The sequence below is a fragment of the Molothrus aeneus genome, chromosome 4 (genome assembly GCF_037042795.1).
Source record: "Molothrus aeneus isolate 106 chromosome 4, BPBGC_Maene_1.0, whole genome shotgun sequence".
Lineage (NCBI taxonomy): Eukaryota > Metazoa > Chordata > Aves > Passeriformes > Icteridae > Molothrus > Molothrus aeneus.
In genome coordinates this window covers 37357813-37429901 of record NC_089649.1, presented here as the reverse complement: position 1 = coordinate 37429901, position 72089 = coordinate 37357813, and the positions used below count along the sequence as shown (strand labels likewise).

General features: G+C 36.4%; 1 protein-coding gene and 1 long non-coding RNA gene across 2 annotated transcripts; one reads left to right on the top strand and one right to left on the bottom strand.

Moving 5' to 3' along the window:
* Positions 1-23709: 23709 nt before the first annotated feature.
* Positions 23710-48593, top strand: HPGD (15-hydroxyprostaglandin dehydrogenase). Its single transcript, XM_066548294.1, has 7 exons — positions 23710-23802; positions 23975-24098; positions 27981-28087; positions 39032-39128; positions 44711-44787; positions 46707-46870; positions 47958-48593. Exons 1-7 carry the CDS (start codon positions 23710-23712, stop codon positions 48094-48096), a joined length of 801 nt encoding a protein of 266 aa, XP_066404391.1. The 3' UTR covers positions 48097-48593.
* LOC136555544 (uncharacterized) lies at positions 37768-70894 on the bottom strand. The gene is made up of 7 exons (XR_010783505.1): positions 70786-70894; positions 65755-65861; positions 49188-49215; positions 48937-49023; positions 46039-46151; positions 40165-43819; positions 37768-39235 (listed from the first exon to the last, which is right to left on the bottom strand). It is a non-coding gene; the product is annotated as an uncharacterized lncRNA (long non-coding RNA).
* Between the last annotated feature and the right edge of the window lie 1195 nt (positions 70895-72089).

Here is a 72089-nt window from a genome sequence, read left to right as displayed (position 1 = left end):
ATGTACCAAGAGTACAGGAAATTCAATCTTATCTAACAATGAATAACAGCAAATTCCAAGAAAATCTACTTATATCAATTAACCTAGGCAATTGTGCAACAATTCACAGCTTTTTTTTTTTTTACATATTTTCTGTCCTCATATCATATATCAAAATATCTCCCTACAAGTTCATCTCTGTGTTTTAACTTCATACCAGTTTATGCCTCATAGTGTATTCTGTAGATGTTTAGATCATGCTCCTGTATTTTCTTCATTATCATCATTATTATGCATAAGGCTAAATTATTTACAGATCAGCATACCCTTATGACGAGGGTGTTCAGATAAAATGAATGCAAATTATGGCTTTGTATATGTGTATACATATATATATTCTCAAAGCACTTCAATTTACAAGTAAACATTATATGACTAGGTTCCATTGAATCTAGTCATATAATGTTTGCTGCTTACCTACACATGTTTAAGCACGTGTCTAAAATTTACAAGATTTGATATTTAGAAGATTTCTTTTTTAAGAGGAATAGCTTTGTATACTACTGTATATTAAGAAGATCCCTTGGTTGTCCCTGAGGCAAAAAAAGCTGTGACCTGTCATAGTTTTCTAGTTTATAAATGAGAATTATTTCAAAGTTATTTGAGATTTGGAGAGAAAAGAAGCAATGAAGCCCCCTGATAGTCTCATAGTACTTTTGACATATGTAATAGTTCTAGAAAAGTTTAAAATAAAAGCAAAAGTTTTGTTTCAGGATTTATGAAATCACATCAATTTTAAAAGTTGTAATCCTGTGAAAAATATTTATCCATAAGAAATCAAGCCAAGTTATGCCTAAAGAAACAAAAATCTGGAATCTTTTTATTGAAGCCAATGGATATGTTCCATATTTAAATGGCTGCAAGTAAGAGTAGAGTTTAGCTTCACATTTTAGTCACAGTCAGAAATTTTTAAGAGTAGGATATTTGGCAAATTATTTTTATATAGTTTTCCTCTGGAAAGAAATATGTATAGTTGTTATGCTTTCAGCTGGAAAAAAATATGATTATTTATTCCAACCCTTGCAAAAGGAGGCTGATACTTTTGCCACATAGGATGAACACAAGGCTGAGTCATGGTTACAGTATGCTGGGTGTGGCTACAAAAGAAAGAAATATTCCTTACCTTGACAATATTTGTTTTTTGGGGGGGAGGTGAGGATGGGGCAAATATGGGTGATTTTATCAGTGAATGGGTGTGTTTCCAGAAAATTAGTATGAGTATTAGCTGGGTATGCCATCTGAGTAGGATTCTCTATGAACTTTTGGTACCAGAACATAGTAGCAAAGACAACAAATAGTCTAATAAGGAATCACAGCAAATCTTGAAGTTATAGGAAAACCCTTACACTAAGTTTGAAAGTGCCTAAAGCATCTGAGGGAGGGATACAGTTTTCCAAACAAGAAAAGTTTTTCCAGGTTCCTTCTATTGGGCATGAGGACAGGTAGATCACACACTGTTACCATATTTGTCCATCTATGACTTCCAGATTACCCACTAAATCCATTGCAGTTCTGCAGCAAAGTGGATTGTTTAATGCAGATTGTTTATAAGTCTTAATATCAGATGTAAAATGTTAGAGCAGAGCATTTTTCCTGTTGCCTTTGGTCTGCAACAGCCTGCTGCTTTTCCTGCCTGGAATCCACTGGCCCATGTTTTCATCTAGTCTTCCTCTTCCACTTCTACCTGCCTGCTGTCATACCTACCCCTCCTGCCACCTTGCAGAAGTTACCTGAATGTGTGGGTCATCTGAGCACTTCTTTTCAGAGATCAGAACTTCAAAAAGGCATGGATTTCAAAATGCAAATATTTACCCAGGAAAATAACACTCTCTGCTTGTGCACATGAAGGTCAGACATCCTTTTCTCCTTCAGACTCGATTTCTGTGTGTCAGGTGAGAGCCTCAGGATCTTCCTCAGCATCCATCAGAACTGGGACTGTCAGCCAGGCATTGGGAAGGGCCTGGTGGCAGGGAGGCAGCCCAAATCCCAAACCCACAGATGTTCACATGTGTGGCTGTGACAATGGCTCAGGCTGGGCCTGTGACATGCACCAGCCCAAGGTGGCTCCCGAGGCCCTGCCGTGGGCCACTTGAAGCTACCACGTCACCTGATGGGACAGGGCTGGGTGCGGTGGCCTGTGGGATCCACAGACATTGGAACATTCTGGACACACAGGCAGCGGTGAGACACTCCCAGAGAGGGGAATCATGGTGAGCTGAAGAACCTTCCTCATATTTAGCCCCAGTGTCAGAGGGGCTGAGAAAGGGCGAAGGCCCCTGGCCAGATAATATACAAACACAGCCCTTCACCAGGAAAACAGCATTGGACAGGGATGGATACTCTCCAAAAGCATATGGAAGCAACAAGTTACAAAAAGTGTCTCCTACCTTGAATGCAATTCCTTTTCTTTTTTTTTCCTGTTTGTGGTAGTCCCATTCCTTATCCTTTTCATAACATCCATGTCGGGCTGGCAATGTGGGAGGCATTTCACACAGTCTCAGAGAAGTTCTAGCAGCAGGTAATCCACTTGATGGTGACCCCTTAGGCTTCTGGGTTTGGGGTTTTTTTGTCTAAATATCACTACTGATCTGTCTAACCTACTCTAAACTGAAAAATTACTGATACTAAGATTATTGAGAAACCAAAAAGTGTTTGATATATCTTATGTACTAATCTGACAGTACATTATGCACCAATCTGCCTTTTAAATGTTTGCTTGAAATAGAGAGCTACTAAGCAGCCCTTTAAATGTTGTCTCAGGCCTGAAGAAGGCTTTTTTCTGTGTGCCAGGGCTTAGTAGACAGCATGTTTGCTGAGAGGATACACAGAGCATAGGGCAGGTGCTGAAGGTACAGCTTGTTCTTCCAGATCTCAGGGGAGAACAGGAAGCTATTAAAAGTTTGTGTCTCTAACATTTCCCTTATTAGCACACTTGTTCTATATTTGTTTTGTATTCACTTCTGCCAGTAAACACCTTTCAGCATGACCTCTAGCAATAAATTATCTTATGAACCAGGATACTTGGGATGGACTTTAAAGTGGAAGCCTACTTTTTATTGAGTTAACCAAAGACAATATTCAACATATAATGAACATGTCCCAGAGAAATATCTGCATGCAAGAATTCAGTCCTGGTGCCTTTCAACTGAAATTCTATAATTTAGTTCTCCTATGAAGATTCTCACTTCCCATGTGAGGAAGTGTAATGGCACATGCCAGGGAAGCTCAGGCTAATATGACTTCAAGTCTCCCTTATTTTCTTTAAGCTCTTGTATCCAAAAACACTGGCAGGTCACATGCAACCCCTCAGAGTTCTTCCCTAAAGACTGGCCACATATTGCAACAGAACTGCAAATATTCAATACTCTAATTACTCTTTCTTATTGCTGCTAAGTCTTTTTAAGGATGGACACACACAGACAGACAAAAGACAGACAAAATATTATCTATGAGTCAGTCTGCATGCACTGAAAATTTTCTTCAGGAGACCGAAAATTGGTTTCCAGGAATCCAGTTCACACATTATTCAATGGTGCATCAAAGAACAGAACATAGCAAGCACCAAAATATGTGCCAGGTATTTCACCTACTGTTCAATCAAGGGAACAGGAATTAGTCTGGACAAGCTGATCCCCCTTCAGACTGTGTTTACCTCAAGTTCCATTGGATTTCTTTCCTAACCCGAATATCCTTTCTTGTCCCATTTAGGAGCATAGTTCTCCTTTCATCATTGAAGTGCTACTCAACTCTGTTACAAAAAAAAGAAAAATTTACTAAGACCTCAGTGATGCGTAAATTTTAAAAAGCTAGTCACTAAAAGGCTTTTAGTTTCTTCTATAAAATAATTTTATTTTCTTTTATCTAACTATATTTCTCTCAACAGGCTTTATAGGATTTTATGCCAGGTGTTTGTTCCTATACCTATATTCCCTATGACAGTGAAGATATTTTAGATAAAGTCTTCAATAGCTGGATATATTTTTTTCTTCAGTGAAATGCTGGTAATGGAACAGAGGCTTTACCTGCAAGGAAAATATTACAGCATATGACTGCAAATGTCATATCAGTCTTATAATACATAAAAAACCAGGTGCCTTTAAGTTCATAACCCCTAATGTTGTTCTGCAATAAAACTAGGGCTAGACTCTAAATCTTTCATTACTGACAGCCAAAAGTAAATAATCTATTGTAAATGATGTAATTTTCAAAGCCCCTTTACTTTTTCTTTGCAATGTCATAACAAAACTCATGGCAGCTTTTATAGCTGACACCTCAAAATCCCTGTTGGCAAAATACTTTGCTGTTTAAGAAAAATGTGTTTGTTATCTATAAAAAACAATGAAAGCCTGGTTTCCAGTGAACCCATGGTCAGGTCATCCACAGATTAATGGGCTTTAAGCCTAGAAGGTACAATTATGACCATTTGTTATGACCAAGTACACACAGCAGAGCAGATCAGCAAGTAAATTCTGCATCAAGTCAGTAACTTTCTCTTGAATTGAACTGCATCACAATACAGAAGAACTGAACTTCTATCAGCTAAATTTTAAGAAATTAATGGGAGCATGATTTGGGAATTCATGGTGGAAAGAGAGCTTGGAAGAGAGCCTTTACACTTGAGTCCATGTTAATAAAACCTTCAGAGTCATTTGGCAAACCAAATTTAAAGAGAAAAACACTGGTGCTTCTAGAGAAATACACCAATAGAGCCATGCTTTCAGCCTCTGGACTATGCATTCTCACTCAGAGATGAGTGTTAGCCTCACCTGCAGATGTACACCAGTCATCCTGCAGGATGGCTGTGACTGCTTGAAGACCACTTTATAAATACCTAGTGATATTCTTCTAACATCCAATCCAAGATTTTTTTTCAGGGTCAGTCTATAGGTATTTGTTCTTGTGCCAGCATTGTTCTTTAACTTAAACAGATCTGTTCCCTCATGGTGTTTATCCTTGAGGAGAGCAATCTTAGCCCCTCTCAGCCTTCCTTTTGCAAAGTTAAATAAATCACACCCTTCCACTATCTTTTGTTACTTAGGTTCTCCTTTCCTGTTGTAACCCTTGTAGTCTTCTCTGCAAATGAATTAGTTTCAGTTTAGTTTTTTGCATATCTGTAACAGGAGTTTTAACTATTCCTGCTCACTGCAGCACCATCGTCCTGCTCACTTGCTCCCCTGGGATTCTCCTGGAGGGGAATATTTCAGTCTCTTTGCCTTTTCTCATGGCTCCATCCCTTGAGCAATTTACACCCATGACGTGACCATGCTTTATTGTTCTCTCCCTTAACTACTTACCACCAAGAAGATGCAATCTTACAGGAAATATCTCTGTTATCAGCCCCCAAATCATGTGTTCATAACTGTGCTGAATCTCCATAGAGATGACGTTCTGAACCGAATCTCTCCTGAGCAGATCAAACAGTAGCAAGAGACATGCACGCATGGCTAAGAACAGTTGAAGGCATGGCATGGAATGAAATTGCTAAACCTTCTTATTTAACCACAATGGGATTAAGCTTAATGCTTCCACATACAATAATAAGCATTTAGAAGGAGAGAAAAGCCAAACTGGGCAGCATCCAAGTACAGAGAAATATAAACAAATATTGTAAATAAATACACAGTGGTAAGATTTTTTTTTTCTGGTAAATTTTTTTAAGTTTGGTAAGGTTGTTGTTAAACAACTAAGTACTGAATACAATGAACTTACTAAAAATTCTTCATGCTTTCATACCCCAGAAAAAAAGGAAGAGCAAAAAAAACCATAATTTTTACTTCCCAAAATTTGAACACATACATAGCAAGCACCAGCTTGTGCAGAAAAGTCTATTTGAGATTAAAAATATTTTCAAAACTTGCTGACTATTTCTATCTCCTGCCTCTTAAATGAGCTTTCTTTAGTGGTGAAAGGTTTTCTCTACCTACCCTTGCAAGCAATAGTATTCCAGTGAAATGGGAATCTAGGTGCCTATTTCTATAGTGAATGCTCCAATGACCAAACAGAGTTACTCTTCTTCTTCCAGTTTTCAGTCTCTCACTCTTTTCTTTCTGAAGTTTCCATAAGATGGACTGTAGCAGGAATAATCGAAAGCCATTCCACACCCAGGAAGTTAGAATGCTCTTTCAGGAGGTAAAAGACATTATTTCAAATCTCAAAAATTCCTCATAGAACATGCCAGATTCTATCTTCAATGTCTGATTATCCCAAGCTCCTGGCAAAAGAAAAAGTGACTGGATTTGTGAACGCACTGCTTCTTTTTGCTTTTCTGAAAAAAACTGGAAAGCATTCCTTTTTAACAAATGATTTTGCTAAGAAGTGGGGAATGAAAGGATCAAGCTTTTTTCAGTACAGCAAATATATCCATTCAGTACAGCAAATATATCCATTTACTAGAAAATATGTTTTTCTTTTAATTTTCTGGTTAAAGCCCAAATAGAAAACATATTTTTTGCTCCCTTTTCCATATCTTTAGTCATTGCAATGTCCTGCAGCTGCATATTTTGACACTTTGACAGATGCTTCCAGATCTGCCCAATGGCCGAGAAATGACTCTCTTACTTGGAAGCAAAGTCTGAGGCATGGGAACACATAATGCTTTTTAAAGGGGAACTGGACTACGCTTTCCCTTACTTTTTAGATCGTTATGTGTATAAAAGGGAAGAACCATTCTCCTCTGCCTTGTTTCTTACATCAAAATGCTCATTGCTACCACTGGGGAATATACTGACTCTTTGATCTGATTCTTTATGGAATTTTGTTATTATGCTATTGCTTATTGTGGAGCTGTGCCTCAGGCACTGACTTCAGCTCTTTCTAAAACTGCAGATGATCAGCTGGAATTTGCGCAACCACACCGATTTCAAAACAAGACTGTGTTTGCTTGTGCATTCAAGCAAATTTAAGGGCAAAATATACCCCACATGAGGATGAGTGCTTTTGAGTTTATATTAGAAGTTTACACTTTAGTATCACAGATCAAGTCCTAGATCTTTGCTTCATTTTCTTCACATCACTGAAGAAGCAATCTGCATTTACAATACCACACCTTCTATTCAGTGTGGATTTTTGTGCAAAATGGCCATTTTGTTCAGAACCGCCCCATCAATGCATCTGACTTACTTAAAATGCAACCTTTCAGTCCATTTGCTTGTGTTCTGGTATGCCTTCAATTCAAGATATCTTCTGGCTCCAGACATCCCCCAAAGAAATACACTCCTAACTTCCTCAAAGAGGGTCAGTAGTTTCTTTTTTGAAATGTTTTTTATGAACATTTACTCAAGCATCAAGACCTTTGTTTTCAATTTTAGACAGTTTAGTTCCTGTTATTTTCTCTAAAGTTCTGCAAGGTCTTGAAGGTTATCTGTCTTTTGTTCTAGCTGAGAAAATATGCTTTAGTAAGTAGATTTAGCTAGAGATCTGAAGCTGAAGTCAGTTCAGCCTGTTTTAAGAACATGGGGTATTTATATTTTTTTTAATTCAAATATATTGCATGTTAGTTATGAATCCTCAAAAGATTAATGCTATCCTGTCAAAGTAGTGACTAAATTTGCATTAAAAGAAATTCTAAATTCTGTAAAGAATATTTCACAAGACTAATCTTCTGAGACCATATCATTCATATGATTTGTATAAGGTTAGTGTAAGCATGAAGAATTGCTTTTAATTACACCATTCAGAAGTGAATTTGTGGTTAGTTTTCAATGATAATTTTGTTTATTCAGTATCTCTGAAATATTTTTATAATTGTTTATAAAACTGTTATTTTCTTTTTCACAGTTAAGGGGTGAATATACTTTGACTTGACAGCACACAATTTTATGCTGCAGTGCGTACAGTAGTATATGTGATTTTATTAAAGTACAGTAGTGTATGTGATTTTATCAAAGTCAGAAAAGGAGCTATTATGTTAAAAGATTTAGAGGAACACATCTGTTTAGGCCATTTCAAGGTTCCATCCTCAGGATTAAGAAGAGGGATATGCTACTCAAGCTATAACCAAAAAAGTTTAATAAGGGTTTTGAGGACAAATTTAAAGGCTGATTCAGACTGATGAGGATGTTGCCTTGAACAAAGATATATTTCAGTAATGTCTGTCAGGCTTTTCTGGACTTCTTTTTCCCTTGCATTGTTGCTTCCTGATGAAAGAAAGGAAGTTACAATTGATGCATCAGTATCCTGGCTCCTGAATGCACAGAAATACCAGTTTACTGGAAGAGCAAATAATATTTTGAGGTATAAAACATCATCCTCCACCTCAAAAATAGGTCTACATGCATTTAAAGAACTTCTAATTTTTCATGCTAAAAGTTACCATTTTTGCTGCCTGTGAAGTTTTATTGTCATGTTCCAAAAACTCAGCAGAAACTTCTAGGATTGCTTATTCACAACGCTGCGCTTTTCCATGGACACCATTGGGAGCATTTTATTCTTCACCTGTTAGAAAATGCACCACCTGGTAAACTGCTCTTTTTTGGGTGTGTCCTCCTTACCATATGTTTTTATTTGTGTGATACATGAGGCAGGGCCATCCTACAGACTCTTGTGGACAAGGTAGATAATGAGTTGTACTCTGCCAACATCACCTCTATAGAGAGGAGCTCTTCCCATGGCACTACAGAGCCTGGAGAATGCCGTTTTTAGGATGACCAGGACCCTATCAGTGAAGACAGGAGCAGCAACAATGCATATAATGTCTCTGCTACTCCCTAGAGGAAAGCATAACTGTGGTCAGCATCTACACAAGTTACCTGGTGGAGTTTGTGGCTCCAGGGTGTTTGCAAGATATTTTTGCTGCCTCTGAAAAGACTTGCTGAGGTGTGTTGAGCCATGCTGCTGGAATGAACTGACGAAATCATGAGAAGCAACAGTTAAATGTTATATTGACATTGCCAGCAGACAAAGAGCTTGACTCCTTTTCACCTGAAGTAACCTTCTAGGGAATACTTTTTTCTGATTGTTTTTCATTTGTTTTGTCATGTCTAATGTCCCCAGCCTTTTCAGATCACAGTCAAAACATCTTCATGGCCATCAAAAGGCCACTCAATATTTTTGGGTAAAAAAAAATTACAAATGGAAATGACCTCTATCAAGTAATATGTCACCTCATCTCCTAATCAGGGGTGTATCTAGCCTGGTGCTGTGAAAAAACGGAACAATATTTTTTCTGTAATTGAAAGTTGATCACAATTACAGATTTAATTGACAATCTCTGGGAAAAGAGATGATTTGAGATTTGAGACTTTGAAGGAGATTTCTCAGGTGATCCTAGGCTGATTACAGAGGGCCTTCTTCCACATCATTAACATTCTCAAAGTGAAGGGCTGTACCTCTACGTCAGAGTTTGGCTTAGGTCATTCACAATCACTGATTCTTGGGATTCATGTTGCAAAACTTCCAGATTAACTGTTCCACTTAGCAATGTTCCAGAAGTAGAGGAGTTTTTTCTGTTTCTCCTGAAATAAAGGTCAGAGGAATGCTGTGAACAGCCTGTACTGCTGTTCCTAGAACCATAAACACAATCTGTGGCTTTGGGAATTGTGAAATTGCCAAATCAAGTGAAAATATTGCATTATCAGAGGTAGTTCCCTTTCTTTCTTGGGACTAGGGAAATTATTTAATCCCCATCCTTCTTTTCATCATTCAAACAGTATACTTATGTATGCAATCAATCTGTTTTTCTAAAGAATCATTTACAGACTTCTTCTCCTGCTCCTCTGGGCAGTCCCTTCCCACTGAAAAAAAGACACAGTTTCAACTGGAAAATCTTACAGCTATGACAAGGGGCAGGCTTCAAGTGTTATTGCAGTTTCACAGAATTACAGAATAGGTAAGGGACCACTGGGGGTCCTCCAGGAGCTTCCCTGCTCAAGCACGATCCTCTAGAGCATGTTACTCAAAATTGTGTCCAAATAGCTTTTGAATATCTCCAAGGAGACTTCACAACATCACAGGGCAATTTGTTCCAGTGCTGAGTAACCTTAACAGCAAAGAAATTCTTCCTCGTGTTCATGTGAAAATCTGTGTTCCAGTGTCAGCCTGTGGCCTCTTGTCCTATTGCCTGGCACCACCAAGGGACTGGTTCTTGACACCCTCCGTTCAGACTCTTATATACATTGATAAGATCCCCTCTCAGTCTCCTCCTCTCCAGGCTGAGCCAGGTGTATCTTCAGAATGTGCACACAAAGTCAACAGACACATGCAATAACATGCAAGTAGAACTTCCTGAAGTCAAATCAGAATGAAACAGTAAAACCACCATGATCCAAATAGGCAACATATTTTTCAATTAGCTTGAGCATGCTACTGGAAATTTTTCTGTAGCCAATACAAATTATGTGGCTTTGGTTTACCAGTATTTACTGTGGAAAAAATGCTACTCATGGAAAATTTGGACCAACTTTAGTGAAAACTACTTGCAAAGTGCAGAAAAGATTCATAAAACCTCAGAGATCTGATCTTCAAAGTATTCTTTCACTGATTGCAAAATCTATTCTTTATTCAGTGGTGATAAAAAGGTGTTAACATTTAGGAACAAACTGAGGAGCTAAAATCCTGCTAAAGACATGTAAGTGAATAGTCACATGAATGTACTTGTGCTGCAAAGAATCTATATAGCAGCTATTAGCATATAGTCACTACAGCTAGATTACACACTAGTAATAAATTCATTAAGTAAATGAAAATGAAAAACACTCTCATGTGCCAGAGGCAACATTTTTTTTTTAATCTCCCATCTTCCAAATACAATTATACTATTTTCCTGGAGTCATCCTGAAGCAATAATTCATTTCATACTCGTTGGCTGTAAACATCCTGGTATGACACAAAAATATTTAAATTCTTTTTTATTTATTACCTTATATTGTTCCACGGCGAGGATGCCTTTAGAATGGGTTGCTCTGATGTGAGAGAGCATCAGGCTTAATCTAGAATTATTTCACCATGGATTAAGAAGTAATCATTTATGTGGTCTCAAACATTTCGTGCTACCATGAACTCACTAACCCATTGTCTCCACCTATGTATATGTATGACACATGTACACATGCACCTGTATGCTCTGTCACCTCAGCATAATTCTTGGATCTCAGGATGGTAAGGACTATCAAGAAGATATGACAGTTTTTACGTCTCAGAGAAACTAATTTACTTACAGGAAAACTCCACTTGTTGCAATGGGCAGACTTGGGTTTCATGGTTATGTACATGGTTACATATTCACTGTTGCTCCAGAAAATCTGGGTTTCTTGAATGCTCTATGTCAAATGTACCTGTGGGTATCTACTACTCCTTAAAGCATATAAAATTATGTGGATGCCAATGTTTAAGCAACAGAATCCTTGCCAATTTTGTCACTAAAGTGAGGTAAAAGATGTCTCACAGAATACAGTACACCTCAAAGATTTAGTTCAATACTTTAGCTTTGAGCCATAACTATTTTGAGGCTTTCTGTAAATAATTCTTAGGGAACAGAAGATGACCATAATAGCCACTGCTCAAAAGTTGGGATATTTTCTTTCTTTATTAGTTCACGTAGACAGTCTGTGATATATCTTCTCTTGGGATGGATCTAAAAGAATAAAAATCATGGTGTAAATCTGCATTTTTTTTTACTACTGTTTATTTGACTGTGACTGTACTAAAGACAGTCTATAAACACAAAGTTGCCAAAATATGAATATGAATTTGATGTTTTTCAACATGTCTGTATAGTCTAGTTTCTTAAACATTTTAACATAATTTGTGAATCTATTTTTATTTGGAAATTTGGAAGAAACAGTTGTTTAGTTGCAACTTCCCTGTCACAGGATACTCCATCTGTATTTCACATTTATTGTATACTAAATTGCAGTTACCACATACTGTGTGTTTATTTACTCTTCTCATTTTCAGTCTCTCTCTCTTTAGTTCTGTTTTTCTTATTTTACTTTAATTCTCACTACATATGCCTTTCATAATAACAGAATTGAAAATTCATTTAGATTTGGTGACTAAAAAATGCTTCCTGATGCCAGAAAAACAAAGAGAACAGCTGTCTCAAAGCGGGTTGTTACTCAGCTGTATTTAGTTACCTCATTTTCTGCAGAAATATTCCTTTTTAAATACTAGTCACAACTAGTTAATGTCAAGATAAATGACACCTCCTGCTGATACAACTTCTAAGTTAAATGACCAGAAACTATCCCATGTAAGAATTTTACAGACTCAGAAATCTTTCTTTTACTTCTCTATTATTTTTTTTCTTGAAGACTAATTTTACAGTATCTAGATGCAAAAATTAAAAAATTAATCCACAGTTACAATAAAATTACTTTTCTCTTGGAATTTTCTATTTCTATTTAGAGTTAATAATTGCAGGATTTTTTTTTAAGCCCACGAGGTGAGACAGAATTCTTTGCAAGAAATTACATTGTCTAGAATTTTAATTAATCATGTTGGTATTCATATAAACAAATATCATAAATATCTCACATAAGCCTGGATGGTTCTGCATCTACATATAACATATAATTTTAAATGCACAGGCATACTCCAGGAACCACTGAAGGACTACTTAAAGTGCCCTAGTTTCAAAGGGAGGGCATTCCCTCACACCAAAACCAGTATCACCATATGGCCTCACAGCCTTATGGTAAAACACTTTCTAGGGAGATATGGATTTCAGCGCATTCATTTTGTGGAAAGTCTTGAACCCCTTAGCCCCATATTCTATGTGAATGCTTTAATTGTTTAGGCATTCCACAAAACACAAGACAGATCAACTTTACCACCTCTTATTTTAAGTTTTAAAAAGTGGTCAAAACATCCATATTTTGACCGAAGTTAATGTGAAGCTGCACAGGTAAATACATGGGCAGAAAAAACCCACTTTTTCAGACTAATAATTGCATTTGAGTTTCAAACAGCTACTACTCCTAATCCTAGCAAGATGGCAGTCACTGAAAATAATGGAATATTTTGCATTAGAGGAGTTTTGCCATGAAAAATGCAGTCCCCTCCATGGTTCAGCAGCAATTTTGAGAATCACAGTCTTGGATTTAGAAGCTCGAACCATCTACAGATCCACTTTTGGCACTATAGTTTTGGCATAGTTTTGTGGTTCTTGGCCTGAAACCCTCTGAGTCTTGATTTGAACTAGAACTATGAAAAACTGTAGCAATCTGCTATGGGTAAGCTTTGACTCCGCTTTTGATTCCCAAGCTATCTGCATGCAGTGCTGTACCAGCTGCCATGAGGACTGCCTCCTCACTAATGCTACTGGTTGAGAGATGTAGGGCAAAAGGCTAGTATAGACACATCTCTGATTGTTTAGGCTGATTATTTGTTCTCAGAGCAATAGAAGGAAACTATGCAATGAATTTGTGCAATAAATTAAGCGTTAAGCAAAGTGTTTTCTCAGTTACTGATATTTTTGCAAAGTTTGCTGATTACTTCAGCTGTCATTCTCTTTTGAGTTTGCTACTGTGTTAATTAACCTGTGTCAATTCTGCTTGATTAGTCATAGACCTAAGTGAATCAGCATAAAATAATTCATGTGTGTCTTAGCTTCATTGGATTACATTTAGTCACGCAATATTTGATTAGTCTTGGTTCCTAGATTCAGATTCCTAGCATATGATTTTGAATTTGCACATAGTTACTCTAAATTTTTGGACATCTTTGCTGGTTGTTGAGACATCCTGCCTTGAACTTTATCTGCTCCAGATGCCAGATGTGGTTAGTAACTTTGAGCTAGAGCCCAGACACTTAAAAAAAAAAAAAGAAAAAAAAAAAGGCCAAAACAGATATGGAAAAAAAACCCTACAGTGGTGCCAAGATCCACCCTCACTTTTCATGCACAGAAGGTACACTGAAAACTTTGAGTAAACAAATGCTCCATCTACACACTTAATGCTGTGAAAACATGACCTTAGCAAAATTGCAAAAAGGAAACCAGAAGGCTTCAGCCTAGTAGTAGACTTTGTACTTACTAGAGCCCTCTGATTCAACATATATAGGGTTTAATTGTGTCTTATTCCTTGGAAGCCCCTATATGACTGACGTGAAGATAACATATTTCTACCTTACAGAAGATATGCCTGAATTAAATAAACAACCATATTTGCTTGTAAAAGCAAAAAGTACAAAATAAAATAAATAAATATCTTTAGGAATCTATTGAAAATAACAAGCATGATAATAAGATAAGAAATAATAATAATAATAAGAAAAATACTCTTTTTTTTACAGAATTTAAGTAAGGTAATTGGCTTTACAGAGGCACAGAATATTTTTAAGCATATTTTCAATGTCTTGTACCTCTATAATTTCTCAAAATAACACATGTATGAAAGTCTGTTAAAACCAATGCCATTCTTTTCCTTCATTCCCTATAAAATACTGGGTTTCTGTTGTTTAAAGCCATATGATAAACTCTATGGTTAAATTGTCTTTAGGTTGTGGAATCTGATCATATCAGATTCTCATAAGAACCACTAAATACCTGCAGCTTGCCTGAAATTTATTTAGAATCACACAGAAAACAGACTTATGGACTTGGCCTTAATCTCATGAAATCCAGGAGGAGAAAAAAAAAAACCCTTACTGTACAAGTGTAAAAATATCACACATTGAAATTTCTTTTTTCTCGTTTAAACAAGCACAATTTTTAAATGTATGGAATCAGATTAGTTCATCAAAATGCTATTTGAGATGAACATACATATGCCTTTCTTCGCACTGATCTCTGTCAGTCCCATGTAATGTCACCTAAGCCAGAAAAGAAAACATAAACTCACTCTATAAATACACCAGATTGTACCAGTTTAGGTATTTCCTAATGGGCTAATTTATCTTTCAAACAGAAATAAATGGAATGGAAAACCAGCCTATTTCCTAGATATGGAAAGATATGCAAGCTATGCATATTTGTATAAACACACACAAATATACATTGATTATTGGGTGCATATTGATATAGAGAGGACAGAATGATATACACCTAAATTAGATTCTAAAAATAATCAAGCATTCTTCAAAAATAATGCTCTATCTGTAAAAAGTGTTCTGAAAAAAAAATGTGTGGAATAGATTTAGTTAACTTTGTAAACATTATAGTACTGCCACAATATCAAAACCAGGATTCTACTCATTCTGAACATAGATCCACATATTCTAAAATCCTGTCTTTGACAGTCACCAGAACATATGAATACATACATGTGTGTGTATATATATATATTTATGTTATAATCTACCACATTTTGCTGTCTCACCTTCAGTGATGGTAATTTTGGGTCTAAGAGTACAGGAGAACACAATTTCCAAATGCTGGAAGTCAAGGCAAAAGACCCAGTTGGCTGAATAGAAATCTGCTCAGGAAATAAGGCAAAAAATGAAGGCATATGCACAGTGGAAGCAAGGTCAGGTGACACAGCTAGAATAGAGAGATGCTGCTTGCCATTGTAGGAAGAAAATTCATTTGGCCAAAACTCAAGCACAGTTGAAGCTGGCCAAAAATGTGGTGGGCAATAAGAAAAATTTTTTTCGAAGGCATTAGGCAGTGTAGAAATAACATCAGCCCGTTACAGGGACAGGATGGTCACCTCACATACCCAGACAGACAAGGCCTCTACCTCTTTGCCTCTACCTTCAACATGGATGATGGAACAAGAGGATCTGAGCTGGAGGACCATGACTGAAAGGGTGATCAACTACCAGTCAACCCTGAAATTGTGTGGGATCTGCTGCTCCAGCTGGATCCCTACATATCTATTGGGTCTGATGGGATTCAGCCAAGAATATTCAAAGAGCTGGCTGATGTCATTGCAAAACCTATCTCGATGATTTTGAGCATTCTTGGGAATTCAGAGAGGTCCCAGCTGGTGACCACTGTTGCAGTTTTTAAGAAGGTCTAGAAGGAGGACCCCAGAAACAACAGGCCTGTCAGTCTCACTTCAGTGCCTGGTAAAGTTATGGAGAGGATTATTCTGAGAGGTAATGAAAAACACCTGAAAGACAATGCAGTTATTGCTTCAGCCTGAGAAAAAGAGACTCAGGGGAGAGTATCTCTTCCCCTCACACTTCCTCATGAGGGGCAGGTACTGATCTCTTCTTTTGATGACCAGTGACAGGACCCAAGGGAATGAAGCTGGGCTTCAGGTGAGGGTTGAGTTGGATATTAGAAAAAGATTCTTCACCCAGAGGGTGGCTGTGCACAACTGGAACAGGCTCCCCAGGGAAGTGGACAGAGCACCAAGCCTGACAGAGTTCAGAAGTGTTCAATAAGTGTTTGGACAATATTCTTGGGCACAGAGTGTGACTCTTGGAAATAGTGCTGTGCAGAGCTGTGAGTTAGATTTGATGATCCTTGTGGGTCCCTACCAAGTCTGCTCATTAAGTGATTCTGTAAATTTCATTGATAATTTTTTAACTTGTTTAAAATGATATGACATCCTATGGCAATGGACAGTCCAACCACATTGTGCATGCTGTAGTGATTCTGACAGCACTAGCATGTCTTTTAAATAGTGAAGTATTATTTTTTAGTTATACACTGATGTTGAGGAGCCAAATGAACAGATAACCAAAGTACAAGGCTTATTCATAATGTCATGTTTAATTCGTACTCACAAGCTCCTAGCAGCTTAGCAGAAAAGTTTCCCATTTAGATCACACACCTCATTCTCTCAATGAACTGTACCAAAAACTTATGTATAGAAGGCCTCAGCTAAGTTATCTGAGTCAACCAGCTGGGACCAGGTGCCTCACAGCTTGGCATTGCTTCACTTGGAGATGGTTGAACAATGGTCATTAACTGTAGACTAATACATGAGAGACAGATAGATAGATAGATAGATAGATAGATAGATAGATAGATAGATAGATAGATAGATAATGTATGATAGATAGATACGTGCGTGAGAAAAATGAAATACTTCCTGTAAATATTTTTTTTTTAATTTTCTCCAGTTCAAAGACATATGGGACAATCTTTCAAACAATTTTTCTATGGGCATAAATAAAATGAAATAAGGTTAAACTATCTTTGCTGCCAGCTTCTGCCTGGTTTACCTCAGGATGGAATTAATCCAATAACAACTTCCTTTTGAATATGGCATTCTTTAATTTAAAAGAATAAACTTCCTATAAGAAAAAGTGCCATAGTTCTGACATTTGAGATTTTTGACTCATTTCTTAATTTCATTTAATGTGATAATTTCTAGAAACTACATCACTCATCAGTTATTTATTTCCTCTTTCATACCTTTTCTTTCACTTTTCGTTCACTTCTTCTTGTTATTTCTGGATGTGATTACATCATTATTCTGATCAGTTGTTAATCTATAGCATACTACAAGTTTTATCTAGCACTTCCAAGTTTTTGCATATTATTTCCTTTACTCCAAACCTTTTCTTTCAGTAGTAGCAAATGTTCCCTAAAACATACATCTCACAATCACTCTGCAGCACAAAATAATCTGCCCTAACTCAAAAAAAACCTTCTGTATGTGATAGTTTTTTCTTAAAACACGGCTTCCAAAAAGTGATGCACATCAACAATGACTATATGTATAGAAAAATGGAGGGAGCCAAAACACAAGCTTGAAAGATAATCAGACCATCTGTCACCATCAGAGCATACATAAAACTGGAGAGCAGAATAAGACGATTAATTCTTTTCATGGTTCCCTGCTAATTCCTTATTTCTCAGATTTGGAATGAAGATTTTTTGGGGTTTCTCTATTTTTGGGGGGGTTTTTTTGTTTCTGTTTTTTTGTTGTTGTTTGGGTTTTGGGTTTTTTGTTTTTGTTTTTTTTTTGTTCTTACTTTTAAAGGTTAAAACACTATCAAAATAATGTTTCTTCTCAACTGGATAGTACTCTAAGAAAGAACATTAGTAGTATCTATCAAATAAATAATAAGACTCCATTATTTAAATATCAAAATCCATTTAACTCTGTGGTTATAATCCTTTAAAGAAATAGACAACAAGTCACTTGCACTAGAATTACACAGTTCTAAGAAACTCAAGTTACTGTACTGGGTAGCTAGCATGACTTTAATTGCTCACCCTAGCTTTTTAGGAAGCCCTTTACAATTTGATTATAAGCCTACAATATTTTCTTTGCAAACATATAGATGTTTGCAGTGTTTGATGGGTAGATAATCAAATTAATAGGGAAGACAGTCACTCCTGCGTACAGTGTGTTGCCAAACTTGCAAGAGGCATGGGAGGAGTTCACATATTTTTGTTTTGGTTTTGCTGCCAGCTGCCGTACTGCTGTGGTGTTTAAAGACAGTGCCAAATACAGGGTTTTAAAGGTTCTCCTATAATTATATCAGATAGAGAAAGGGCAGGGCATGCTTTAACACTGAATCTTTCCTTATTCACTTAGAGCTTGTCTCAAGCCTTGAGAAGTTTTAACACCTTGCAGAACTGCCTTCCTAGCAAGGCCTCATGCTCATCTTCTCATTCTTCCAGCAGACTATATTTTTTTAAAATGTGTTATTTATTTTCAAGCATGGGATTAACCCCAAATTCCCTTATCTAGTAACTTTTTTTAAGTGATTTTATTAAGAATGTTTCTATCCTCCTTGAACCTTGTGTTACTTTAATTACTTTAAGCTTTTTTATTTTTTTTAACAGAATTAAGTATCTAAGGGGAAGCACGAGTAGCTAAGTGTTCCTCAGTTATATGACCTATATGCAGGACAATGGATTGGAATATTTATCACTATGATGTCTGAGATACAGACTGAATTAATGTTGAGCATGGCAGAAGTAATTTGATCAAGGAAAGGCATGTTGGAGAGCTAGAAAGCCTCTCTGAATAGGTACTCAGGAGAGGATTTCTAAATCTTTTGTCCTTAGCTTCCTAGGCAGCTATTTTCTTCACCTCTTCTCAAGATATTTGGTGCTACATTATTTTCTTAATTTCAAAACTTTTCTCTCAGTAGTAGTAGATATTTCTAAAATGACCGGAATCTCAACCTTCCTTCTCTAAAGTCAATTAGAGGCATTCTAAAAACCAGTCATCATCTCTCTGTATCTCATTTATTGTCACATCCTCCCACACATTCTGACACATCTTTCCACAAAAATTTATACTTTTTAGACATTCTCAAGAATCAGGAAATTGCACTGTACAAGTTTCTCTGTCTCTTTTTTATCATCTCCGGTGACTTCTCTTTTCTACTTTATAAAGCAAAGTGATTTAGCTTTCACTGTATGGTCCTCTTTAAGCTAACAAAAACTTTTTATTTTCATCTACTACCATTTCTATTATGACAATACTACTAACCTCAATTGCTTTTATTTTCAAAAAAAACCACATTATTGCTTTTCCTACCCTGCCTGCTATTTTTGAAAAGACGGACAACAACATAACTATTTGTTTTAGTGTCTTACTCCAAATCTCACCATGAAAGTCATGACATGTTCAACATATACTACAAGCCCAATGAAAAAAAGATTTTTGACAACTATTTTCTTGTACTCTACTTTGATGTACCTGGTTTTCTCTGATTTTGCCCAAGTAGATTACATTTTTTGCATGTTCTGCTGTTGTCCTAAGCGAACAAAATAATCTAGCCACTCACTACCATGATATGATGTCGTCCCCTAAAAATGCATTTTGGCAAGCCTCTGAGCCTGTTATTCATTCATTTTCTTGCCCTCTGAGTTAGTTAGTTAGATATTTCTGGCAGTCAGTCTATGTCTTGAACTCTTTTGTATACACAGCTAGGTGTAATATCTGATATGTAGCATAGCTGCATAAGCTCCTTTTATTATGCAGCAATTTATGCCTTTCAACATAATACATGCAGGGAGAAAATACAGAAATTGCATTATGAATAAACCTCTTGGACATGGAGAACTCTTTCATACTCGCTGTAAGTTTCTTGTTAATGAAAAAGCACACACCACATTATGTATGTGGCCTGAAATCTGTCTTTTAATTACCCCATGCAAAGCTGGACAATTGCGGCACTTCTCTAGTTTTGTATTTCACCTGTTCTTCTTAGTAGAAGCTGGGGAAATGCACTGAGCTGCATACCAAAGCACACAAGCTGATTAGCTGTGTTTGTATGCCCTGCTACACACATTGCCTGCTAATTCATTCCCCGTGTGACACCACTTACTTGGTCTTTATAGCAACTTGGATAACACCTTGCAGAGAATGAGAACATGGTAACAAGAAATGAATGAACGGGTGACGTATGTCTGAGAGGTCATATTTCTGTCTTCTCTACAAAAATAGATTTAAACAACTTGAAGCTCCTTCACTTTGATTCCACTGTGGCCTATGAGGAACAGTGCAGTAGAAGCCACAGACTTAGTAAATGGAGAGAAATGGAAGAGGAGCCACAGAGATAAAAGGAAAGCAAAAAAAGACTTACTGCTAGCCAAGAAGTTTACTAGAAAGCAATAAATGAAATGACATTCTGTACACAAACAATATGCAAAGGTTAATAAACATTCAACATCGCACCCTTGTGCAGGAGTTTGTGTGAAAGATTTGACTTCAGCAGCATGTAAAACATTTAATAGTATTATTATTTTTTAACTGTGAACAGAAAATGCATGGAATTACCTTTCTCTCAAAGCACTACAATCAAATATTTGTGTACTCATTTAGTACCTTTTCATGTCTGTGGTTTTATATAATAGTTTTTTTTGATACTTTTGATTCTAGTTAATGTATTACACAAAAACTCCTTAGGGCAAGCATTAGTGTAAATTTCACTTTGGTGAAAAAAATCACAAATATGATAAAATTTGGTTTGACTCTTGACTCATGCACCATTATTAACTGTCTCACATTTTCTTAAATCAGCATATCAGCTTAAATAAGCGTACCAGTATACAGAGAATAAGGTACCCACGGCATATACTCAGTCTTCTATAAATTGGCCACTTATGAAAACAGATCATTTATGGTATGCTACTGCCTGATGTGACAGCTCTTTCAACTTTTTGTGTGAGGTTGAGTACTTTTTTTTCTTAAGGTTGGGTTATTTGAAAAGGTGGGCCATTAAAAAACTGACAATGGAAGTCCTCGTGCTTCTATGAAGCTTTTCTTTAAAATTGAAGGAATGGTTCAAAAACGGTTCAATTTATGAATAGAAGAGAAAAATATTTCATTACTACTCCCTACCCCCCAAGTTTCACCAAGAGGACTCAGGATTTCTAACAGATGTCTACAAGAAGCTTCTTCCTATGGGCAGTGTTTTATCTTTTATGCAGTTGGTCAAATTAAAAACTTGTGATGGTGAAGGACCATGTGGCAGCAAATTTCTTAGTAGTGAGTTGGCAACAAATCCAGTGCAGTTCAAAAGAGCAAAGTACACACATCACTTACAGCCAAGTAAGGGATCTTTACTGGCTCCAGAGGTAAATCACAGAGCCATCCTTCTATTACTTCCATCCTGCAGAGGATTGGCACATCCTGTTCTAGTTAGAACATTGTCTCTTATATCAAACGTATTTCTCCAAGGTTATGGGTATCAGTGTGGATCCTTTTTTTACCATCTTGGAAGATGTATCATTTAGATTCTTGAATGGAATAATGGCAAGAGTCTGTTCAGCCAACAAAACCAGGTTAGAAACTCTGGCTTAGTTTATCAGAATACTTCTAAATAATTTCAACCTATGATACCCAGGACTGTATTCAACCAAGCAGATCTCTGGACAGAGAATTATAAGCTTTTTTTTTATGGAAACAGTGTGTGCACTCAGATCTTAAAGCATTCCAGCATTTCTAAAGAGTCCAGATTGTTCTTAGCATTCATGCCAAATTATCAACAATTTAGAAAACTGTTGCCAAAGGTCATTCCAACTACAGCTGTTTGGAATACAGAGGGGTTTATTGATCTTTTCCTTTGCATGGCTCTTTAAAAAAAATTACATTGTGGAAATAAAGACAGATGTTGATCATTGCCATAGGAGAGGGAAGGAAGGAGAAGGAGGGGCAGGTGGGTATAAATTGCAGGTGAAAGACTCCATTGCAATGCTATTGTTAAATCCCTATGTGGTAATACTGCTCTCATGATGTGACTTAAACCTGTCACTGTGCTTGTGTCCCAACAAATTAGGGGAGCTGGCTCAGCTGGTTGGGACAGAACTCATTAGGCATGGCACTTTGGGTGGCATAATTTTCACAGCTCCAAAGCAAATTGGAGTCCTCCCCAGAAACACAAGTATCATATGTGAACAAATCACTTATCCCAGAGGCCACCTTTGACTGCTCTTCTGAAGTATGGTGAATCATGATCTTTAGGAAAACTTAATGGCTGTGATCCATTCTAGCAGCTGGATTATATTAGTTCACATTTTTAAGGACAAAGGTTATAATAACGAGATCTTGTGTTATTCGATTTATTCAATTAGGTATCATAGTTACCTTAATGGTTCTGTAACAGTTTGCTGGGTGATATAATTTCTTTCTTCTAGGTAATACAAAAGAAGGGAATTCTGTAGATAAAGGCAGACTAGTAGAAAACGGAAGAGGGATAAAAGAGAGGGCAAAATAGGAACATTGTTACTGAGAAACAAGGAGAAATTACAGGACATTAATGATAGAGATGCAGTCTGAGTCAGAGTACTTTAGGGCCTTGAAAGCAAAGTAAGACATTTAAACCTGATACACCAGGCAAAAGACAACAGAGAACATAAAAGACAAGTGTGTGTGTTAATATACAGGCACACTTGCATGATGTACATGTTTATATAGCTCAGGACTGAAACAAAGGATTTTTCCTGCCTACCCAACACTCCACAACATTGCATTTGCTATGGGATAACATTTGTGAATCTTGTAACAAGCTGATGAACAAGAGCATTTATTTCAGCTTTCACATGATTAAGCGTGCTCTTATTTCTACTGTACGCTCATATGCATTTGTATTGAGGAATTTTAATTGCATACAGTTCACGTCAATATAGCAGATAGAATTTGGCTCATAAGCTATAAAAACAGTTAAACCCGTTCTAAGATATATTAACCACAGACCTGAAAATTTCACAAAAACACTTATCTTAATATGTCTAATATCTGCAACATTGAATGGTTGCTTTTCCAGGCAAGTAGATTCTGCCTACTAGGGGAATGAGAGTGAGAAAGCTGGTGGGTTGCTCTGAAGTGAGAAAGAGTGGCCCATTTTTTTGTTTTTGTTTTGTTTTGTTTTGTTCTGTCCTCACCCTATTCCTCATGCGACTTGGGCCAACCAAAACTTACACAGCCCCAGCAGCTTGGAGCAGCTTCTCACGCGATTTACACACACGCACACACAAATCCCCCTCTCCACCGAGCGGAGCTGTAGCTGCCCTGGGACCCTTTCTCCGCGAGACACTGCGAGCCTATCCTCCCCGGAAAGCCTGGGGTTGGGCAGAGGGGATGAAGCTGGTCTTCTTTCTGGCTCTTGCTCTCCAGAGCTCATGCAGACACTCGGGAGGACGATTTAATGACCCGCTCCGCCCCTGCTTCCCCCCGCCCAGGCAGCTCCGGGAGGCTCTCCGTCGCACGAGTGGGGGGGAGTGGGGCTGCAGCGGCGGCGGCCCGAGGAGGAGGGCAGGAGGGAGGGCAGGAGGGAGGGCACGAAGGAGGGAGAAAGGAAACCGGGCAGGTGACACCGCGCTGGGTTGCTGGGACTCGGCGGGCGCGGAGCGGCGGCAGGAGCGCGGCGGCCATGCACGTCAATGGGAAGGTGGCTCTGGTCACCGGCGGGGCGCAGGGCATCGGCCGCGCGTTCGTCCAGGCGCTGCTGGGCAAGGGCGCCAAGGTAAGCCCCGGAAAGCGCCTCCCCTCCTCCCTTTCCCTCGCCTCTGCCTGCAGCCCGCACCCGCGGGCGGGGGGTGGTGGCAGCCCAGGAGCTCGGCTCGGCGGGCGACCTGTCCGTCCGTCCGTCCATCCACCCTCCCGCCGGCCACTCATTTTCCTCCCGCCCCGCTTAGGTAGCCCTGCTGGACCGCAACTCCGAGGCCGGACAGGAGAGCAAGGCGGCCCTGGACGAGCAGTTTGAAGCGCAGAGGACGCTGTTCATCCAGTGCGACGTGACGGACCAGGAGCAGCTGAAAGGTAGGAGGTGAGCGCTGAGCGCTGCGCCCGGGCTGCAGCCCCCGTAAGCGCTCCGCGGAGAGGGAGCTCTGCGGGACAGCCTGCTCCCGGTCGCTGCTGGCACTGACCCAAAAACGATTTGTTCCTGAACCTGCAGATGGGAAATATTGCTACCAGCATTGCTACCATAATTTCACTTTGTTCCTTGGCACAACAGAAAGCCAAAGAAGTTAATTCCATTGAGTATTGTGGGTGATATTTTTGCATGAAAGCCTCTGCAGAAGATAATTGCTATTTTATGAGTAATATATATAAACTTTAAAGCTCAGACTTGCTTTTTATGAGGTTTCGGTACAGATTCCAAGCTGCATTCCCTCGTCACAGGAGTAATAAATTCTGTGCTGGGTTGCAGTGCTCTTTACATGCAGTGCATTTACTTTCATTGTGTGCTGCCACAGTTGAAAGAAGAACTGGCAAAAACTGGCATGCTACTTCATCATGGGGTTAACTATAGGGTGATAACATTTCACACACATTTTGTAGATACATGGAATGGAAGCAGCTTCCCTCATGAATGATTTGCATTTCTGTTTTCACTTAGTGGATAAACAGTGTTCCCTACTGAGTATCATATAACATTGATGTACCTTCACAATATTTCATAACAGGCACATCACTTCATCAAAGTTTCATTATTAAATGGTACATTCATAGGTAGTGACTCAGATTCAGATTTTGACATCTCTTTTGACAGTGCCCTTTCCCCAGATTCATTTCTGCCATCTCGATGTGAACACTTTTGGTCTGTTTTCGTTCATTACACTTCACTGGTCACTTTCTCAACAGTGACCATTGAGCATAGCCATCTCAGAAAACATTGCTGCTATTCCAGAATTCAGCCATACTGTCCACTGTTCCAAGATAGCATGATTATTCCTAATTGTATAGCTTTACATTGCCTATTTGTAAGAAAGATGCTGTACTTTAAATCTGGGATCTGCTGTAATCAGCAAAGTTTTTATCAGCTAGGTTGATGATTGACTTTTTCTCCAAGTGGGAGGAGTAAGGAGCAAGAAAAAGCATCCTAGGGGTAGGAATAACATGTGCTGCTGTGTGGGTGTTACTCAGTGTGCCTTGTCTCCCACACCTCCTCCTTTCTTTGGTGCCAGGCGAGTGCAGGACCAACAGGGTGTGAACCGGGAGCTGGAGTGAGTAGGACAGGTCAGCAAGGGAGTTTTTGGAACCAAGTTAGTAGGAAAAAAGTAATCAGAATAAAATTGGAAGTGGGTCTTGCAAAGAAATAAGCAAGAAAAGGAGGCTGCTGCTGCTAATGCCTCTCTGATCATTGCATTAATCCTGCTGCAGGTTTCTTACTGTAAATTTGCAATCGTGTCTCACAATCCTTTGGGAATTCTGACCTGGTTTTGGTGTTGTTTTATTTTCATATTTTTCCACTTGCAATTGTAAGCTACTACTTCACAAATTTAGATTAATTTCACATTTGGGGTTTAAAGGTTTCATCAGAGGAATCAAGTCCTGTACTTTATGTTAAAGGTCATGTGTGTGAATGAAGTTCCTTTTTTTTTTTACTCTAGCCCTGACAGTAGGAAGTCCCAGTACTAGAACAAATATTTCTAAGTACATGAGGCTTATGGGCAAGAAGTCATCTGCTTAATCTACTTTCAAGTCTTGCCTGAACTTTTTTCTCTGGTGGTTCTTGCACCTAATCCCCCCAAAAAATCTCCTATCTCATCCCACTTTTGAAACATCACCATACTTACTACTGCCTTCCAGGGATATTTAAGAAGCTCATATATAACTGGTCTTTGTACTGTGTCTTTGCATTGTTTTTCTTACCTTTCCTTTAAAATGAATCCTTCTCTTAATTTTTCCTTCCCCACTCAATATTTCAAACAAACATCTGCTTTTAATTTTTTATAATTCCATAAGCACTAATTAATGTGCAATGCAAACACAGAATTATTCTACGTTTGAAGAGGGGAGAATAAATCAGCTTAAACTGTAGGTGACATCTTCACTAAGAATTTACAAGAAAATTCTTCCTTTTGTGGATAGGTGATAGATGGGATTACTGTAGGCAGATAAACTTTTACCAGAAATATTCCAAACACAGATATGCAAAAACATTTGGTCTTTTCTCAAAATGTAAAATAGAAAACTACAATTAGTCAAGTCTGTGTAAGTTTAATTAAAAAATCATTGGCAAAATAACAATTATCCATGGTGGTTTTTGAAGATTCTAATTCTTAACAGAAACATCTTTCTTAGGAAAGATGTTATTTAGAGAGGGTTTAAAAGGGAATTAGCCAGTTTACAAAATTTGAAAGATAAATAAGGAACCAAATTGTATTTATTTTACTCATTCAAAATAAGTTAAAAACTCACTTCTGCTTTTAATAAAGCCAAAGGTTTTCATTTCAGCCCTTGATGATGCAGAATTGGAAAGATAAGTGACTGAAGAGTTGAGAAATCAGAGAATGAATTGGCAACAAACGAAAGAAAAAAAGGGAGACAGGCCAAACCAGAAGATTTATTAATATTACAATATTCTAGTACAGAATAAGAATATTAGAAAGATCTGTACAATAAAGGCAGCTGGACAAATAAAACCTGTTCCATCAGCTGCCCAGCTCTTGTTTTGATCACAAGATGATGATTATGATGGACCTGAAGCATTGAGGCAAAGAAAAGGCTGGTGCAGGAAAAGCTTTGTAAATCCCTGCAACTGCTGCAGAAAAAGGTAGATGTCTTCAATCTGATGCTATGCACCTGATTGACGTGAAGGTCCAAGCACTAAGGATCAGAGAAGGAAGATGCTCCTGGGACCACCTTTCAGTGAAGTAATTTCATCAAGGCCTACCGAGCGCAATTTTTGTATACCTGAAATACTGTTGATTTTGAATCAAATACCAAACAATATTTTTTAAAATAATATTGGGGAGGTGGTGTCTTGGTTTACATAATAGTAAACATTTAGTAACGAGGAACAATATTTGGAGGGGAAAACAAGCGATATGCATACATGTCAGAAAATGTCCTCAGTCCTGGAACATCTTAGTCTGGTATGAACATCTGGAAGTCATCTCATCCATCTTGTCAAAGCAGAGCCAGGCTTGAGAAGTTTGCTCCTCATTATGACATCATCATGTTTTTCTATACACATCTTTTATCTCAGTTCTAACACTGTCACCTGGGAAAACACAATGTCATTGTGGAAGTTTCCCAGTTCTCATTTTAAAATTCTTTGGAAGACAAGTCACTATTTTTATCCTCAGAAAAAAAGGAAGACTTTAATTTGAGAAACACATTATTAAAGTTGCCTGACAAGTAGGATATATAACAACTTATCCATAAATAGATACATCTAAACAAGATTAATTATTTGTAGTTGAAATATTCATGTCAGTTATTATTAAATAAAAACTGTGTTCTTAGTCTTAATTTGGACTGAATTAAGAAAATTTTTCTGAACACTTGAAGCTTTTGTTTTTCATTCAAAATAGATGGTGTCAAATCTTGACCTTACTAGCTATACTAAACTGCTACAAATCAAACTATAAATACTTAATGTATATAATTGGGGTGCCAACATCCTATCTAATACAAATGTATAAGTGCTAAGAATTTAGAGCTCCTGTTATCAGACTATCAAACTGAGTGAAAAGGCAATGATGTTATCTTAATCCTTCCACTTTCCCTAAATTTATCTAATGTTGGTGCATGTTAGATAAAGTAGTTAACTGCGTGTTGCACACTAATGTTTAAGAAAATAAGGAAGACATTTTGGTAGACTAATAAACCATTCATTTTTATGCGTGCATTATATTTTTATATATTACTTTCCAAAGTTCTAAGAATTGTCATTCTTGGATCTTACTATAGGTGCTTTCAAAAAAGTAATTGAACATTTTGGAAGGCTAGACATTGTGGTTAATAATGCTGGAGTGAACAATGAGAAGGACTGGGAAAGCACTATACAAGTTAACTTGGTAAGCATTATCTCTTTTTTCCTGTCTATATTTCAGTATTTAATGTTGGAATACAGTTAACAGACTGTGGCTTGTACAGCTTTTGCCAGATGATAGAACATTAATGATTGGATTGGTAAGTACAGCTATTGAAACAATCACCACATAACTGTGTGGTGGGTCCCTAAAATTGTCTATCCAAGATATACAGCACTGTGTAGAGGTGCTTGGATTATTTATCACCAGACAACATTCCCATTCTAGAAAATCCAATTAATTTCCAAATAGGTGTATGAATTGACTGCCTGAGGCAGTAGAGCTGCATCTACAGTAGGCCAGTCTGTTTATATGAATGTTTTAGAACATTTTAGTTACTTGTGAGGCTCAGCTAGCCTGCATTAGAGTTGGAGTTGCCATTTGTTGATACTACAAATAAATTTGTTCAGTCAAAACCTCCACACTTTCCTCACCAACCATACCAGCATAAAATCTGAGTTTTAACACAGGCCATTTTATCATCATCACTTGTAGGAGCACACTACTTAAGGAGCACGCTACATACTCCCTAAAATCCAGTACATTCAACAAGCCTGGAAAATTAATTTTCAAACAGTTACTACTTCTTTGATATTATATGGTATCTCATCAGATGAAAACACAATATCTGTGGGTTTTTTCTTAGCTGAAAAGTTTTTAATTTCAAGTACACCTCTAGGACATCTAAGCTCCAAGGAATGACCTTTCTAGCATTAATAGAATTTCTAGGCTAATGAAATTCAGCTTGTAGTCTACCATCTGTGAAGTCCTAATTCAACGGTGATTCAACAAGTCACCCCATGATCATACTTACTGCAAAGAAAGTAGCAAAAGGAAGCTTTGAGGAGTAAAATGTGGAGTTTTCTCATTTGAAATTTTGTTTTTCTCATTTCATGTTCTGAGCTTTCTTGAAAAGAAAGCTCAGAATATGAAAATTAGGTGTGTTTTTGTCAATAATTTTAAGGACAAAGCTACCCATCTTTGAATCCTAATGCCTCCAAAAAAACAAATTAACAAAGTGACTCCAGGACAAATAACATAAGCTGTATATGCGAGAAGTTGCAGAAAAATTAATGAAAAAACTGGTACATGAAAAAAAATTTAAGTTTCATAACACCTTTCTCTTGGTTTTTTTTGTATCTATTCCTTACGTATTCATCAAGATTTAAGTACATATATTTCTTTCTCTCTATTAATTTCTAAAATGTTCCCAAAAATTAAACATTAGGAAACTTAATATTCTGAAGTAACAGTAGTTTGTCATCCTCAGTGATAGGGAGCACCTGTATCTCTTAGTACAGATCCCTTGAGTGTAAAAGAAGACTGTGTTCTAGATGACTTATTTCTTTTTACTTTTGTGCCTGGTTTTAACACAAGATATAAGTTAATGTAGGCAGCCATTCACCTGTCAAACTTGCAAGCAGAGATAATTAGTCATCACTGAAGGCCATGTGAGAAATATGTTTGACTGTGATGCTTGCTGTCAAGGTAAATATCCTCACTCAGAGTGATATCTTAATAATTTTCTGATGCCAAGTGCATCAAACAAAAGACGTTAACAACCTCCTACTACATTGCAGAAGACACCAAGCTAGGTGGGGGGTTGATCTGCTGAGGGATCAGAAGGCTCTGTAAAGGCTCTGTAGATGTGAACAGGCCGGATTGATGGGCCAAGGCAAATTGTCTGAGCTGCAATAAGGTGAAGTGCTGAGTCCTGCACTTTGGCCACAACAACCCCATGCATCACCTCAGGCTTGGGGCAGAGTTGCTGAGAAGGTGCCTGTTGGGAAAGGGCCTGGGGGTGCAGGTCAACAGCAGCGGAATGTGAGCCAGCTGTGGTCAGGAAGGCCAATGGCACCCTGGCCTGGATCAGCAGTAATGTGGCCAGTGGGACCAGGACAGGGATTGCCTCTCTGTAGTCAGCACTGGTGAGACTGCACCTCAAATCCCATGTTCAGTTTGGGCCCCTCACTATAAGAAAGACATTGACATGCTGGAGCATGCCCAGAGAAGGGCAACAAAGCAGTGAAGGGTCTTATGAGGAGCAGCTGAGGAAGATGAAGTTGTTTAACCTGGAGAAAAGGAGGCTCACAGGAGCCTTATCACCCTACACAGTCATCTGAATGGAGGTTGTAAGGAGGTAGGGGACAGCCTCCTCTTCCAAGTTAGAAGTGATAGGACAAGAGAAAATGGTCATAAGGGCTGGGGGAGGTTTAGATTGGATATGAGGAGAGATTTCTTCGCCAAAATGGTTTTCAAGCACTGGAACAGCCTGCACAGGAAAGTGGCTGACTCACCATCCCTGGAGGTATTTAAAAGGCCTATAGATGTGGTGCTTGGGGTCATGGTCTAGTGGCGGATTTGGCAGTGCTGGGTTGAGTTGTATTTGATGATTTTTAAGGTTCTTTTCCAATCTAAACAATTCTATGATTCTATTTTTCTTTTTTCTTTTTAAAAGTAATTGAGCAGAAGCAGACCATAAGTGGTCTCAAGTAGCAGAAAATCTGCAATCCAAGTTTTAGCAACCTGCATGCTTAACTATCAAATTAGTCCCCTATTTTTTTTTCCCTAAGGGAATATTATGAAGTTTATACATTATGATATATGCAAGTTCACCATAAATGTCCTAATGATGTAATACAGAGTTGAATGTTGGAAAATTTCATAAATACGTGGTGGTGACTGGAAGAACATCTAAAATAATCGAACAGAGTAGAATTACAGTTATGTGGGTTAAATCAAAGCTACTCTAAGATCCAAATATCTCCACTCACCTATTGATTTGATTATTCTTTCCCTAACACTGAGTCAACTTATCTCCATAAGCATTTCTATCTAGTTACTGTAATTTATGTAAAACAAGATATAATGCTTTGTACTTTTTAGTTTTTTAATTATAACCAAAAAAAAAAGCTGATGCATGTAATATCTTCTATGGGTTGGTTCTATGAAATATTTTTGTGTTTCTTGCAGAAAGGAGCAAAATATATATGAAATACATTCTTTTAAAATGTCTCCATTTCCCTCTTGTAGGATAATTTAAGTATTCTTTGTTTTATTTCTAAGAACAGAAACAGATGCTCTAGCCACACATATGTGTGATACACATCATGCACACATTTTTTTTTATTTTTAAAGGGGAAAAAGAATCTACATGCCAGTCGTTGTCTTAGTGATTTCATTTATATATTGATATAACAAATATTCCCTGCCCCAGTTTAAAGTACAAAGTACAAAAGTAGAGCTGTACAGACCAAGATAAATCAGAACAAACACATCTGGGGTGTGTTCTTTATGGCTAAAACAGTTCACAGAACCGGTTGGTCTTCAGAAACGTTTTTATCGGAGTGTAAGGAAGTTCTCTGATAGTACTGCTTGAGAAAGCATGAAGAAGGTTCAAAAAGTGGGACTTAATTTGGAAGGAAAATGGAGTAAAACACAATTCCTACTGGTGTTTGTTACAGTTTCCTGAGAGCAAGAAAAGACAACTTGATAAAGCCAGGGAGGGGGTGTAGGAAGGAGTATTGACTACTAAAATGATATTTCTATTGCAATGCTTTCCACCTTTTTGCTACATTTTGTGCTAAACATCCATCTTTTCATTACTTTATTAATGCATCTATTTTTTTTTCCACTTAAGTAGTCCAGCAATGCCATCTATTCCTCACCTCAAAATTCCAAATCTCAGGGTGTTTACTTGATTGATATCAGCTTGATCATCAGAAGCTTCAGCTAGTGAAACTCATACAAGGATACACTCTTGTTATTATGGCGCATAGAAAATGAACTTGACAACCATACAAGAATTCCATTTTAAAGAGATATTACCAGTGTAGTTTCAGCGGTCTGTCGCACACACGTATTTGTGCACAAAATATGTGCTTATGTGTTATACAATAGTGTATAACACATAAATTCTTATTAAGGGTCCTACCTACACTCCTCCATCATGACAATCTTTATTGCATTCATAAAAATTTTTATCTAAGGGACCCAGAAAGTTTATAATCTGACTTTTTTTATTCTTCATATCCCTAAAGCAAAAAAAGGGCCCACATCTTTACGAGCCTTGAACATGTATGTTATTTAAACACAATTGGGTGTTCTAAGCTTCAATAATTTTATCTTGTGTTGATGTGGCTTTCTGGAACCACTTTAATTAGAGTGGCCATTATAATTACAGTGTCTTTGGTCATTACAAATGCACTTAGCACATTTTATACTAAAGACAATCCCCCAAATTACCCACAGGGTCTCTTGTTATGCTCATGTCAGAGGTTTCTGAAAACTAACATAGGTTGCAGGATACAGTTAAATGTAGCAGTACTGGTATCACCTATTCTTACATTTTAAATATTACCTGAATCAAAAGTTTCGAAGTACTTTATGTGGCATTTTGACCACCTTACAGTTTTATTATGACAAAAAATTAATTTTATTTATATATTCAAACCAATTACCCAAATGAAATTCTGAAAAAAATTGAGAGCAAAATCACAACTACCCCCTGTTTATGTGATAATGTTGCAATTTTAACACATTCTGGCAAAACTATATTTCAGGCCAGAAGCTGGGCACATCAAAACACCCCAGTCATTTGGGGTTCAATTATTTAAGCATTGTCCAGAAGTAAGTAGAATTCAAAGGTACACATAAAGTTTCTTCAGGTGCATGACAGTCTTATTCTTCATTACTTGGCAAAATGTAGAAATATGCAACAATTCCAAATTTTTACATTTTTAATGAGTTTGCACAGTTTATTTCCATAAATGACAGAAGTAACAAATTTCCATGAATTTAGAAAGTCCTTTACTAAAATGAAGTCTACCAACATGAAAATACTTAGATTGGAACTACAGAGAAGACAATGCACCACTGTATATTTATGTGTGACTCCGTTCAATATGGCTCATGGAGAAATACATTTTCCAGAAACTAGCAAACCTTGCAAAATCATTGTTTGCATATCAGTAAGGACCTATTTCTCAGAATGCCAATTAATGTTTCAACTGAAGACAGAAGGGTAACTAGGCAAACATCAGAAGTGTTTCATTGAATTTATTTTTTGTGACAACAGCATCATGATCATCACAAGGCTGTTCCACTGTGCCAGCTATAAATGGGAGTATGCTGTGACCTTCTTCTGCTCCATACACCTTGCTGGCCTTTCTCAGCATACCAGGAGAAATGTTAAGAACTGAACTTTCACCGCAAAGTAATGTAACCTGGACATATAGCTGGATTCAGCAGCTGGAAATAACCACTAGGTCCCACAAGAGTGACAAAGGCAAGCATCATTTCTCTGTGCCAGCAATAGAGAAACAGACCAAAACAAGCAGTGCTATCTGTAGTAGATGAAATGGCATAGGTGGCTGGTTTACTGACAACCAGTGGCTACCTCAATGGCTTACTTGCATATTCTTCAGCATAACTTGATGTCAGAAGACTAAGTGTCTAAGGGGAAATGCGGCCAAAAAATGAGAAGTGACACCTTGAAATTAGTAGCACAAGAATCAATCCTCTAAGTACATAAAGAAGCCTCTAGGTATAATTATTTTTGCTGTTTATATTGTTCTAGGAAGGACACAGTTACTTACCTTAATAGCACAGTAAGTCAATGAACTTTTTAGCTTATGGTTTTAATGTATGTTTACAATAACCAGTGTTGAAGTATAATGAAAAGCAAAGATTTCAAACTAAGAACATAAGACCAGCTATCAAAATGGAATACTATTCCTATGTCCTTCAGGAATGTGGAGGTGTATTGAACGGGGGTAGTGGAGTAAAGGAATCTGCACCCTGAAAAGCTAAAGCATAGTGTTTCATTCCCACCTCGTAAAAGAGCTATTGATTTGTAACAAATCATCTAATCCTGCTATGTATTCCTTTCTCCTTTCTGCCTCTTCCTCTCTAGACTTCTTGTTTTCCACAGTTTGAGTTGGAAATTCATACTCAAGAGCATAAAATTTAGTTTCATATAGCAATCAAACTAACCTATACATAGGAATGCCAAGGAACTTGCCTGCTTGCTCCAACTTGTCCACATCCTAGAAAATCTACATTTAAAAAAATTAGTCCCACCTTCCTTTCCAACAGCAAAATGCTAAAATTTATCATGGATATCACAAGCAGCACTTTTAGTTTCAGAATTTTGAAGCTCATCTTACACAGTTCACAAAGTACTTTTAAGTGTTTCCTTATAGATAGTCGTTGATTTACAACATCACTCTATGAAAGGCAAATGATCTTGGGTCAAATTCCAGCTCTGTGCTAACCTGTGTTATGAAACCACAAGTTAGTGGCTCTTCCATTTTTATTCAGTACCCCAAGCACTGAAATATCTTAGTTCAGGAGCCTACATAAAATGTTAGGACTGATTACTATTTTGTTTTCTCAAAGGAATTCATATTACCATATCATCTTGATATCAATATAGTGCTCATCTTCAGCACTGAAGATGCTGATGTATTTTCTCAGCATGAAGTACCAGATGTATCTGACAAGTGGTGGCAAGCAAAACCTTATTAAATAGGTGTGAGAAACTATGTCAGTTGGAACAGCTGCCCTGAAACACTAGGAAAAAAAAGCACTGTGTACTCAGTTACTTTCAAAGCAATTGTCACTTGAAAACGATGATGATTAATGATGTCCTGGGCACCATCACCAAAAAAACACCTTTTTTTTTTTTTAATAGATAAATCTAAAATGAAACACAAAGTATAAAAACTGACAGATATAATGTTAGAATACAAGAACATTGTACACGTTGGCTGACATTGGTTCCTAAAGGTGGAAAAAATTTTTTAGCGCTCTACTGAAGATGCTGAGCCTAATTAGAATCAGAATTTCAATATATGATTTTTTTTTAGAATGATAGAATAAAATCTATACAGCCAAAGGACACATAGAAATTTGAAGAATCAAAGATTTTGTAAGTTTTAGTTCTGATTTTGACACTGGCAACTAAATTGCTATTTAAGAAATCATTAAATAAGTTACTGATTACAGATACCTTATTCTCAAAAGCAACTGCAAATATTTTGAGTATTTGCACAATTATTTTGCAATGTTTACCATGATGTCAGATACCATATTAGGTTTATTACTGTATGATACTTCAGCACATCTGATCTCCTCTAATTTAAATCTGTAATTTATGTAATGTAATGCTATGACATATTCCCACACTCACCACTTTAACTTTATTTAAAGAATCCTAAATTTTCTGCTGGCAGTTGAAGAGTAAAATTGCCTCCCTTGAGAGCATACTCAGACCTCCAGCGCACCTTAATGGCCTGTTCTCATGATGTGCTGTAGTAAAACACTGTATTTTGGGAAGAAAATAAACAGCAGTGTTGCTGAGATATCATGCTTTTCAACATCTAGAAGAACAGTAATTTAGATTATTTTCTGACTTCAAGGATACTAGTTTTCCATAGCCAGGATTAAAAAAAAAAAAAAAAATTAAGAATCAGCTGTATCAATTTTTGATTTACCTACATTTAGTTATAAGGCTGACTACTTTGATACTCTTTGTTCTTGACATATTTATGAAAATATCCCTTGAGCTAAATGCAGTTGTAAACAAAGGAATCATAAAAAATTCAGCTCTAAAATGCCTTCCTGTACAAAGTCTCCCAGCATATTTTCATCTTAAGCTGGGTCAGACAATTTTTTTTATTGGGTAATTTTAAATTTAACTTTCGCAGAATTTTTATTTAATAGATAATCTATAAATTATTGTTGGTTAGAACCTGGGATTGAATTATTAAGCTTAAACATATGATTGGGGAACTGCACAATCTGAAAATACTTTTAGTTTCTTTCATTTAATTGAAAGGAAATGACAGATATTTTCATCATAACCTAAAACCAAAAAGCTGCATTCAGAAAACATAAATTTTGAGAGGATTGGAGAGAGATGGATTCTTTCAAGAGAATGAGAAATCCAACACACAATAGAAGAAAAGTGCCATCTGCTGAGAGTGCAGGCAGATTCTTCTCACCCTGGGTATGTGCTTCAGAGTTTACCTGCAAAATAATTCTGTATTTTATCACCCCAAACATCATAAATAGCCATTTGACCCAAGATCAGCCACACTCAGTGAGGGTTTTGCAAGGATCACAGGTAAGGATTACAAGGCTATAGCTGGTGTAAGGGGCAATATCCAGATGGAAGTCTGCATTTCACTTGAAGACCACCTCTCACAATGCCTTTATGTAAAGGAGAACATGTCTCCAGCCTCGTGAAGAAGTACTAAGTTAATGGATTCCAGAGGGAGAAAAAGAACAGTACAGTAATTTTGATTGGACAGCCAAGCTACCCACTTTTTTCTTGGTTTAAAATTGTGGTTTGGCCAAGGACTCATCTAGCTCTATTATCTCTGAATTAGAAGGAACTGAAAAGCCTTCAAGGAGCCCCAAGCTACTTCCTTCTTCAACTGATTTATTTTCTCTAATCATCCTAAGTGGAATTCTCCTTTTCTGCTCAGCAGGCTGAGCCACTGCTCCAGGGCATGACAGGACCTGCACCTGCTCTCCAAAGACGTCATTAACCCCTTTCTTCCTCAAATATCTTCTGTACAGCCTCTCATACATACATACATATATATATATATATATATATATATATATATATATATATATATATTAGAAAAAAAACACTCCACTCTTAAGTCCAAATCTAATTTTGGGTGAGTTGCCAATAAGTTTATGTTCAGAATAAGTATATCTTATAGCAACACTACTGTACATTAACAATCTTGGTTTAAATAAATCAAATTTATATGTGACAATTAAACAGGACTAGATCAACCTTTATAAGGACTCTGCTACTTTCCAGGACATGTGAAAGAAATCTGATTTAGTCTGGTATGCAACAAGATATTGAAGACAATTCTTTGGAAAGTTTCTGTTGAAGAATTTAATCAACAGCATCCTTTTTAAATTAATCAAAATAATTCTTTAAAAATGATCGCTTAAACAAGACTTTCCAGGAAAAAAAAAGGAATTTTTTCTTTAAGAAAGATTTAAAATATTATTTCAGAATTTTTAAATATTCATATTTTGTGAAGTTTTGCACTATTACAGGAAATAGATATTCTGAAAATATATTATTATGTAAAAATATCTCATTAAGCGCTGAAACTATAGAAAATGAGAAAAAATGATTAATTATCAAGATTCCAAAGCAAACTTGGTAATGAGGTCTCTGGTTGTTGTAACTCTGTCAATGGGCAGCCTCATGTTAATTAAAAAATAAACCAGTGATATTAATAAAGTAGGACATGCACTCTTCCAAATCTGATTCCTATTAAAACCAGAAAAGCATGAAGAATAACTGAAAATGAATTAGTAGTACTACTTTATATTTTGTAACATTCGTGTCTAAAATATCAGCTAATGAAAATGAAATATAATACCCATCTCCAGATTATTCCAATTTTGCTTTGGGAATTTAGATAGTGACAGAAAAATAGTTAACATTCTGATTTTAAAAGCTTTTCTCTTTCTTCCCCCCAGTTTCTCTAGTCACTATCTCTTACTATCTCTTACAGATTCTTTACTCTGGTTTTCTTATGGGAAATTTCTGTCTCCATTATTCTGCAGACCTTCTCTGGTCAAAAATATTGAAATAATCATGCACACTTCACCTTTTTGGACATCTTAATTTATTTGAGTCAATAAATAGCACTAAACAGTCACAAATTACAAATGAAGTTCTCATTTAAAAGCTGAAATAATATTTCCAAAAGACTAAAAGTGTGTCTCAATGTATTTGTCTGTTTTAAGGAGAAATTGTAAAGCAAATATGAAATTCTTACAGAGAGATTAAAAAAATGGTAAATAGTTATGGAACTCATCACTAATGCAGTAAATTTAGAGAAATTTACGTTTCTCTAAAGTTATCTTCCACCAGGAGCCATGTCTGCTGCCTTTTTCTTACTATTCGTTTCACTCTCAGGTAAAGTGATTTTCTGAGAGAAACTCTCTCCCGATTCCCCCAGCAGGCTGGTAACCCAAGGCTTGGTGTGTCTTTGGACATCTCAGTTTAAAAGTCTGAAGCTCAGTGAGAGGAATCTCAGCAGAATTTCTGACTGCAGTAGGGTTCAAAAACAGATTTTAAGGAATCAAAATACAAGTCTCAGAAAATTTTTTCCTTGAAGTTCTGTCTTTAAAAAAAAAAGTTTGTAAAAATCACAGCTAATATTATGCTAACATCTCATAATATGCTAACATCTTAGAATGCCATTTTTACCTTCTCTGTATTTGCCTGTGTGGGCTAACCTTCATTTGAGAGGAATAGTAAAACTCCTTTAACTTTAGTCAGAAAATAATACACATTTTTCATATCTTGGGACCAGAACTATATCATGGTACTTAATCCTAAAAAGTGTGAATTTCTTTTGACTTGAGCCTAATGTAGTTTTAAGTGTTAATGTTATCTTCAGATACAGTCAGTACATTTTTTTATAATATAGAACAGGCTATCTCAACAAAAACAATGGGATTTAGATCAGTTCATCTGCCACTTATATTTTTGGATAAGGTATGTGTTTCACCTATAAATTATTTACTTTTTGTTTCATTTCCTTCACAGCTCTTATTTCATATTTCAATATTTTAGTTTTTTTATTTATATCTCATTGAGAGAAATATGAAAACTGCTATTACTTCTATTTATTGCAATTGTGCTTCTGAAGTTATTGAGTTGCAATACTGTGGAGTGTCTCTGTGCTTAAAAACTTCAAAATATAAATAAGATCTCTAGTAAAGCAATGCAGGTTCTAAGCACTACAATAAAAGCAAGTTCCAGTTTGTAGAAGCACAATAGATATTTTTGAATAACATCAATAATTCAGTAAAATATTTTGAATACTTTCAAATAATCTTTGAGTATCTTCAATAATTCCTTTCTCTCTATACCAGACATCTGTGATCAGAGGAACCTACCTTGGCATAGAATACATGAGAAAAGGAAATGGAGGTGATGGAGGAGTGATCATTAATATCTCATCCTTGGCAGGTGAGAAAATTTTCTGCATAAACAATTTCTGCTGTGTTTTCTTCTTCTGTGTTTTTTTCTTAATCATACTGATCAGTCTTACTTTTTCTTCTTTTTATGGCCCTTTCCTATTTAGAAATATTTTGAACTGGTTTTCATCATAGCAATAGAAGGAATATCAAACAACCACAAATTTAATTTGCTTTTTTAAACACAATTCAATATAAAAAATGTAATTTTCCTAAGCTATCAGTCTTGCATTTAAAACCTTGAGCCTGACATAAATGCCTCCATTCAATTCCAGAGGAACACAAATGTAGGAACCTCTCTAGGCTAGACTGTACCTAGTTTATTAACAAAGTTTTTCACACACCCACTCTGTGTTCCAAGTCCTTTCAGCTGTGATCTACCTGTACTTGAGAAGTCATAAAATTAACACTCATATTTTACCAAGCTTAAGCAAGAGTGCGTGGGTGAGTAGTTTAAGTTCTCCTGTAGACCTTAGCTTTTAAGATTAAATGTCCAGTTCACCCTACTGACATAATGCATATGGATCTTGAAGATCTGACTTAATGCATGCACACATGTCCAAGACATGGAGTCTTATTAAAAGACTCCATGTACCTTTAAGTCAGCATTTTCCCTACTGCCTGACACATTGCCTACTGACACCAGTAAGTTTACCTCTATAGGCTGAAATGGACATTTTATTGGGTCCAAATTAACCTGAAGGAAACTGCTGTTGCAGTGCAAGAGGTCATCAACACAAGTAAAATATTAAACATGTTCACAGAGACACCAATGCCCAAGGCAGTGCTTAAGAAAGGGTAGGGCTAGCAAGTGGTTTGATTCCTTTTCTAACTAGTCTCAAATGAACACAAAATTATTTTGGTTTTAAGACCTAAAAACTTGGCTGTTCTCTTTGTTAAGACAAACAACAGTTTCTCTGCTTTGCTTGGTTTTACATGGCTTGTGTTTAACAATTGTTTCCAGGGTCATAAGGAAAAACACACTTTAAAAGCTAACATATACTAATTTTTATTGCTTTTGTACTTACTACTATTCGTGCTTTGTGATTGTAATTCTCCTTTTCAGTTTGAAGGTCTAAGTCCTGCAGTTTATTGCATATATGAAAGACAAACTTCCAGTGGCTTGCTTAACATCCCCTTCAAGTGTTTTCTCAGAGCTAGCTTCTGTTGATCATTAAACTTCTGAGTGGTTTTGATCCCCACTGCCCAAGTACTCTGTAAGATACAGACAGGAAACCTTCCCATGTCTTTTTGAGCAACAAGAAGAGTTGTACCTAGTGCTTATATAAAATTCAATAATATTTCCTTTGCACATTAATTAGCTACATTAATATTAATCAGTACATCACCATGGGAATTTTGCCAGTGATTTGGACTAGAGACAGAATCAAGCCTTACAGTATTACATTTCCAAATACCCATTAATTCATACTACCAAAATTATTTCTGTGAAATGGATGCTTAAAAGTGTTTAATTGAGCTGGATCAAAGGCAGAGCCTGTCTATCCAGTAACGAGTCTTCCTTTCTTTAGTCTTGACCCCAGACAGGACTTAAAAGAGGGACAGAAATATGTGATCCCATGCAGCAGGCACTCAACTATGTCTCAAAGCTGCAAAATTTAATTTTATTTGATTTGTGCATTCATATCAAGAAGAAGTAATTCTGCTAAACTAAGATAATGAGAAATGTGTTTTATTTCAAATTTGGCTCCATAAAAAACAATTTCAATGATTGCAGGTTTTTTCATTGGAATAGACCTAATTTTCAAATTCAAGTAATAAAATATTCTAAAATTTCTTCTCTAGTAAGCCACACATCCACACATGGTACCTTTAATTGCCTTTAATGGAATAGTTAAAAGAAACGGAGAAAGCATAAAAAACTAAATTTAACTCAAGAGGCTATTTAAATTATTAAACTTAAATTAACATGGTCTTTTACCTTTAGATGGCTGGTACTTGTACTCTTTTTGCAAAGGGTAAAAGGGCAAAAGGAATTCAAGTATGGCACATACTTTTGTTTTGATGGCTTTTGTATTTTGAAGAAGGTTTTCTGTGAAAATGAATTTGTATCTGTCTGTATTTTAGCAGACAAAAAAAAAAGTCAGAGTATTTACAGAGGGCTTAAAAAATGTTACAATTTTTTAGTATAGCATCATGCTACTTTTTTGAGAGGCTGTTCAATGTGTAGTGAATCTGGATGCCTTTCTGCTGCACAGCCACATCAGTTTGATTGCACTCAACTTCAAACATTCAGATTCCTCAAACAACTGATTTGCCTTCCCTTTATTGAAAGCTTCAGCTATGAGGGATACTTAAAGTGCCTGTCACAGCAAAAAAGCTTTTTTAGGACCAGATCCTATATGTATTACAAGAAATGGTTACAAGCAAGGACTCTGTCACAGGGATACAGGGGACCAGAAATGTCAATGGCTGTACAACTGAGGCCTTCAGCATCATGACAGAGCTTCTGGTCCCTCCCCTTTGTGAAAAGCAAAATGCTCAGCAGAATCTGCCAGAATGAGGTTAACAAGAATTAGAAGCTATTCCCTTCAGACTTCACTATCAAAAAAAAAAAAATCATAGAAATATCACAGCTTAGAATTTTTCCTAGGATTTCTGTTTCACCTTTGTTTTGGCACTCAGGAAGACTAAAATGATATCATGGAGGCATGCAGAGAGAAAACCAGAAAGGTTTTCTCAAAGTCCAGCTTAAAACTAAAAAGGCTAATAAATCTTATTCAAAGAAAGGAACTTACTCAAATCTCTGAGGGCAACGTTCAATGGGAGAGCATAACTGGGGAAAAATGCTTAATTCTGTTTATATCAAAGTTCTTTCATTTCATCAAAGTGGAATGAAAGGAAATACTGGTTTCAGCAAAGCCTACTGATACAATTCAAACGTATTGATAGAATTCTCCACCTCCAGGATTAATTTCTCAGGATGTGATTTTTGATACTTGATCATGACAAATAAGGAGTTGTACTGAGACACCTGACACCATGTCTTCAATGGTAGAGTGCTCTTGACACCAACAAGGAGAGGAGAATATAAGCAAGGGCGCAAGAACTGTCTCTCTCAGCCTGCCAGGAACTGAGAAAAATAAAACAGAGCAGTTAACACTGGAGCACAGGATTATTGTTGGTCTGCTTGAACTTGTTTTGCTAAACCAAAGAGCATCTTGAGTCATCACAAAGTCATTTTCAATTCACCATGCAGCAACATCTAGAGAGAGAAAAATCTAGCCATAGCAGCAGCCCCCTCCTCCCCGTCTAAGAGAGATTAAAACCCAAATGTATCACTTTCCAGAAGTACACTGACCTATCACCATCCATTGCAACACCTCCTCTTCTCCTCCCCATTATTTTGTGCATAATCGTCTCTAGTCTGTTTCACTGCCATTCTGCTTTGCATAAGATAATTAAATATTCATGGCAGCAGCAAATAGAATCCAGATTTTCTAACAAATGAATGCCCTAACTAATATGTTAGGAACTCATCTCTGCTCACTGGTTGAATAAATATGTGGGCAGAGCAGACTCAATGTGACACAGTGGCTCATCATAAAATACTTTAGGAGGGTCCCTGGGACATGCCGCCAACAGAGGCCCAGCTCTTCCTAGGGTGGGGAAGGGGCTCTGAGCTGGAAAGCCCTCAATGGGGTTCTGAGTACTGAACTCAGGAACAAAAGTGACACAGGACTGTTATTGTTTTATGTGAGGAATGCTAAAACTCGTCTTAGATGCTTTATCCAAAAGTGAGATGATTTTTTTCTTGGTTCTCCACTTCAGCAAAGATATTGATTTCAATTAGGAAAGAACTGGTTTTCAAAAAAAACCCAAAAATTCTACTAGTTCCTCTCTTCCTGCCTAGTTATTCTTCCTGCCTAGTTATTCCTGCTGTCTTTGGCATTTAAGTAAGTCTTTGAGCCTTATTCCACCTCATTATTGGGAGCTGCTCCCTTCCTTTGTTTATTTCTTTACTTTGTTTCTCCTCCCTCTCAAGTAAAAGGTAATTTTTCTTACTGTGGTTAAAAAATAAAAGTAAAATTACTTCTAAATTCTTCCTCTGTGTTTCCCAGTAGACTTTGTCTGTTTCATTTCTGTTAGCTGCAGTCTGATTAGAATTTCCTTTATGTGAAGCATGTAAAAGTACTTGAGAGTTTTAAAATAGTATTGTATTATTTCTAATGTGCCAATATTCCAATGTTTCCAATAATCTGAAGAACAGTGATCATCAAAAGTCAACAAACAGAAGAATATTAAGCATTTGTTGTGATCACAATCCACAGGAGACAGTACAAAAGCCCTTTCATAAAGTGAGTTCTTAAGCAGAAGCATAGCACATTAGTCCAAGCTAAGCAAATAAATAAAATTTTAAAAGGAAAACCAGACAACAGGTTAAGTTCTTCCTTTCCCAGTACTGAACAGTGCTGCTTTCACAGGATCATCAAGGTAGCATTTAAATCAAGATAAAACCTTGAAGCTGTCAGGTAGGTAATTAGAGCTTTGGGCTGTCTTATAAAGTTCTTTCCATCAGACAAAATAGATCCCAGCACAAAGAGCCCATGCAAGTCTGGCATATGTAATTTTTCTGGCAAATCCATACTTAGAGCTAGAGAGCGAATTCTTCATCTCCACTGAGGTAAGTCACACCCCTTCTTGAAAGTATCACCTTAAGATCTAAAGTATGAAAGATAAAAAAAAAATAAGAGTTATTAATTTGGATTATTTCCATTAGAATCAAACATTAAGGCATTAAAATTACTATCCTGTTTTAGAGTAGCACATTCAGGAAAACATTTTATCCTCTAGCTTTCAGACAGGCTGAAGTTTGCTATTCATAAGGGCCTAATTTTCAGGTGGAACTACAATATCCATTTGGTCCAGTTCAGCTTTCATTGTATATTAGAAATTGTTGGCATAATTGGCAGAAATTAATATATGCTCATGGTCTGTCATTTCTTCTTGACTAGCTTTTTGCCATCTACTCAGTCTTACCAGAATTAAGTTCTTAGTTTTCTTCCAAAACCTCTGTTGTCTCTTCTTTCTCTAAAACAAATAAAAATTTTGTGCTCTCCCACTCAGACCATAAAGGTTTACAGTGTTAGCAGAAAATTTTTATTTTGATTCTCCTATTCCCACACTTCCTCCCTGAACACACTGGAAATGATTGCAGGTATCCAGTTCATACATTAGATATCAAAGCCCACCTAAAAGACTTTGCTCCTCAGTATACTTTGAATACTTTACTGATTCATAGATGCCTCAAAAATCTCATTCTTGAGTGTTTTCTTCCAGATTGTGTCCTCTATTTTAAGTCATACTTCATAGATACTTTTCCTTTTAAAAGTTATGTTTTTTTCTTACTCTTCTTTTGCCTGCATATTTTTATTCATCTTTTTTTTTCTTAGCCTATCCCAGATTACAGAATATAATTTACAAATGCCTACTAATCCATTTTGTTGCATCTCTGACAAATGTTTTTTACACTGTAGATCTATATGTGTGTTTAAGGTAATCATAAAATAGGAGTATGCCACATCTTCATTCAGCTACCTTTTTATTTTAAAGGACTCATGCCTGCTGCATTCCAGCCTGTGTACTGTGCTACAAAGCACGGTGTCATTGGATTCACACGGTCCATAGCAGTAAGTATGCATTTCCCAGGGTGTCAGCAGCTCCTTGGGAACATGCTTACATTTTTCATGTTCCTCCTCTATAGCCATACAACTGGAATTAATTTTATGAAAGAAAACAAAGTGTGTGAAGCAGTGGAGGTTCCCTGCTTTCACAAAGGGAGTCCGAAGATGGAATAAGTACGGCATCTGTGTGTTTATGACCAATTTGAGGTTTGGAGAACATAGAAGAAAGATGTTGCAGAGTAATTTAAGGACAGTGAGAGGAGTCCAAAAGCAAAATCCTAATCCAAGTTTTAAAACTCTTTTTTCAGAACCCTGTCCCAGTCATTTTGGTTTCCTTGTTTCTAAGTCAGGTCAATGACTTTTTTAATGATAAATAGGCACTGAAGTGTAAAAGAGTTACTTGGACAGATCATTATTTATTCTTACTGACTCTTAATACACTAAAAATGAAAAATGACACATCCAGGATGGGGCATGTAAGATGACCATATTATAAGTTTCAGCCTCTAACTCCAAAACTTTCTAGTTAGATTGAATAAACAGTGTAATAAAACAATTTGGAGGGAGAAAATACAATTCCACTTTAATAGATTAATTTTAAAGATAATCTGTTCACATAAGATTTCCAGTCTGATTTCCAGAATTAAACACCTGAAATTACACTCTATCCATCTATTTTATGCACCAATCCCCACATAAATAGCTCCTTTTTCAGATTAACATAAAGAGAATAGTGTGGATAAGTATTGCATATATCATATTAACATATCAAGAGCATGAAACCTAGTTTCCCATTTTTGTTTTCTCATTAGAAATATAAATGTCACATCTAAGCTCAAACGTAAATTAGAGGAAATGCTGTCTTTAAGGAACATGAGAATGCTGAGGAAAAAAAGAATAAACATGGTGAACTATGATCTTTACCAGGAAAGGCCTGATGTTGGGCAGGTCTGATACCTTACACCTAGGGCTTCAGTTTCTTTTCTCCCCAGACCAAAAGGACAGGCTACCCTTCCATGAAAATGACATGTGACTTAGAGTATACCTGAAAGGAGTCCATTAAATGTTAAAATAAATAGAACACAGTGATTAACAGTTATGGTTATTCTTGGATATATCATGTATAATTTATCAGTTCTGTGCTACTGCTAAGAAAGTTTATCCAGCTCATCCAGTTCATCCAACTCATACCTGGATGTTGATCAGACTTCCTTGCTACATGCACACTTTGGTAGAACCACAAACAAGGGGTCCTACCTCTCCCAGAACAAATTGTGCTTCTTTCTTGCATCATGTTCCCGAGATGCTTCCTGAAAAAAAATCAGTTCACAGGGACTTTCCAGTGGAGATGCTCAGTGATAGATTCATGCCTTGGCAGGGACAACAGAGCAAGTAGAAAGGTTTAGCATTACAGCTGTAGGGATAGAGAACATACTGTATTTTTGTTGATGTGAGGAAGGTATCTTACTATATTACCTTAAAGATTATTTTATTTCTTTCAGAGTTTTCTTTTAATAAAAAAAGCTCCTATAAGATCCAGAGCATACATTTGGGAAAACCTTTCTTGTTTTTGCTTAGAAGAGTTATTTATATCATCACCCTCAAACACTGTCAATGACATGCTAAAGAGCACTAAGAACAAAAAGTATTAGGAAAAAAAACAGCTTCATGGGAAGAGTTCTGATTTCTCATAGAATTATTCTCCTGACAAAAGAAATGCATTTTTTTTCCCAGTAATCTAGTATGATTACTTGACAAAAAGTGCTTCAAACTTTGTTGTTAAAACAATCAGTAGTAACACAATCTCCTTACTTAGCAAGACTGAAAAGTACTTTGTGGTAAATCTCACTCTTTGAAAACTTGTTTACACAATACTGTCTGAAAATATTGATGACAAATGCCTACTACCCCTTTCTCTTTTCTAGTTAGCTGCTAACATGGAAAACTACGGTGTGAGAGTGAACACAATTTGTCCAGGATTTGTCAACACACCAATTCTTCAGTCAATAGATAAAGAAGAGAATATGGGACAATACTATTCATACAAGGATGAGATAAAAAATATGATGCGGTTCTATGGCGTGATGGAGTAAGTCAAGTCAGATACAATGGGGGTTTTGCATTTTGTTAATGAAGAACAAAGACACACTTTCAGCTTTTATTTCAGCAAAGACACACTTTTCACTTTTATTTCAAAAGGGATATACTGCCTCAGATAAAAGACTATCAAAAGGGTTATCTGTATATAAAGAAAAAAAAAATGGCAGAGATCTAAGCCTATTTTAAGAGCACCATCTGCACCGTGATATATCCCTTTGTCCATTCCCATTTCCCAGCAAAGTCCAAATCAAATTAGCAAGTTAAATATAGTTCTTTTAGTTTTTAATAGCCTTTGGTGTTCCCTCATGAATTTGTTTAATCACATTTGTTGTGAGATACAGGGTATATAATTTGCACAGAATTTTCACAAAATTGTCAAGTGAACCAAGATAGACCATGAACTGACAAAACTGATTAAGAGCACAACAGCAGCCACGATGGATCAGATCAAAGAGTTACCTGGCCCACTGCAGTCTTGCCAACAAAGGCCAAAAGCAGACAGCTTGGACAGACTGTGAGAACATGGCAAGCATAGTCATATTTTTTAACACTTGCTTAGCTTCCTACAATTAGCTTGCGAGATGCTTCTGCACAAAGGAAATTGTATGACTGTGTTGTTTCACCCATAATTTTCTTTATGTAAAATATTTTGCACCTATTGACCACAGCAAACTGCATGTGAAATTATCCTTTATGCTAATTTGTATGTCAGCTCTGCTACAGAAGGATAAATCAACAGCAAAGAGCTGCAGAGGATTGTGTAAGGACTACTTCTGTCCATTTCCCTGACAGAGAAAAGTTTGATAGGAAGCCCAGTGGCAGATGGAGGTCCACAGGCATTTATCAGAAACTAGAGCAAACAAATGATGATTTGTAAAGCAGCCACTTTAGATGTATGTCCTGATTGAGGAGAATACATATCTCTCCTGAAACACATACCACCTCTGCTATTCCTCAAAATAAATTTGTTCAAATACCATTTTTTAAATTTTCAGATATATAGATTTACATTGAGTTTCTTGTCCTTTTTACATGTTCTATTATATCATAACTCTGAAATAACTTTTTTTTTTCAGCCCATCAATAATTGCTGAAGGATTGATAACAATAATTGAAGATGATACTCTAAATGGAGAAGTTATGAAGATCACAGCATCCCAAGGAATTCATTTTCACCAATTTGGCCAAGCACCTTTTACATCATCAAAGAGATAAATAATTGTTTTGGGCTAATTACTTTTGGCTTTTCTTCAATAGAAAATTTTTGAAAAGAGTAATTTCAGGGGAAAAAAGATTAGTGTTGTTTCTAGATCAATGACAGTGTTCAAACATTTGCAGCTTAATAACGAAGGGATATATGAGAAAATCTGTTGTGGGAAGATGTTACCACACTATTCTGATTCTATAAGCACTATTAACAGTTTTTATTTAGTAGAATAAATATACTGCTCTGAAGGGTTTTTTTAATTATTTTTTAGTAGTAGGGGCCACTTTTTTTCATTCTGGTTGTTCTGATCTACATACTCCAAGCATAGTTTAGTTAATCTGACTTAGTTTGTTATTATTTTCACTGTCATGCCTACCTATTTGCATCTTAAATTCTTCAGACCAAGAATTCAGTTCAGGAATCCAAATCACAAATGTAGCCATAGGGAGTTAAGAATTACCTTTCTCTTATGAAATGTTAAATATGTGCAACTTAATTCGTTGTATGTCATAAAAGGAAGTACAGATTTTTAACTTCTTGGATTTTATATATTTATAAAATATTTCAGAAATATTTTTATTTTCTTTTATAAATATATATATATGTGAATTTTCTCACTCTGTATATACAAAGAGGAATATTTTGACATTGATTGAAATGTTTGCTTGCCTATTAAATCTTATTTTCTAAACCTTTAATTTCTTGCCTTCATTGAGTAAATCTCATTTCAATCCTGAATAATCTGGTTTTAATCATGTTTTATACATATTCCTTTTGGTTTCACAGTACATATTCTCATATATAGCATGTCATATAGTAGCATTGAAAAGAAAAATTGAGCTTCCTACCTCTTGAGCAGTACTGTACCTTCTGAATCCAGGGTAATCCTCAGATATATTTATGCAAAAAATCTTCATACTTCATGGCTTACATGCCTAACAAAAATAATATTTTGCACAGTAATTTAATTAGGCTCATAGCATAAGAAGATTTAATAGCTCCTGGGAAAGATGGAAAGTTAATATTTACCCTTCTTAGGAGTACTGACTTTAATTCCACTAATTTTTGTTACTGAAAGAGTGGAAACAGTAGTACTTACCTTCTGTGGAAGTCAGGGAGTAAAAAGTCTGTTCAGGGAGAAGAAAAGAAACAGAAACACATACTTTGAATTACTCATCCTTCTCCCAGTGCCTGCATTTTTGGGTATGTTAACATTATTTTTAAAGCCCTTTTTGAATGCACACAGGATGCAAGCCACACCTTTAGCATCCCTGACAGCATCTGTAGATGCCTCTGGATTAAAAACTACCCTCTGATTTGATAGTATTCATTTCTATGTTTGTCTCGTTAAAACCAGAGCACTTCCCAAAACATGGCAGAATAGTGTAAAAGATGTGCTGAAAACTTGAAGTCAGCAAGTGTTAGTTAGGTCCTAAAGCTGATAATCATCTACCCCTGCGTGTCTCCTTGTTAAGCAGGATTTCAACATAGTCTAGAAACTATGGAAATTATTACTGTCATTATTTAATAATAACAATTGTACATGCAATACATGAAACCACCAAACTCCACACTAGGACAGTAACTCAGTAGCTTCTCTTTGCAACACACTTCAAATAATGATAGGAATATTATTGACCGTATGTTGCTGGCTTGATTGCTTTTGATCCTCTCTGCTCCTTGCTACCCCAAAAGAAATCTCTGCTTAACAGGGTGGGTTGACTTCCCAGGAAATCAATGAAAGAACAAATAATGTAATAATGTTAATAATAAAAGGCCAGGAGTCCAATGTATGCTCCCTGAGGGAAGAAAACCAGAAAGAAATGTGAAGTTAATTATAGCTAATGATTTTAGTCATTGCTCAATTAACTTGTGATATTGCACTTCTATAAAATTCTAATCTATTAATTGGCATAATTCTAAGATTCCATTTATGTGATATATCAATAGTCACACAAGAAAAAATTGGATTCATAAAGCATGCAATTAGACTTCAGGACACCAGAAAAATCTAAGCCTATATCTGGGAAAGAATTTAAATTGTATCTTACATGTATAGGTCTTTTCTTCGGGATTAATTTTGTAACTCAAAAGACAGATGTTTTCAAATGAAAACCATACAGAAAACTTCCTGAAAGGCATATACTGCACTGATTTCCATCTGATAATCTGATAAGGAAGCCTCAGGATCAAATAAACATTTAAACTAAGATAAATCTGGAACCTGCTGGAAGAAATATGTACAGTGAAGCAAAATCCTTGATGCAAATCATAATGTGAAAAATAACCATCAAAATTCTGTGTTTTAATTAAAAAGTGCCCCAAACCAATTACAGCTTTCCAGTTTCAGATAGTTTGAATTTAAAAACATCTGGGGGTTTTATCTACACAGGAAGAACAAGTTCTACATATGTTTTGGAAGGGTTTCCTGTAAGACTTCCCCCCAAACTTTGGAAGACTTCCAGTCAGAAAGAAAGAGAGCATATGTTTGATGTAAAGAGAAAAACACCAGAGAAGCAGTAGGTAAAAAGATGAGTTGAAGGGGGAAAGTGAGTTTTATTTTTTGCACAAAGACTGTTTTGAAACTTCATCTTCAGTTAAAAGTCTTGACATAATTCCAAGACTTAATTTATTTTGCCCAAGAGACCGTCATTTTTAAGACAACTGTTCCAGTGTTGTAGAGAAACTCAGCCAAAAGGAAAAATAAATATTTTAAATGAGATATACTAATTGCCAAGAACATAAAAATAACAATATTCTAGACTGGTATAATGATCATTATTTGGAATGAACACTCAACCCCATGTGACAAAAGTTTACTTTTCAGTGTGTCCTTAGAGTTTCAAATAGGATTTTTCTTAGGGGTAAAGAATAAATATTACTACTGAACTCCATTTTTTTTCAGTGCTTATGATCCTACAGAAAAGCCAAAATCATAAGGCATTTCAAATGCTTTGTTACATGACAGTGTTAGTTTATTTTGATTATTTAATGCCTTAATTCAAGGCATTTAAGAGGTAAATAATCTACATAATTATGTAGATTGTTCATTGCATTCCGTAGAGTTCAGAATGACCTAGAATTAACCTGTATTATGAGTGCCATAAAATCATATGGCTTTCAATTTTATTGACAGGGTGAACCATGGAGTAAAAAACCCCTACTTGTAGTTTTCTGAAATTAAGGAAGTCCAGATATGAAAGACTAGACCTTTTCCTCTTGCTTGGAACACAAACTTTGCAAACAGTAGACCAAAAATAAATTTCAATAGAACCAAAACCTGATTTCCACAGAAATCTTGAATATGAGACTAATCTTTAAAGGAAAGCATTAGGTACCTAAAGCTATCGCCCCTTCTGACAGATGATGATTTCCTTCCTCCAGTGTTGAGCTGCTCTAAACTTTTGACAGGATGATTCTCCAGCTTGAACTTCCCTTTTAGCTAAGTCTATTTGCTTTGCATCAAGAGATGCTGACAGTTTTCAGCTCCAGCTCCAGGAATCCAGATGGTGCAAGGAAAGTGAAAGATAATACCATATGACTTTGATTTTTTTTTTCCCTCCAGTACATAAAGGAACAGCTTATGTCAGGTCAAATTTAAAATTAAAACAGAAAGGGGCAGTAAACAAGCATAATGCTCTTACTCTGATAGGGACAGTGAATAGGAAGAGATCAGATGAGGTAAAATAAGGTGCAAAGATGCTAAACCTGGAACATCTTTAAAATAAGTAACTTAAATCCCACTTTTTAAGTGAAAGGCCATGCATTGTGGCCCAATTTTAAATTTGGATGTTTTCTGATTTGTACAAAGATAGTCTAACACACATTCTCTCAGGGATTTAGAGGATAAAATCAGGATCTTCACAGTAAAAATAAATCTTAATGAAAAAAAATTATCTATTTCAAGCAATCATTCAGCAATGAAGTATTTGAAACAGTTATATATTCAGGTCCTTTTATTTTTCACCAGCTCTGTATTAATTCACTGCTGGTGACTGCTGGGCAAACTTTACAGAGATTATTACTACTGCAGAGGTGGAATTAATTTCTTGCTACAAGAATTGCACCTTTTTAGCTTTCACTTTCATCAGAGGGTTCTATTCCTCCTCCTTTCACACAGAAGAGAGGCTGCACAGGACAGGACGATCATCCAGTGATTGGGTCTGCCCGGAATTCTGAATGTTGAAGGCTCTAGATTTAGCTTCATCAAACAGAGATTTATGGTAGTGACATCCAAGCAGAACACAAAAGATCTACCTAACCCCTTATTTGTCACCCTGATTCTGCCAGTTCCTTCTCTTTATCTTTGCATTGGACTACCTTAAACATGAGCATTTCAGAAGTGAACTACACTGCAGCTACACCAAAACATCTGTGCTTCTTCAGCAGCCTCCAAGAACATATTCACTTAAGATATCACTCATTTCACTGATTTCAGAGAAATTGTAAAGCCAGATTATTAGTTCACATGATGCTCCACATCAAAGAAATGGCTCAAGGTATCTCAGCAGATTTTTTTCTCTTTGCAATGGAATCTTTCCCCAGTAGCCACAGTCTTGAGAAAGGACAAAAAGAAGAATAAGAAATCAAGCTCTCAGTCAGACAGCTTTAAACTCCTCACTATAGGACATGAGAATAAGCCCACTTCTGCTTGCTTGCAGAAAAAAAAAAACAACCACACATAGACAAATTTCAGTGCACTTTCCCACAGCTGCAAGCACAACCCACAGAAGCAAAGAGGAAATAAGGACATTTTTGGAATACAGGAATGTAAAACTCTTCAGAAAAAATAGTTGTATTTTAGCTCATCTAGCTATTTAAATTTACTTATTTTAAATTACTAATGCTTCAGAATCTTGTACAGCATTTGACCTTGAAGCATTATTTCAGCAATTAACACTACAAGCAGTTAATGTCATACATGCACAAACAGTGCAGTTCTCAAGAAAGACCCAGAGATGGGCAGAGAATATTGAATTCTCTACTACCTACTCTGGAACAGTTCTTACAAAAATGAAAGAGCTTCCTTGCACAAAATCCTTCTGGCAATTTCACTTCAAACAGATACAGCATTCCTTTATGGAGTTTTTATCCTTCTCTGCAATTGTATCTGTTTAAATACACTGCCCTCAGCAATGCTTACAAATTAGCTGACACTCATCAAAACTATTGCTGTTGTTTTGATTTAAGAGAGTTACTGTACTTGGTACATATTAATGCAAGACAAGGGAAAATGCAGCTAGCATTTTTTTACATATCTATTTTTATATATATCTATATATACATATGAATATATATGTGTGTATATATATATACATATATCTTCACGTATATCACAATAAGACAATCACACTCACAATCTACACATACAATAGAAATCTTTTTTTTTAGAGGAATAGTCATCATCTCTGCATGTCCTTTATAGCAACTTCTACAAAAGTTGGGAAGCATTGTTTCACAGTGATTTTATCTCCCAGATTTGATGTCTTAAGATCATGAAATAAGGTTAAATCTGTAGAAGTTACATTTTATTGAAAATGTTTAACCTAGTTGAGTTTTCAGTTTCATTTTTCTTCTCAGTTCCGAAATATATCAAAATTAGATTTGCTCTTTAATTTAAACAATCATACATTAGCTGATGTATAATCTTTGACATATTATGGATCCCTCAACTGCCACCTGCTGAGGCATGGATATGTTCTTATCTATTATAATTTCTTACATATTATTTCATATACTATCATAGATAATCACAGTCACTGGAAGGTTTGTGATGCTATACACGGGACATTTCCCAAATATTTCATGACAGAGTCTTTAGAATTGTAGAATCACTTAGGTTGTAAAAGATATTTAAGACCATTTAGACCACCCTTGTGACAGGGCAAATTTACATTTTTTCATATGGGTTTTCCTTCTTTTTTTATGCTGCTAGCATTGCTAATTTTTGCGTGCAGAAGGGGCAAACAAAATGAAAAAATAATGCCAAAACTCATAAAAGGCATAAAAGAACAAACAATGCCATTTCATTTATTGAACAGAACTGGGAACTGAATACAACAGTGGGCTCTGATTAAAAAGAGCAGTTGTGCTACACTGTGGCCAAAATCAAAAATACGGTCACTAGGCCAATCTCTGGGACTTTGTTACTTGAAAAATCATCAAATATATCACCTGAGTAGTCTCATTATTCCTTGTCATTCCCCATTATGTCTAATATGTCAAACATTAAAAAAAAAAGCCAAGAAAAAAGCACAAACATAGAACAAAGTGTTTCTATAAAGTACATAGCTTATGCCACTCAGCTGAACTGGAGATAAATAGCTGTATCTTGCAGTACAGATATTTGTCTATGACATGTACATGGTGCAAACTCTGCTGAAAGAGTAAGGTTCATTCCTATGAACAACAAAGAGCCTGTATAAATATTAGTATGGGTAGTAAGTTTCCTATTGGCCACTATTTTTCACTCAATTTGGCATTGTACCACGCTGTTAGGAAAAAAATATTTAAACAGCTTAAGGAAAAAAAACTATTCAGTACTCACTCTACACATTGGAATGAAATTCAAACTCCATTTCCAATGAGAGTTTCTTAAAACATTTGGCCCTGAAAACACATTTGTAGCATAAATTAATATTCTCCAGAGTGCCAACAAAGATCTGTGGAGTCTGTGTAACAGACATGAAGACTAAAACCTTATTAGACCTTGGATGTGGCCTCTTCAATTAGCAACAGCTTGAAAAGCAATCATAATCATTTTAAATAAACTAAATGTGCCTAATTTCTGTACATTTCAAGCCTTGGTGCTGCATTTATAACAAAGCACTTTTGTTCTCAAGTTAAATGACACTTCAGCAGTGAAACATTTGTCATGCTGGGGAAACATCTGTATTTAAAGCAGGATTTGCATGCTAAGCTTCAGGGAAATGCTAAGATGTCATCAACTTCAGTGAGCCTGAACCAGCTACAAGTCACTGAATCTGTCTTCAAGTCTGTTCTAGACAAAAGATAATGGCACAGCATATAGCACTGAGGCATTCACTGCATTAACTGCAAATTGATCCTGATGGAGTCTTCCTTCTTTGCCAAGTCTTTCTGTGATGACTGAGAATTTTGGTCAGCCCTTGTAGTCAGGGAAGGTGAAAACTATGCAAGAATCCCCCAAAGAAACAAGATGGAATTTTCTGCCTCTCTCCAAGACCTCCCTCCTCCATGGCATTGTTCTCCACCTTCTGGATAAAAGTGAACTGCATTAGCTATCTTAGTTTGTTAGCTCTTTGCTTCCAGTGTCCCTTAATTTCTTGATATTCAAGAAAAAATTGAGTTAAAAGTCATTTTGGCCTATCCCAGAAAACTAAAATTCATCTCCATATGTATTGGGGTACAGCTTCTGAGCTGCAAAATTCTGGAGAAAATGCAGAAGAAATTAATTAACACGGACTTAGGAGCTATCTAACAGTAAATGCTGCTCCAGAGACAAACTGTGAAGATTTGCTAAGAGTAGTTAAAAATATGCATAAACTGACTTCTCACTCAATTTCTAAATAAAATGTTAATGTCTAGGCAAATTGACCACAAATACTTTTCACTCCCCTCCAGGCAGAGGTGATTGAGTCCTCAATTCTGAAAGTCAAAAAACCAGCATTCCAGAAGAATTGAAAAGAGAAAGAAAGATGAGGCTTTACAGTCACAGCTACAGATTAGGGCAGATCTACCTAAAAAGACTGCAGCATTATAGTGTAGTAATCATTCTAAATTTTCAGTCCTCGGATTTTCTAAAGGGGGCTTGCAACCCAGCAAAGTTATCCTCAACAACTGTTAATGCTTAACACTCATTGCTCTTGAACTGTGGAGTATAAATACATTTTACACTTCTAGAAACTGGCAAATAACTGCTAATTAGCAGCATGGCTACCCTGTCTTGGAACCTGGATATCTCTCTAGTACTACAACTTTGAGGTTCTGGCCTGCAGAATCATAGTTACTGGTTTCTAATTCTTTACTTAACTTTTTTTCTCCTTGCGTTTCAGAAGTTTTTGAATATTTAAGGTGCCCAGAATATACAAGCAGGACTTTAATCACCTTTAAAGCAACTATGACTACAGGATCCTCAATATTTACCTGATACTCAAAAAATTTTTCAGATGATCAGAAGCTCTGGCATTGCTGTTTGGCTGACTCCCAAAGTAGAAATGGAAATTACTAAGAGAATGCATTTTGATTTCCAAATCTTTGGTTTAGATTTAATGTGCATTCATATCTGATTAAAACTCAGACACTGAAATGCAACTACAATAACTGAATTTCTAAAGCCTGGTCTAATTTTTCAAATCATCAGTAATTAATGCATTTTGATCAAATTTTCACTCTCTAGTAATTCTTTACAGCATATCTTTGAAAGTGAGCTGCATAGAAGGTTTTATGATTTGACAGATTCAAGCAATTCAGTAGCTTTGTTTATAGGGCAGCTGCCAAGACGTGAGTCACCAAGTCAGCCTGTGACATGCCCGCTTGTATAACTTGTATTCTTTGGCAGCTTTTGAGGGGTTTGCATATCTGTTACTGGATACATAACTCCACTCACATATCAAAAAAATAAATAGAGTGATAAATTTGTATAAAATTAGTTTTAAAACTGTACTCATTAAATCCAGTGGAGATCAGTGTATTTTTTTACATCCTGCACCACCCTCTCTAACTTGGCAGTCAAAGAAAAGGCAAGAATTTGAAGTTGGTAAAACACTAACTTCTTGCCTTACATCAGACTTTTGATTAAAAGAACAGATTTAAAATCTATGAGGACAGTGTAGCAGAAGCTGGGACATGTACCAGAAGAGCAAATTTAATCAGTTTGTCACAAGAACCATTGACTTCAGCCTGATGCACATTGATAACCAGCCCTACGTGGAGAGAGAAATCACGTTCTCTCTTTCTCTTTCTCTCCATCTACTTAATCAAATTAGGGAGAAGACAGTGCAAAGGGTAATAAACTTCAAGCACATCTGTTTGCTCTTTAAGCTTAAGTTTGATGCAATACCAAAATAATCGGTCTCCACCATTCAGAGATCTGTTCTGCTATTTTCGTGCAGTTTTTATGCCTCTGAGAGTTGTTTCCTAACTAAATGGCTCAAACAGTAAACACTTTGAGAGATTATTTGTTTTGCTTGCTCTAACATCTAGAAAATGGTTAGGCTTTTTAAACTTAGTCTGATACACCACATTTTGGCTCTGGATTTTAAAAGTTCCTGGTCACCAACTGTTAGTTTTTTGCTCCTAAATAAGGTTTATTTAGTGGAACAACCAACTCTCAACAAATCTGGCGTCCTGTTTAGGTGGTATTATACAATTGAATTTCATATCAGATTTTAAAGCTTGTCAGGACTTGCTTAGATATTCCTATTTATCTTTCTCTGGAAAAGAAAGGAAGTGTTTTGTTTGCTTTCTCATATCATTTTGTCTTGGAGGATTCCATTAGGCCAGTTTGAAATCCAGAATATTAATTACCTTATATACACCATTACGTCAATATGATCTGGAGGAAACATATTTTTCTGGGTTTCCTGTTCTAAATGATGTGGTTTCAGATAGAACATTTGATAGTTGAGGACTGGGGCCTCTCTACATGCAGTAAGTTCTTCCTTATCAAGTAAAGCATTGTTTTTAATTTCATGTTCTGTTAGTGCCAGGCTGAAATGAAATTACACTATTTTTCATATTTGACCTTTCCACACCTAAAACTTCACCTTTTTACATTTTGAGGTAGGGTGTCTGATAGTCAAGGATGAGAAGGTGAAGTAAAGGATTCCATAAAGGAAGAGAGTCTGTAGAGCCTGAGATCACCTTAGAGGACACAGTTCCCCCTGCTCTTTAGAATCAGACTGGTATTGGGTAAGTTTCACTTGAATTCTGGTGAAACACATTCATCAGATGACTAAACAAAGAAGAACAAGAAAAGAAATTTGTCACTCACTGACTGTAGATTAGTGCACAGCCCGAGAGGTGAAGTGTCAAAATTCTAATGAGGGGAAAAAAGCCAGTATCAGTCAAGGGAATAAAGCATAAGGGGACAGGCAAAAATCCATACAAGCTGCAAGAAAGCCTTCCTAGGGGCATATCCTCTGGGACAAAGAGCTCTCTGATGTTCTAGAGTATTTGATAATCTCATCTATGCTCCATTTCTAATTAAAGGTCAGACCAGATGGTTTTATCCCTTCCAGCGTAGCCTGTTCTGTGGTTCTGCACATTGCTTTTTTAATACCCTCTACATGGGCTATACTGTGTTGCTTCTGGGACTGCTAATTTTCAGACCACCACCACACTCCACAACCAGTCTGAACTCTAATCTGTCGACAAATAGTTCATAATTAGCAATAGCAAAAATATCCACTGTACAGTGACAGTGTATGGCTAGGAATTTACTTCCTAAAGAGAAATCAAGTTTTATCCTTTTTTTTCCCTTGTTTTGATTTCTCTTGTAATCACTGAGTGTGGCTGCCTAGTTCTACTTTCCATGACCAGATCCAGAGGTTTAGAAATTATACACAGAATAATGGGCTGCAGGACTTTACCTTGATAAAATTAGTAAATAATACTGCTAACTGTAGTGTAATGGGAAGGAAAAAAATACACAGAAACCTGAAACCGTTTGTGAGGTCAGCCTCTGCCTAAAACAGCAGGGGTTCTACTTCCATGTGCACATCCTGATGGAAGAAGGGAAATTTCTGTTTATGGTAGAAAAACCCGGTGCTGTTAGCAGCATGAGGGCACCACACACAATGTTTTAATTTCTTCTGAGTTACTCTTGGTCAACCAAAAGAACACATTGAGTCTAGTCTGAGAAAAGGAGGGGTTTGTCCTACACTGGCCTGGAAATGGCTTTGGAGAGGAGGTATCCACAGTATCAAAGGGCTTCCTAGGCCATGATATGCTGCTACATTAAGAAAACTCTAGACATGACAGACAGGGATGGAATAGAATAATCTGAATGCTTGTGCATCCCTTCAACATCAATTCTGCCCAGAAGGAGGTTTGGGGATTTTACTGTACCTGCCTTCCTCATCCCCTTTCTTGGCCTACGTACCAGCAGGAATTGTTCAGCTGATCTGGACTCTGAAAGAAATGCATCCCCAGGTGGTCCTAATTATACAGTTTGCAAATCGTATCAAAAAGCCATATTTCCAAGCTTGGAAAGCAAGCAGACAAAATGGACTGAAAGGCTAAGAAGGAACTTATCCTCAGAGGACACTGCTGCAGGATTTATGGGGATACAGCACTTTTTTCTTTGCAGAAGCAGACAATTTTCAAAATGGAAGGCAAATTATAGACTCATAAAATCATTAAGGTTGGAAAAGTATATTAAGATCACCAAGTCGAACTGTCAATCCGGCTACACCACCATATTCACCATTAAACCATGTTCTCAGATGTCATGTCCATATGTATTTGGAACACTTCTAGAGATGGTGACTCCACCACATTCCTGGGCAGCCTGTTCCAGTCCTAAACAATCCTTTACATGAAGAAATTAAATGAGATTACTTTATTAAGGCATGATTCCTCACACAAAAACACCAAATTCTAAATTAGTTAAATATTTTCATACCTCTGATTTCCCTGTGATTTCTAAGAAAATATTGATTTCTGTGCTAGCATCATGTTGAAAAGGCTTTTAACATTTTTTTAGAATTAAGGGGAAACCCAGAACCACTTCATATGCTAATTTTATTGTCAGTGATAGGCACAGGCCTGATTTTTTTTAGTCTGTTTCAGCCTAGGAGCATTAGATGCAATCACTAACATTATTTTCCTTTGCAGGTAGGGAGCTCAGGCCAAAATATTTCTATTTCAATGGTAATGTGTGCTGTTTCACCATAGAAAGCATTTCTATTATTATTGGCCTGAACTCATATTGTTTTTTCTCAAGAATCCATGACCTCTTTGGAACTGAAACTCACTTTGACCCTGCACAGCTAAGTGCTGTGACTACCCTATTGTGCAGGGGTAGCAATTTTATTTTTTAACTGGTAACTGATACTCAAATACAATTCCTGTTTTTTTCATGAACACTACTTTTCATACAGATATCATAATGCATTGCAAACAGATCAGGCTTCAAAGTATAATACATTTTATAAGGAAAGAAATTGATTGGGTAAAGAGTTGAAAGATACTTTATTTCTATTAATATTTAAAAATATCTATGTAAAAGCACTCCATACCTTCCCTACTCTCTTGTAAATACTTGAAGTAGCCAGACAGGTTTTGAAGGTCACATTGCATTACTATGAATTAAGCTTCATAAAAAGGCTGAATTACCATGTTTCTGTTATCATTTGTGGCAACATGTAGTAATAAACACATGACCTGTAGCACCTGTGATTCCTAAGTTTTTTCAAAAAGAAACATTAGATAGAGCAATATGTGTGCATGTTCATTTGAGGCTTTTTTTTTTTTTTGCTGCTGAGAGATAATCACTTTTACTACATAGGCTCCATGAGAAAAAATGCAACAAAATATACCACCCTCTGTTTCTTGTGTAAAAAAAAGAAAATTGCACCAAAGGTGGCTTATTGAAAAGCCACAGCTTTGGAGGACATGGTTAAATAGACAGGTAGTATTGAAATTTAGGCTGACAGGTTAAAAGGGAAGAGAGAGTGGAATCAAGAGCCTGCCCATACCCACGCTGCCCCTGTCCTTCACTGCCAGATGCTCATCCCAATTTGGTCCTGTTACAGGCTTCCTTCAAGGAGTTGTTCCTCTAAACAAGCCAGCTGCTGGCAAAGTGCCACAGTAATCCAAGAGTCCTTGCACCTCACAACATGTGTGACAACTTTCAGAAGGTTGAGCCAGTTCATACCACTAGGGAACACTGACATCAGCACTGGTGTGGATGGTGGAGGCACAAGGCTGACTAGCAAACCCACATCCTGATCTCGCAGAAAGATGTTTCCAAGTACATGACCAGGCTTGCATGTTCTGCTTTTCTTTCATACAGTTAGCCTGAGGAGAAAAGGCTATTGGATTAACTAAATATTTCATTTCCAAAATGTAGATGACATTTGCTGATTTATGGCTGCCAAAATTTTGAGGGATTAAATTGTACATTTAAAATTTTTTCTCCTTTAGCTTCAGGGCTTTTTCTCTGCCTTTTACCTGTCTGTTGCTAGTTTGTTATAAAAAAAATCTTTCATTTCTCTGCAATTGTATGTTCTGCATCAGAGGATTCTATGTATCACTAATTTCCAAAAAATTTACAATTTCTGGTACACTACAAAACCATTTTTTAACAAATATGAACGTCCCCTCTCTCTCACTAGAAACCTTGCACAGCCAATGCTACAAAATAATATGAAAGATCTATGAACCAACTAAAAAGAAAATACGGAGAGAAACATTGCCAGTAAAATGCCTTGTGAATTCCTTTCTGGGATATTTCCATGTGAAATTTATTCTCAGAAGAAACAGTACATTGCAAAATCAGCAGCCCTAGTTTGAGTAAAAAATTTTTCCTTCAAAAAAATTGCCTTCATTGTAAATCCTAACTTCCTGTTATAAGATTGGCAGAAGTTACCTTCTTAGAGCGTGTATGGAAAACCAGGGAAAACTGATGAAGTACTATGTGGTCTTTAGGCAGTGGCAGACTGTCCTCTCATTGTCTTCCACCAACAAGTTCTTCTCAGCCAAAGACAGAACCAGAACATGAAAAGTGGTTTGTGTTTACAGGAGCAGACAATCTCTTTCCTTCCCCTATTTTTTTTGCTACACTACACCCAAGTGCCTCTTTCATCCAGGAACTTGTTGGAGCCTTTTACTCTGTCCTCGGGTCTATCAAACCACTGAGATTGATCCTAAACTGCTTTCTCAAAATGCCCTTACTGAAGAAGAAGAACCTGCAGAAGTTCATACCAGAACCTTCAGAAGTTCATACCAGCAGCTTCTGTCTGGGACTGGCAAAGGACTTAAAAATCTAACTAGAAAACAGAGTGAAAAATGGAGGTCAAAATAAATAACACTGGCATTCCAAATAACACCAGAAGTTACAGTACAAAGATTACACAATGTTTTCTGGTTTCATCCCTTATTCAGCTCATGTTTTGACATAACCCCTAAACCTTTACATGACTAATATCAAAACAAAACCAAAACTCTATCTCTTAACAAGAAAACACCAAGAACGCCTTTTTCAGAAACAGAGTTTTTTGCTGAATATGAGTTATGTAGGTGACCCTCTTCTAGGAAAAGCAGCCTAGAGTTAGAGCCACTGAAGCCAACTTTGCGTCCTTCTAATGTGCATCAAACCATAGAATCATCTGAGTTGGAAGGGACCCAGAAGGATGACCAAGTCAAACTCTGAAGTGAATGAACCATATTAATTTTATTTTTAAATTCAAATGATTAAATTTAAACATTTTTCTTCAGTTAGAGTTAAAAACTACCTGCCTTCTTTTGTTTATATACTGATCAACACAATTTCTAGTCCCTGATGAAATGAAATATGCATTACTTAATTTGCTTGCATGCTTTCCCCCAGAGTCTGCTGTATGATTTCTGGAATGCTAATTACTTCATAATTTTTCTTTTTAATATTCATAATTTTGTTGGGGATCCAGAGAGAGAGAAATTTAAGCAAAATTAAATACATTGGAGAAATCCCAGTCTTGTAATCACATTCTGCATTGCTATGTTATGTTTTACAACCAGTACCTATTCTCACATGAATGAAGCATTCTCTAGTTTCTATGCTTGATTGTGCAGAAATGAATGATGACAATTTTCAGTGGAGCACTTGTAACAGGAAGACAATAAAGATGAAGTCCCACCTTCAAGAAGTCTGAGAGCTTTTACAATTTTCTTGAAAGGAGATAGTATTTTGTATGGACAAATTCATATGGGCACTTGGTGGCTATGGAATGTTTTAAAAAACTTCTGGGTAGCTCTTTAACCACTTTAACTGTCCTTTTTATAGAAACCAGTGCTGCTCTTTGCACCTAGCAAGCATTTAATTAGTGGAGGAAAGCAAAATAGCACTTTTTTTAGAAAACCCTGAGAAACGAAAAAACCTGCAAGATTACCACCAACATCAACCCCTTCCCCAGCTAGAGAGAAGGTTATTTCACTCATACATGTTGTCATTTCATACTCTAAGAGCTTCAATTTTCTGATTGAATTTTACAGGTGAATTCCTGTAATGTGAAAACTGCTTATGTCACCAGAATTTCACTCATGTTTGTTTTGGAAGATGCTTGTCTGGATCTAAAGAGAAGGCAATTGGTTTGCCCTCAGGGTTTAGTTATTAATTATTTCCAACAAACAGAGATGTGGGAAATAATTAATTTAAAATGCAGAATAAATAGTAAGGGAAAAATGTTTACAGATAATTTATTTTTTTTAATCAGGGAAAATCAGTGAACTGCAGGAAATATGCAACTGGAAAATGAGATGTTCAGATAAGCAATAAACTATATATTTTTGCTGAACATTATGCCAATTTTAATTTGCAAGAATGAACTGTGAAATAAAACTGAAAAATGCAGTTGAGTCAAAAACACAATAGCAAAATTTGCAACTAAATTTTAGCACCAAAAAGGTCCCTCTAAAGAATATATTTATAGAGAGATTAAAGAGCATGTGTATAATATACAAACATAAATGTTAACAAGTGCTCTTAAGAAAGCAGTGAGAGTACTGTCGGTTTTGCTGTAAATAAAAACTGGCAATTACTTATTAATCATAGGGAAAAAAACCTCATAAACATATAAAATGTGCATGTAGAGAGAAACATATATACTATTTGATCTGTACTAAAGAAGAAGGTAGTGTTGTGGAATTTTTTTTTTCTTTAATTTATTATCTCAGCAGGGTTAATTTGTTTCATATACATGGTGTTTGTCTGGGATTTTTAATCAATCCTGACGGTTCTCCAGTTAATTATTAAAACGCCTAAAGCTTCTGCATGTAGTTCTTGTAGTTGACATGATGGAAACAGAATTGAGGAGTTTTCTATGCAATTTTGTGAACATACTCTTCAGAGCATAACAGGAACATCCTACCACATTATTTGACTATTAAGAAGGGAAGTACTATTAAAAAGTTATGTAATTTCATCACAGATACTGGTGGATTGGTGGCAACATCCTAAAAAATTTATCAGTTAGAAGTTACAAGTTCATATAGATGCACCTTCATCTTATTGCCTAGATATTTATATGACCTTTCAGTATCTCCCACGCAGTATACCTGCAGTCATCAGACTTTTATTTTGTTCCTATATTTAAAAAGGATCCAGGAGGAAAATTACTTCCTGCATTTATGGCCACAAGTCAGAATAGCCCTGGGCTATGTTCATAATGACATTCCTTATCTGTCGCAATCTTGGCTTCCTTTTGTTTGCTGGGCTTTTTGGGAACACTCTGTATAGTAGTTACTTTAATCTTGTTCTTTTTCCTAAAACACTTCCACATTAAAAAAAAAAATTGCAATGCAATACGGGGTAATAAGTTTATACTGAGACAAATACAATAAACTCAGAAAATCTATCCATTTCAGTTACTGTAAACAGGGCAGATCCTAAGCACCAAAACTGACTACAGTTGGACAGAGTACATTAGTGGGAATATTCAGCAGATATTTTACATTGCTTGGATTTTTTTAAACAGAAAAACGGGGGTCAAATTCTTATGAAATCACTGAGATTGAGACAGCAAAGTTTTTGTGTTCCATCCTCCTACAGGGTGAGGAAAGAAAAAATTAGTAAAAAAGTTACACATCTGAAATGCATGCAGCTTCTCCTGCCTGTTTAATGAAGCACTCTTCTGGCACACAGGCTTTTCATTTAGTCTCTTTGGATCTTTTCTCCATTAAAACTACAAGCGAGGCAGAGTGAAAGTATTTGCCTCTGATTTATGTAAACAGTGGATGTATGAGAGTACACAGGAATTGTCAAACTTCCATATCCTGTTTCTCACAGCAGTCACTATCACAGTCAGAAGAAAGCAGGCAACAGTAACAAGATATCCCTATCAACATGGACAGCTGTTCCCACCCTCTGAAGTTGGTTCATGTCTAGAAGATAACTAACATCAAAACAACTGTAAAAAAAATACAAATAGTCTTGCTACCTTTATAAAGCAGCAGCTGTTCTTTAGTCCCTTGGCTTTGATGTTACATGAAAATTCTTGACCTCCTAGTGTATTTCCAAGAGAACATCTCATTTCTCCATCACATCACAAGATCCCATCTCTTACTCAATTGTATTGCCTAAGGTTAGAAGACTGTTCTTTTCCCAGGCAGAAGACACACTTCAAGTGCAGGATTGCCATTGGCAGCATACAGAAACAAATTGTACCAGGTTTCTACTCTACAACCACCATCAAGATCTATCAGTAATGTTCAAATTATGCAATGTATTTGGCCATCATAAAAATTCAGAATTTATTAGAGATTATTACACAACTTTCTATGGAAATGTACTAGCAATATCAAAGTAGATTCCCTCACACTCTCTACTTTTTTAGTGAACCTGGTGCTGCTTCCCAGCATCAGGCAACACAATTTGGAAGTCATGGAGATCTTCCAAAAATGCATATAATTTTTAAGGCATTATGTGAAACCAACCAAAAAACAGTTTCAATTTTTTTTTTCCACAGCCCTAATACTCTGCTTACCTGAAAGAAGTAATGACTTCTTCAAAGTAATCTCAAATTTGATTTGAAAAAGAAAATTGGAAAAGGAGCTTTTTCAATGTGAATGCTGAGTATTTCCACTGGGAAAACTGAAAAGAAAATTAAGTATTAAATAAGTTTAAATAAGTTTTATAATAACATGATAACTTTCTCCATTCTCCATCTCTTTTCATGTAACTTTCTCCATCAAAAGCTTCAAAAATATTATTCATCAATATCTGATATCACGTGAATAAAATTTTTGGTGAAAAAATCATAGTTTTCAAAAATGTTAGGAAAAGTTACAGTGAAAAAGTGTTCTTGTGTTGAGTGAGAAATAAGCAATCTAGTAGAAGGATTTAGATGAAACTTTGGAGAGAGTTTTAATTTAGCCGTTCGCCTTAATACCAGTTTATGTTCCTCTTGTTGCTGGGTATTTTCATATCAGATGATTAGAACAGTAATATAGGACTTCAAAATTAAATTTTCTCCTTATCTTTTGCACCCAGTTCTTCTATGGCATTCCACAAAAAACCTAGACAGACCCTGCTGGGTTAGATCATCCAGCATATCTCCACACAGACAGGACTTTCCAGACAAGATTGTTTGCTCTACAAAAATCTACCATGTTGGGATTTCCACAGCTCCGACCAAATGTCCCTTTCTTCATAGATTTCACTCTCAAGAAGATTTTGTATAATCAAATCTGAATTTTATTTTACAGACTCCATTCTGTTGTACTGGATCCCAGCTCAGTGGATTATACTAAATAATTCCTCATTGTTGCATCTGAACTAATACTATCAGGGCAGAGATGCAGGCCATGTCACAGCTGAGTGTCAAATAAACAGACATGGAAAAGAAAGAGGCCACCAAGTGCTCTAAAAGTGAAAGAAAATTTCTCACAGTTAGAGTGAGATAATCTGGGAACCAGCAGAGCAATGCAAACTTCCAAAATAACTGACACTGCCAACTCTTCTGTTTAATAAATAATTAGTAACTGACTAATGTACTTTAAATTTCCAAACTAACAGCACTGTGAAGACTTATTTCACAAAGAAGGAGGGGGAGTATCACGTTTACATCCTTTTCATGTTGCAGTACCATTTTATGCAGAACTAGATGAATAAAAATAGACCATATAAAAAGAATTTGAGCAGCACTGTTCAGTCTTACAGGGTGCTGGATATCTACCTTATTTTCTCTGTAAGTATTTTGATTAATTCAGGATTCCCTGAAGGGAGAGTCTTACTATGAATCACCTCAAGTCTGGCTTTCACAAGGCCACAGGAATGTTCCCACTCTGAAATGCACATTTAATTGGGAGGCATTAATCTACCATTTAGAGTAGAAAAAAAAACACAATAGACTCCATCTGCCTGAGAGCTCAGTATTAAATTGTCTTGTAATTTTCTGATCCTTTTCCTACCTTACTAGGAATCTGATATATCTTCAGAACAAAAAAATGGATTCTCATTTCTCTCACCTGTTCTTCTTTCCCTTATTTTTCACTCCATGTTCAACAATGTGAACTTTGTTGTGTGTATATAGATGTTGTTAATTATTGTCTGAGAACTATTTATCCAGAAATCCTGAAATGGTTACAGTTTTTCCCATGAAATTATTCAAATGCAACTTTTCCACCAAGAAAGGTTTCTCCTCCTACACAGAAGTGTAGTGGTACCTGACAAACCCCGTTATTTCCAGAACATGAATGGGTTAAACTTTAATTTGTTATGATGGAGGCCAGTAGTGCAGAGTCATCCCACAATGAAAAGAAATACCACATTGCAACACAAAGGTCTCTGAACACGCTGTACAATCGTCAGTGGATATCACGTCAATGCTAATTAAATAGAGTTGAGTTCTTTTGTAAGAAGGTATGGAGAAAGATGCCTCAACCTGGGAAAACTGCATAACTTCCTTTAGTAACATAAAGTTTTAGGAAGTATCTGATTTATATAATACTTGCCAGTTCTACCTGAGAAAAATAGAAGTGTGATGTGTGCACACTCCAAACTGAAAGGGAAAGAAAGTTAATCTGCTTGAATGCCACTGAAGTAACATGTAATAACTAGATAGTGTGAGAAATAAAAAATAAAGTACTTGTTCAAAGTAGTTCATCTTCCAAGGTAGAAGGATTCCCAGTGCCTGTGGTGGATAGAAATTCACTAATATTGCATGTTATTACAACAATACAACTATTTTCTGAAAGTTGTTAGACTGGAAAAAACTATTGATTTCATAAAACCTGCAGAACAACAAAAAGGTAGCAATCATTCCACTGATCACAAAAGCATTGTTTTACATTTCTTTTAAAAGAAAAATTTATATGTTCTTAATTCCATCTGTCTTACAGATAATTCCACTGTGTTATCTTGTGGCAGCTATTCAAATACTGAATATTTTCCATGCAAACAGATTATTCATTGAAGCCAAGGAGTACCCACTTTTGAATGGGTAAGAAGGGCAGATCAATAAACTCTTCACGTGCAGTACAATACTCTCAAGTTCATTAGGACAGAAATAGAAAAGACCTTGACTCTGTGTGAGCACTGCTCAGCAATAATAAAAATAGTCCTGTGTTATCAGCACAGTTTTGGTCACAAATACTAAGCATAGCACTATGCAAGCTATTGTGAAGAACATTAATTTTATCCCAGCCAAAACCAGTACACTCACAGACATCAACAAAGAAGTAATCACAACATACAAAAATTTTTAATGGTATATGGGTCAAATATGCAAGAGTCAGCTCAAACCCATTTATAAGTAAGGCTGCTATAAGCCTTGAAAAGGGAAAACAAAAATTAAGAGGAGGGGTAGAGGTGGTCTCTGAAATCACTATCTATTCAACATTTTTCACTTAAGGAAAGTAAAACATCAAATTCTAAAGGCAGGCGTGTACTTTATAGCAATTTTTACTTAATTTTTCATATGAAAGCAGGCACATACAGACACAACCCAAACAGCTATCTCAAGGTTTCAAAATAATCTTTCCTTTTGAGAGAACTAATGAGCATTTTACAGTGCACATGTTGAATTTGAGATATTTGAGCACTGAAAGAGATGACAAATTGCAAAATTTTTTCTGAGTATTTTCACCTTTGTACAGGAGAATTCTGCTCAAGAAGACAAATAGGAAAACTGAGAAAAATGTTGGACATTTTTGTGTGTGAATGGTAGTCTCAAAGGACGTACAAGATCAGTGAGAAACCAATAATGCAGAAGAGGAACTGGAATGAAAATTATAGGGTTTTTTCCCTCTTGATTAAAAAAACCACCAAAACCATAGCTTAAGAGAATGTATTGAAGATTAATTTTACAGGCACCCAAATGACAGAAGCGAATTTTTGTTAAGGAAAGTGCCTGTCATATCTTTTTTTGTGCAGTAGGTGTGGGCCAACTTAAATGCTTGATACTAAAAAAAATCAATAAATAATTTTCAAAAAATCTAGGACATAAACAAGCATGGCCAGTAAAAGTATCATCTGTGTTTTCTCCCTGTTTCTGTTTCTAAAATAAAGATAAGTTATTAGTGGCCACCATAGTCTGAGGCACTGCACAGGCAACAAAAGCAGGAGTTGTACATTCATTAAATATAACAGGAAAAGATGACAGTAAATATACATTACATTCATTAAATATAACAGGAAAAGATGACAGTTTGTGACGCATCAGGCTAGCTCACACTCTGAGCAATGCATTGGGAGGAACAGAATTCCCAAGGGCAGAAAGCTCCCAATCACACTGGATACTAATGGGAGTTTATCACTCTCAAGTGATACTCTCGAGTCTGACTCCAACCTGTGTCTTTCCTTTGACCAGACAAAACCAGTCCAAACACATGCAGGGACTAAAAAACATAAATGCTCTCTTGCAAGTGGCCACACCAGCAAGGAAGTCAGAGACATTGCCTGACAGCTGTGAAAAGAAAGCATCACACTGTTTTTCACCTGAAGGAAGAGAGCTCTCCATGAGCTGGGAGCACATGATCAATAGTTGAGTACAGTTCAGAATTTTATTGTGAAGATGGCTTCAGGGAAGTAGGGGGATCAAGAGTGACTGCCACAACAAAGAAGTAGGGGGTTCAGAGTGACTGTCACAGAAGGCAGAGTAGCATGAGGTCCCAATTAAAATGATTTGGCAGAGATGAAAGAGCAAGCACATCCACTCTGTGGAGAACAAATTCATTCTACTGTCCAGTGAATGTACATCAGAGTGACTTTCGTGTTATCTGAGTCATTTGCCACTTTAAATGCTATAAACTAGCGTAGCTGTTGTTATTCCGTTAGCATTCAGAAATTTGAGGAAATACCCAGCAAATCTCAAGTGAAAAAGATCAGCAGTAAGGACTGTGAAAAAAATCTGCCGCAGTAGCAAAACCAGTGAGGTTTTTTGCTGTATCTTGGCAGTAGACAGTGCCAATATGCACAGCAGTGACAAATCAACATGCATAAGTCATTGATTATAAAACTGCTGCTAGTATGACATTCTCAGTTCCTCAAGTTGCTTCCTCAGTATCTACAGAGAGTGCTGGTATGCTGCAAACAAAACTGAAAATGTCTATTAATGTTTATTAGCAGCTTCTCTTTATTTCAAAGGATGAATCATCTCTTGGCTCCCTGAAACTCTGAGTTAATCTTAGCCACTCCTGCACTGACTCATACTCACTACTACTACTACTATTATTATTATTATTATTATTATTATTATTATTATTATTATTATTATTATTATTATTATTGTTAATATTATTGTGGGGAGTGCAGTGAGATACTCCAGTCCATATTATATTGCCATAACACATGTGATTCATCTCAAATTTCTAGTGAACACAGTATGATGCCAGGATGTACAGGAAAATGGAAATGAAAAATCTGAAATATGAAATATATTTGTTAAAGGATTAACAACCGGACAAGACATTTGATAGCTCTCAATAATATATTGCTGTTGAGTGATTGAGATTGAATTAGAAAATAAGAGCCTTACAAAGTTCTAAGGAAACAGAGAAGGAAATCATTCACTTACAGGCAGGATATCATCAGCCAGGAGCTTACTCATTTGTTCTCTTTCTTTAAGAGAAACACAAGGAAATGCACTGTGACCTTTAGAGATCATTTCCATCATTCCTTTTTCTCCAGAATTTTGAAGGACATATTGTAACTGTGTGCATACCTGGTAATAAAAAATGATGCTATGACCCTACCTTACCATATATGAGACGTGCTTATACTAAGATCCAGAGCAAGTCAAGACTGTCAGGGCTCCACAGTAGTCTTTACAACTCCAGAACTATCTTACAAGAAACACAATCAAATAAAAGGTACTATTCCTTGCACCTATTAGTTAAACACCCCTTAGCTTAGGATTTCAGGAACCACAGAAGCAAAAAATGCAGCAGCATGATCCCTTAATGGACTGTTTAGCTTCAAGTTACAAATCTCCTACTGTGACTCCCATCAAAGTACAGCATTCTCAACAGGTACCAAATATCCATGGCACAGATAACACAGCCACAACTCCTACCCAGCTCTAATGATTACATTACATTACATTACATTACTACTGCCCCTGCTCTAAACTAACTTCCCACTCCTGCAGAGATGGTTTCTTGGGTTTGCTGATATTTTTTATGTTGGGATTTTTTCTTTGTTTTGGTTTGGTTTTTTTATAATCCAAGTGACATTTACATTTCCTGTTCCTCATGGTAAATTTTGCCACTAGGAAACTGAAAAGAGAATAATACATGGGTCCATCAATCCACAAGCTGGGGAAGCCATCTGAATTAAAACATACTCCTGAGCTTGCTTAGACTGCAATGCACAAACCCCTTGGAAGCGTTATTCTAATTGAAGTGACCTGGATATGAAAAATAATTTAATAAAATAACATAATTCTATTCTATTGGACATGGAGCTGGAATGATAAGAAAAAGTAAAGAAATAACTTATTCCTAATTCTGAAAAAAAATAAATCAGGTACTTTTCACTGCTTCTCATATCTCCTTTAATAGATGAAAAGTCAAAAATTTGCTACTGAATTTAACATCAAGTGTGATTACCAGACATGATGGTTTGCCTGCATTATATACATTCAATATTCACGAACACAGCTATTGGGGAGGATGAGCCTAATTTCTTGTAACTACCCTCTGCCCTCTCATGGTGAAAAGCAGACTTTGCTTTATACCAAGTAATTACCTTTATTAAGTCTGATGTCCTGTGCAAGGACCATATTCTCCCATGCTCTGGATCACTCAATAGTCATAGAATCATTTAAGCTGGAAAAGACCTTTAAGAACATCTATTCCAATCCTTAACCCAGTGCTTCCA

What these genes read in the sequence shown, in the direction of transcription:
- HPGD (XM_066548294.1), top strand. Translation starts at nt 23,710, where the DNA reads ATGCACGTCAATGGGAAGGTGGCTCTGGTCACCGGCGGGGCGCAGGGC. An exon ending in TAATATCTCATCCTTGGCAG is followed by an intron (nt 39,129 to 44,710) that starts GTGAGAAAATTT and finishes TTTATTTTAAAG; the next exon opens with GACTCATGCCTGCTGCATTC. An exon ending in CGGTTCTATGGCGTGATGGA is followed by an intron (nt 46,871 to 47,957) that starts GTAAGTCAAGTC and finishes TTTTTTTTTCAG; the next exon opens with CCCATCAATAATTGCTGAAG.